Here is a 72,089-nt window from a genome sequence, read left to right on the forward strand (position 1 = left end):
GCGAAGTGTGGACAGGTCCCGTATCTTCACAAGTGTGGGCGAGGCCTGTATCTCCCGACTAGCGAAGTGTGGGCAGGGCCCGTATCTTCCCGAGTGTGGGCGAGGCCCGTAACTCCTGGTTGAACGTTGTTTGTTATATGCTTGCATGGTATGAGGTATTATGGGGGAACTCACTAAGCTTCGTGCTTACGGTTTTCAGTTTTGGTTTCAGGTACCTCCTCAACTAGGGGAAAGGAGCCGGCGCAGTAGCAGCACGTTACACACACACACACTCTTGTTTCCGCAGTTACGAGTTTATTCTGGGATTGATACTCTGATATTTTGTTTGATCGAATGTTGTGGTTTTAATTTGGTTTTTGATAAGAAGTGGTTCAACTAAACAATGTTTTAATTGTTAACGTTTTCTAAGTAACGTTTTATAAACGAAATTTTTGGACGTGAAATTTTGGGTCGTTACATCCTTGGAGGGGCATAATGGGAATTTTCTTCACAAGATCCAAATTCCAATAATTTTGCTGAGTTGTATGATGCTAATGCGAGTTCTGTACCTCCTCACATGACAGCCCCTGATGTCGCTAAAGCTTGTGCTGTCACGAAAATTCCAACACCAGCAACTTTTCCTGCTGTTGTTGTTGATTCAACTTTTGTTGCTGTTGGTCATGTTAATTCTTCAGCCTCAGTTCACTCAGCCTCGTCACATACAGAAGGTCAAAAAACAGAAAAACAAAATGGTGCAATTCCGGTTAGTTTCTCGGGTGGGTTTGGTCGCATCTCGGGGGTTATGGATTCGGAAGACGAGTTAACACACCCTCCGGGTTTTTCTAGTTTGGTGGGTAAAGGTGGGGTCTCCGAAGGATCAATTAACAATAATTCGTTTCTTAACGAGGTTCAAAAAACGTTTGATATTGGAAGAGCAATGGGGTATAATATGGATGGTTGTTTAGATCGAGTGAAAGAAATAGTTGAAGGGTACGTGTAAAGACAAGTTAATCCATGAATTATCTTTCTATAAATCTACAAGGAGCGGGTTGTGGTGATAAACAGGTGTGGGTTAAATCTCTATATAAAAAACATAAGGTTAACTTTTTAGCTATACAAGAATCTAAAATGGAGGTAATGGACTTGGTTGCGATCCGGTCTTTTTGGGGCAATTTATCATTTTCTCATGCTTTCTCTCCTTCTCGGGGAGCCTCGGGTGGCATCATTGTTATTTGGGATCCCGACTACATTTCTAAAAAAACAGTGATTATTTCTGATTATTTTGTTGCGGTTGAAGCCAGGTGGTTGAGAAAAAATTTGGAGGTTATGTTTATTTCGATGTATGCTCCTCAAGATGTCGGATCTAAGAGAATTATTTGGGATCGTCTTCACCATATGATTAGTTCATTTCAGGGAGAGTGTGTCTTAATGGGAGACTTTAATGTTGTTCGGGATGAGTCGGAGAGATTGGGGTCCCAGTTTAATCCTGTCACGGCTAGATATTTTAACCAATTCATTGACCATCTTGATTTAATTGATATTCTGATGGGAGGGCCTAGATTTACATAGAGTCACAAGGGGGGTTCTAAGTTTAGCAACTTGGATAGATTTTTGGTGACTGATGGTGTTATGAATGCTTTTCCATATATTTATGGTATGGTGTTGGAAAAAAAGATTGCTGATCATCGCCCTATTCTTCTTCTGGAGCACAGAGTCGATTATGACCCTTACCCTTTTCGTATTTTCGCTCTTGGTTTGATTTGGATGGATTTGACCTGTTGGTTCGCGATTCTTGGTTGAGGGGGATTGATTCTTCTAATCCCTGGGTTATTTTTAAGAAAAAACTTCAATTTCTTTAATATGGCATCAGGGATTGGAACTCCTCTTCCCGAGATCAGAGGTGTACAAAACGGAAGGAGTTACAAGATTTACTAGAAGATATCGATATGCAGCTCATGAATGATAATGGCTCAACTATTTTACGTGAGAAACGAATTTCGACACAGAAGGAGATTAAGGATTTAGATCATTTAGCTCTTGTTTACGTAGCTCAAAAAGCTAAGATGCAATGGGGTATTGAGGGTGATGAAAACTCTAGTTTCTTTCATGGAACGGTTAATCGAAAGAGATGTCAGTTGGGCATTCAAGGTGTGTTTATTGATGGGGTGTGGGTGGATGATCTGATTATGGTTAAAGAGGAATTTCGGTCTTACTATAAAGATCTTTTTTCTCGTCCGCAGGGGCCGAGACCGAAGACTGATGTTGCTCATTTTTCTGTTCTTTCGGATTCTCAGATTCAATTCATCCTTGCGCCTTTTACCCATGACGGAATTAAACGGGCGGTTTGGGATTGTGGCTCTTCAAAAGCTCCCGGTCCTGATGGTTTTTCTTTTGGGTTCATTAAGAGGTATTGGGATCTTATTGCAGATGATGTGGTGGATTTTGTTACTCATTTCTATTTCCATTTGGATATTCCATTGGGGTGCAATGCTTCTTTCTTTACTATCATCCCTAAAGTCAGAGATCCGAAGAATGTAAAAGATTTTAGACCTATTAGTTTAATAGGTTGCCAATATAAAATTGTTGGCAAACTATTGGCTAATAGGTTAGCTAAGGTTATCGGGACGGTGGTGAGTTTGGAGCAGTCTGCCTTCATTAAGGGTAGACAAATTTTAGATGTGCCCTTTCTTCTTAATGAGGTGGTTTCTTGGTGCAAGGGTTCGCAAAATCCTCTCATGATGTTGAAAGTTGATTTTGAAAAGGCATATGATTCAATTTCATGGGACTATCGTATTGAGATCATGCAGATTATGGGTTTGGGTTCTAAATGGTGTGGGTAGATTTTAGAGTTATTGAGATCTGCAAGAGCCTCGGTTTTGGTTAATGGATCCCCTACTAAAGAGTTCCAGATTCAGAGAGGATTGAGCAGGGAGACCCTTTGTCTCCTTTTCTTTTTATTTTAGCTATGGAGGGCTTATATGTGGCGTTAGAGAGGGCTCGGATGTCTAATGTTTTCAAAGGGATCTCTATTGGTGGAATTGAGATTTCTCATCTCCTGTATGCGGATGATGTAGTTCTGCTTTCTCGCTGGAGTTTGGATAATGCGACTCATTTGGTCCATATTTTGAGATGTTTCTAAATGGCTTCCGACTTAAAAATTAATTTGCAAAAAAGCAAATTGATTGGAGTTGGGGGGCCTCTTCCTCCCAGATTTCGGATATGGCTAGATATATGGGTTGTGCTTCTGAGTCAATTCCTTTTATACATCTTGGGGTTCCGGTGGGCCAAAATATGTCACGTGTTAATGGGTGGTCTTCCATTGTACATAGATTTCATTCCAAATTAGAAGGGTGGAAGGCTAAATGTCTTTCGGTGGGTGGTCGTATGTGTCACACCCCAAAACCAAAAACGGCGGAAACATTCTGGGGCGGAGGACGTCATGTACAGTATCACAACAATGAAAAGTAGTAAACAAGCAACAACATCATCCATTGCATTAATAATATAATTTTAATACAAGTGTTCTGACAAATTATGATAAACACTAAAGTATAATCAAAATGAAAGATGAATCTTGAACGAGCTCCGTCTTCTCTAAACCTTGCATCGGTACCTGTCTATGGTTGACCTGAGGATACAAGTAATTTTGAAAGAGAGTATCAGCTTTAAAGCTGGTGAGATCATAAGTATTTTAGTGTCTTAATGTATATGTAAGAAATTGTTTGTATATGAACTGTAAGTGTGGAAAATGTATATGAACTGTAAGTATAAAAATGTATATGAACTGTAAGTATAAAAATGTTTGTAAAACAACTGTAAACGTTTGAAAAACCCTAGAAATCCCTATGATTCCAACTATTATATAAGGGTGTCTTCTACCACGACCTAACTATTCTCAATGTAGTCTTCTACCAAGACTTAACTGTTCTAAATATTCGTTTCTTGTAAAAGCGTGTAATTTTCCCAAGCGTAACTATCATTAACAAAATATAGTTTGTACATTTAATGTTTAAGTGAAATGATCACTAAATATATGTAAAGGGGAAATTAATGTAGTACTGTAGTGTTGTATAATAGGAACTACTGCTGTACTAACTACCTTAAACCGGATTTATATTAAGGCATCATTTGATTAATTGTACCATACTATCGACTGGATAACAACGACAAATGTAGGTCGTAAAAAGGTATGACGTTTGGCACCCGCAGACCTGCAGGTCCGGCTGTAGCTAGTAGCAAGGTGTAGGATAGTCAATCCAGTATAGATCTATACGCAAACTCACACTCTCCCTCCAAGAGACTCTGGCTACAACTCGGGCCATGACATTGAAGGCATGCTCCGATACAGTGGATCACAATTGTTAACGTATTCATGTATATGTAATGTACTGTTACTCGTTCTAGTATTGTTTGTATATGTTCTCTTCCTAGTATAATCGTATATGTTCTCTTCCTAGTATAATTGTATATGTTATATTCCTAGTATAATTGTATATGTTCTTCTTCTAGTATAGTTGTATATGTTCTCATAGTAATGTAATGTATATGTTCTCGTAGTAATAAGTACTGACTCATGAATGAACTGACTCATTGATCTAGGCTTTGAGGGACATTGGGCACACTTTGGCCCTTAAAAAGGAGTTTACTCCCCAAGGTCTTCTTGGGCGGTAAACTCACAGATCTTAGTGTTTTGACATGATTTTGATGTTATTAAACACAACCTAAGCTATATAATACAACTAGATAGAAGTACTCACGATTTGGGATAAAAACTCGAAGATCCGTGAGAGAGAATTCGGCTTTTCTCTAGTTGGAAATGTAACTAATGAATGAATATGGTTCAGAATTCTATATATAGTCCTGGGATTTTTGGCAGAAAATATTTTATTCCTGGAATGAACTCTAATATCATAGAGTATTGGAATAACAGTGTTGCACAAAACCCTAGTGCATCCACTCTCCTAATATCTCCTTAAGTGCTAAACCTGAAATACTCAAACTTATACCCGAAGTCTGGAATTTCATTGTAACTGTTCTAACTTCTATTGGCTTGATATGGTTTGTTCAGAATAGAAATCTTGGGTTGTCACATCATCCCCCTGTTAAAGGGAATTTCGTCCCGCAATTAGAATTTAGGCAAGGAAGTAGGTACGAATGATCGAGTCATGAGGTGGGAACTTCCTAATCGATTGGTTCTTGCTCTCCTAAGTGAAATCGGGTCCTCGGTTGGTATCCCAACGAACCTTCACTAACTGGCGACGACATTGCTTTGTCCGCTTGACCTCTCGGTCAAGGGTCACTACGGTTCTAATACGAAGGCGAGGATCTCGTCGAGTGGACTTACAAGAGTCCTAACGGAAAGGTACAGTTTCACGATCGAGATGCGAAGAGGAAATGTACGTTACTGAGTTCGCGGAGTAGGTCTAGTTTGTGAGGTACAGGACCGATTCTGGTAAGAATCTCGGAGGTCCTATTTATCTTGGATTTAGCTTTCCACGCTTTACGAAGCGTATTAAGCCATTCCCAGAGTGAGACTTCCTAAATAATTTGGTCTCTCACTTGGAATTCCAAAGGTTTTTTCTCTTGCTAAACTTCCCAGTCAAGGGCCACCCCTTGCTGGGTCAAAGTCGAAAGGGTTTCTGTAATTTGCGAGGAGTTCTGAATGAACTATGACAGTAGGTCTGTAAGACCTAGAATTTGGTGAATGTCTGTCGGCGTCTCTAGTGTTGACAAATTCTCGACGGTTTTGACAAATTGAAAGAGTACTAAAAAATTCTCACATCACTAACAGTGTGTCATAGGAACCTGACTCTTCAATTTCAAAACTTGTGCTTAGAGAACTTCGCGAAAGTTCCTCTGAAGGTAATGTTTCCAGGGGTTCCTTCTTACCACGAGGGTAGATAAGTAAGTCATTATATGGAGAAATGACGAAGTGATCCAAGTAAGAAAGACGTACCCTACTCATTTAGCTCGTGAATACTATGGGCGTATTGGTCCTATCCGAAGGGTATCACTACAGACTCGAAGTGTCTGCATCGAGTTCGGAAGATAGTATTCCGGACATCTTGTGACATCCCCAAAATCTCGGCCAGAAAAGACCGATTTCATTTATGCTTTTTTAATAATTTCAGAGTAAATCCTTTTGATTTAAAAGAGTTGCGGAATTTGTTCCCAAAACAAAACATGATAAAATAATATTTATCAAAGCATTTCATCAAGAGATGCATTTTCATTATATAATCAAAACTCGGGGTGTCATGTTCCGATACAGACCAATAAGCATAAACGATAACATTACAAGTCATTCAACAAATATATACATATACAGACTTGTAAACAAAACAACTTGATGGTTCATCCATCTTATGCCCTCGCGCCACTTCCTGTAATACAAATTAAAACTGAGTGGGTCAGGCTTGGGAGCCTGGTGAGCATATAGGGTTTTCAACCCACAATAAATAAATTATATTTAATTTCACCAACCAATCACTATCCCGATTACCCATTCCCGTTATCCTCACTTTACGTCCCTAAAATAACATCTATCTCAAGGGACCTAATCTAGGTTTTTCATCGGGACGAACATTACTGCTAAGGGGTTTCCTCAACAATAGATGTCCTAAAGGCAACCATGAGGGGGATAGAGTACACCGGTGAACACATCGTTCACAACACCTACAGGTTATGAACCTGCTAGCGTTCCACACGACTGTCTAGAAAGAGTCTGTGGTCGTTATCCATACTCCGCTGAATAACTAGATCAACAACAACAACATCGAGGCCTCTCATCTGTTTATTACACACCAACTATCTACCCATGTTCTACCCAACATATTAGTAGATAAAAATATATATATATATATATTCATACATAGTTTAAAACCTGTATATCAATTTCATTCAATACATATTCCACATAACAGATGAGACACACCCACATAACATGTATTTCATAGAAAATAAATCAAATCTATGAGATAGAAGAGAGTGAATATACATTCACGCACATAACAACAAAATTATACACATAACACGTATTTCATATAAAATACTTCATAATTATGCGTTAGAAGAAAGTAACTACACACTCACTTGATCAGAAGATGATCGGACAGCACTACGGCTTGCAGAAGTAGTAATCCTCAGCAGATCTGGAAGATCTCTACAAAAATCGAACTTCTCGCGGGCAGAGCTTCGGCTCGGAAATCGCACTTCTCGGGATCTTCGGGATCTCGGGACTTGCTTCGGGGATCGAGAATAATACCGGGGCTTCGGGGTATTTCTGGCACGCAAATCGATGCAAAACGGGAGAGAGAAGAGAGAAAAGAGCAAAAGAACTCGGCTGCCCTCGCATCCTATTTATAGGAGGCTGGAGCCTCGGAGTACGCGGGGCGTACTCGTCCGAAATCGTCATGGCGTTCGTCATCCGAAAAACTCGAGTGCAAAGGTCGTCATGCTTCGCTGTACGCGGGGCGTACAGCAGTACGTTGGGCGTACTTCGGATATGCCCGGTGACTCCCCTTCGGATAATATCGGGTTTAATAATTAAATTTAATTATTAATTATTTAATAAACTTCGAAAATTCATATCTTCTTCATACGAACTCCGTTTTCGACGTTCTTTATAACCACACGTAGGTGAGACTACGCTCTACAACTTTCGTTTAGACTCCGTCGGCTAATTTTGACTTTATTTTTATTATTTATTTTTAATAAGTCGGGACAGAAAAACTTCGTTATGAATTCATAACTTCTTCGTTTGACGTCCGATCTCGCCTAACTTTTCATCGCTTCGATACCAACAACGAGACCTTCGATCCTCGTTTAGATTGCTTCGGCAAAAAACCGCTCAATCTCAAATCGAGTATTTCAGGCTGCATATCGTTAAGTCGAAACTTCAGAAAATCGTAACTTCCTCATACGAAGTCAGATTTGGGCGTTCTTTATATATTCGGAAACCTCGTTTCAACTACTACAACATTATCCAAAGATATCAAGTTTATTTTACACTTAAATTTTGACGCTTATTGTTATTCTTAATTAATCAAACCACATAATTAAGCAATTAAGCACAAAACACATAATACTCAAATAATACACTTCTATTATTTCAAAACGGGTTACAAAGGTTAACCTAGACTATTATATCAACATTAATGACAGGCCCAGAAACACAGGCGTTACACATCCTTCCCTAACACTCGAACTGGTGATATTCGGATCTCAGATCCATTTCTGAAAATATTTCTTTCCTTGCGTTTGCTCAACCAAATCATTTATGCGAGGCAGAGATAACGATTTCTACTGGAAAATCTTGACAGAGTCCTCGATAGCCGAGGTACATACGATGCAATCCGTCCATCTCTGGAAGAATATGACCGGGGTTCTCCAGGGTGAGAAGCCTGGTCTTCTAATTCTATTTTTGTGTAGTTCGCTAAGTTGTCCGGGCTGTTCTTGTGTCTCTGTAGGTGTTTAGGCTATAGGGCGATCCGTTTATGGGAGTTATAATGGGTTCTAAGTTTTTTCACATGACGATGCGATTACTCGTAGACTTAGGCAGTTCTCCGTCCTGAAGTTCATATTAGAATTCATACATGGTTTCACAATCACAATCTCGTGTATACGAGTCGTATATAATTAAGATTGAAAAGGTAGTCGAATAATTGATTCTTCTTTAAGCTCACATCCCATCGAGGAAAAAGAAGTTAAAGTGGAATCATCAATTCTAAACATGTATAACCTTGATTATATATCACTCTTATGTATACATTCATCAGTGATAGCTCAACCACATGAATCCTTGGATTAAACTTGACGTACTGCATAAGTGGTACTTCGGGGATTTCTTCGGAAAAAGAAAAGAACTATGAGGTACTCCATGCAATTGTACTTCAGTGTTCTGAAATGATGGTTTCGCTAAATAGACGTTTACTGATAGGAAGATGTACGTATGAAGTTGTTTTGGTGTGGATCAAATTGAATCTAGTTGTATGATAATGTCGGAATCATACGGAAACTTAAAGACATTATATTTGAACATAAGACGTTTACAGACAAATCACAACCGTGCAACCATGAACATAGTTACAGCACTTTAGATTTACTACAAGACTATTGCTGCGAATAAGGTATACTACAAAATACAAGTATACGCAACACGAGCATCCCTATACGGAAGGGATCTCGCAAAAGACAAGACTATAGTTGCACTAGTTTTGGATAGTTTATAAGTCTGTTACAACAACACGCCTAAATTACGTTAACGGGGTTCCGGAGGAGGTTCTCCTGCAGCTGTGATCTTGAGAATCTTCCCATCTGCACTAGAGTTCTTTGCTATAGGGCAATACTTCTTGAAGTACCTATCTCACCGCATTGGTGGCATGACTGGCTAGTACTTGCATCGGTGACAGGAGTACGGTGTTTAGCCAGTGTTATGTGGACATGAGTGCCTTCCTCATTAATCCACCTTGGAAATTGCTTCCTAAAGCGTTCTACAGGAGTTGCCACTTGTGGCTGTGGCATGGCAAGTATTTGGGCTCTCTTGCGCTCCTTTAGGGCTTTACGATATCATCTCTTCCTTTCGGTTTTACGGCTTCGCAAGTCCATGACTGTTTCCATTTGTTGGTTTCCCGGTTTGGTACTACCATCGGAACTTTCGACTCCTTTGTCAGTCTTGCTTGTGTTGCCTGAGTTGATGTGCGTAAGGAAAGTTGTCACAGCAGCTGCTACCGTAGCTTGTAATGTAGCGGCGTCGATATGGAGGATAGGGGTTTCGTTGCTCGGCTGATTGTTTCCGGATGACGACATGATTCTGTAACACGAAAGATAAGGATTTTGTGAGCGATTCTGGTTGACCTTAGATGTACTTCAATTGTTCAGGAAAAGAGTAAGACTATGTTTTCGACACTTTGACCTACATCCCTATGATGCAGTCCTAGTACGGATTGGAAGTGAGTTTGTAGAATGGTCTCAAGACGTTTGTCATTCAAGCCAAGGTATCGTTGGTTGGTGAATAACATGATCCAACCACTGAAAGAGACTTGGAAATGTCTCCGGAGCTAAATTACTATAGTCCAATGACTTGACTAAAGCATGCTTCAGATAGACTCCAATGAAAGTATGATAAGAGTACTTGAATGAAGAATGACATAGAAGTTAGCCGGCTGTCAATATCTTTGATGTTCACGACGTAAAGATTCGGGAAAATGACCTTGTAAAGGTCTTACATCATATCCAGAGAAGATAGTTCTTGACAGCATAAAGGCCTAACCAAAAGTACTTACAGTACAAGAGAATTTCATAGAAAATGCCACATCGGGCATAGACAGAAAAACGATTCCTTTTAATAAGGAAAATAAAGTAAAGCGTTTACTACTGGCGACAGTCATCCCTCTAGTGAACTCTCAGTTCATCCAATTGACGTTCCACATCAAGTAGGTGTCTTTCGTACACCCTCTGGCGTACTCGGAGCTCTATGACTTCGGCTCGTGATTCAGCCAGTGCTTGCAGCAGGGTTTCATGGTTTCTCTCAGATCTATCGCGAGCATCTTCTAGACGAATGGTGCGGAGGGTATGTATTCTTGCATCGGCGACAACTTCAATAATCTGATGTAGGGCTGTCCTGCCTTGAATCTCATTTCGGGCCACTCTGCGGACCAAGATTGGCAAGGTTCTATCTGCTGAGCCCCCATTGCTTAGGTCATAAAAGCTTCAGTCACCATTAAATGGCATGGGCTGATCTTGTCCTTGGCTCCATGTTTCCAAGCATTCCACCCCACTCAGGCGTCGGGCCATGAAAAGCCGGACGAGGGTTAGGAATTGGAACGGGAGCTGCCTAGGGTAGGTTCTCAACCTCGGGTTCGGAATTAGCCCTGTCTGAAAGGTCTTCATCATGGTGATCATTCAAAGGGATAGGATGATCATTCTCTGGTTCTTCTCCAAACCAACCAGCTATGACTTCGTTCAGAAGATACTGGTTGCCGTGGGGATGGAGTCCAGCCATGTTATCTACGCGAGAATTGGGGTAAGAAAATAATTGTTAGAAGAGTTATCTAGATAATTATTTAGAAAATCTTCATTAGTTACATCGCTATTTGTGAAGTGCATACCAGTCATATGTAATCTAAACAGGATAGGCCTTCGAATAAGTGACCTTAACTCCAAATTCACAAAGAATAGGGGTAAAGTAAAATTTTCACAGATTCTAATTCTATAACATCCTAATTACATATATCCTTAGTGTATCCACTTAGCACTTATCAACTTAGTAATGAAGATCTCGTTTTAGTTCTCAAGTATAAAGTGCTTATAGTAACACCAAATACTCCTATAGTATTTTAAGTTTAATGTTATGTTCTACTGTTCTCATTGTGGTAGGGTCGGTAAGATTTTAGACTTGTTGCAACCACACAACTATACTTAGGCACATGCTAGCCCACCCTCGGATAATATAGTTGATCAGACTATATCTTCCCAGATTTGACTATATGTCTCTAAGTCCACCTGTGTTTCCCAACAATCGTAATTCTTTTGTACTGTCCTAGTGACACTGATTTTAGTATGAATGCAGGAACGTATACTTACTTAAATAATTTATTATTTAAAAGTATAACTCTTAGACAGAGTGTTTTAATCCCATGTATTTACAGTTAGTATATCTTTTATGGTTTGATATACTTAATTCACTATAAACAGTGCTCTGATACCAATCTGTCACACCCCAAAACCAAGAACGGCAGAAACGTTCTGGGGCGGAGGACGTCATGTACAGTATCACAATAATGAAAAGTAGTAAACAAGCAACAACATCATCCATTGCATTAATAATATAATTTTAATACAAGTGTTCTGACAAATTATGATAAACAATAAAGTATAATCAAAATGAAAGATGAGTCTTGAACGAGCTCTGTCTTCTCTAAACCTTGCATCGGTACCTGTCTATGGTTGACCTGAGGATACAAGTAATTTTGAAAGAGAGTATCAGCTTTAAAGCTGGTGAGATCATAAGTATTTTAGTGTCTTAATGTATATGTAAGAAATTATTTGTATATGAACTGTAAGTGTGGAAAATGTATATGAACTGTAAGTATAAAAATGTATATGAATTGTAAGTATAAAAATGTATATGAACTGTACGCATAAAAATGTTTGTAAAACAACTGTAAACGTTTGAAAAACCCTAGAAATCCCTATGATTCCTACTATTATATAAGGGTGTCTTCTACCAAGACCTAATTGTTCTCAATGTAGTCTTCTACCAAGACTTAACTGTTCTAAATGTTAGTTTCTTGTAAAAGTGTGTAATTTTCCCAAGCGTAACTATCATTAACAAAATATAGTTTGTACATTTAATGTTTAAGTGAAATGATCACTAAATATATGTAAAGGGGAAATTAATGTAGTACTGTAGTGTTGTATTATAGGAACTACTGCTGTACTAACTACCTTAAACCGGATTTATATTAAGGCATCATGTGATTAATTGTACCATACTATCGACTGGATAACAACGACAAATGTAGGTCGTAAAAAGGTATGACGTTTGGCACCCACAGACCTGCAGGTCCGGCTGTAGCTAGCAGCAAGGTGTAGGATAGTCAATCCAGTATAGATCTATACGCAAACTCACGCTCTCCCTCCAAGAGACTATGGCTACAACTCAGGCCATGACATTGAAGGCATGCTCTGATACAGTGGATCACAACTGTTAACGTATTCATGTATATGTAATGTATTGTTACTCGTTCTAGTATTGTTTGTATATGTTATCTTCCTAGTATAATCGTATATGTTCTCTTCCTAGTATAATCGTATATGTTCTCTTTCTAGTATAATCGTATATGTTCTTCTTCTAGTATAGTTGTGTATGTTCTCATAGTAATGTAATGTATATGTTCTCGTAGTAATAAGTACTAACTCATGAATGAACTGACTCATTGATCTAGCAATAGTTCTAGTATCTTCCTAAACTACCCATATGGTAGCTTGCTAGTAATTTAACTGGTACGTATGAACATGGATGTATACCCTTGCTACCCAAGGGCATTGGATGAACTGGAAGGGCCTTTATGACTATATATGTACACATGATATATAACTAATATTTAAACGACCTTCGGACGGGTACCCGATATCCCACCAGACCACATCCAAATCGAGGAAAAGGAAACAGGGTGGATAGCCTTCCTAAGTCCTTTCAACATTTCTTATATAACTATACATATATAGGCATGCAATTTTATAATATAAAAGCATAAAATAAGTTTTGTAAAACCTTTGAACATAATTATTATCTAAGAAAAGATCGACTTGATGTCAATCTATAAAACGGTTTGAAGGCATGGGTTTGATAAAACAGTTTAAGTATAAGGAAACATTTGTTTGAAACACAATTATAAATGAGTTTGAATGGAAACATACAGAGTAAAATGTACAGTTTAATAATGAGTTTTAAACATAATAAGTGTTTACGATAAACATTTGAAGGAAACTGTTTGGTAAAACGGCTAATGAGTAGCCAATCATTTAAATGTTGCTTATTAATCACAAGTGATTGATATAATAACTAGCATGATTCTACTTGTATCCCCTCCCCCATAAAACATTTAAAAAACAGTTAAAACATTGATTAAGGGGTATGAACTCACCTGTTGTGGGTGATACAGATGAACTGAAGAGGTAGGGCTGCTAGGTGTCAAGTGAAGACTTTAGACACACACAATGGTCCTAATTACGTATGAAGACATATGTATATAAACAATTAGTGATTTTAACACTAATTAAACATGTATAAACATCCTAATGCGAGGAAAACACTTTGGTTAAGTGCTAGGAGGCTAATGGGTTGCAACAAAGGAGTGCAAGACCTCATACGGAAGTTTATGGTCAAAAGACCATGTGTGTTGGAGTTTAAGGCCCAGGGGAGTAAACTCCTGGCCTTAAACTCTCCATTGGGGCTCTAAATGAAGCTCAAAGCTATTACAACTTAAGTGGTGAAGTGCTTCTAGGCTTAAACAAGTGTTTGGGCTTCTTTTTAACTCCTTTGAGGAGTTCACGGCCCATGGACCATATCCTATGGAGATTACGGCCGTAATCTCCCTTGGGAGGGTATTTGTGGTGTTTTCAAGTCCCTAATTTAACTAGGAGCTAAACTATGCTAGTGTACAAAGCTTTAGAAGAGTTTGTAGCACCATTTGGCACCATTGTTTGGAGTTCACGGCCCTGGAACTTCTTGGGATGTGAACACCTTACTTTTGGTGTTCTAAGGTTGTTTTCAAGTCCTAAACTCATTAGGGTACATGTCTAAATTAGTCTCTTGGATTAAGGAAGGCTTTTAGGGTGTTTTGGCATCTAAAAATGGAGTTCACGGCCCAAGAACATCCTTGGCCGTGAACTCACTTTCACCCTTTGTTTCTTTATGATTTTGTGGTCTAAACATGTCATGGTAGTTCCTAGGTTGAATTCCAAGGCTTTGAGGGACATTGGGCACACTTTGGCCCTTAAAAAGGAGTTTACTCCCCAAGGTCTTCTTGGGCGGTAAACTCACAGATCTTAGTGTTTTGACATGATTTTGATGTTATTAAACACAATCTAAGCTATATAATACAACTAGATAGAAGTACTCACGATTTGGGATAAAAACCCGAAGATCCGTGAGAGAGAATTCGGCTTTTCTCTAGTTGGAAATGTAACTAATGAATGAATATGGTTCAGATTTCTATATATAGTCCTGGGATTTTTGACAGAAAATATTTTATTCCTGGAATGAACTCTAATATCATAGAGTATTGGAATAACAGTGTTGCACAAAACCCTAGTGCATCCACTCTCCTGATATCTCCTTAAGTGCTAAACCTGAAATACTCAAACTTATACCCAAAGTCTGGAATTTCATTGTAACTGTTCTAACTTCTATTGGCTTGATATGGTTTGTTCAGAATGGAAATCTCGGGTTGTCACAGTATGACCTTGATTAAGTCAGTTCTTGGTCCTGTGGGTAGTTATTTGATGCCAGTCTTCCCTGCTCCGATCACGGTTCTTAGATCCTTGGAGTCTATGAGAGCCAATTTTTTTGGGGTGCTGATTTGGATGAGAGGCGGTTGCATTGGATTAGATGGGATAGAATATTAGCCTCTAAACGTGTTGGAGGCCTGGGAGTTGGTAGCTTGTTTGCTTTTATCAAGGCTATGATTTTTAAATGGAGGTGGAGATTCTTTCATCATCCAGATCTATTGTGGGTGAGAGTAGTTAAAGTTATTCATGGTTCGGATGGTGGTTGTTCTTCTTTAAAGCCTCGCAGTTCTTTTAATGGGCCTTGGAATAATATTATTCGTATGCTTTCTAGTTTGCGTGACTGCGATATGGACATAGTGTCTATGTGTCCTATTAGAGTGGGGGATGGGGCTTATACGTCCTTCTAGAAAGATAGATGGGTGAGTGATTTACCTCTTGTAGATGCCTTTCAGAGGATTTTTGCTTTGGATAACTATAAATTGGAGACTGTCAAAGATCGTTTTTCCATTGGTTGGGGTCATGATACCTTTCGCCGGTTGCCTAGGGGAGGAATTGAACAGACTCAGTGGGAAAATTTTATGTTTATTATGCAGGATCTTCATCTTCAACCTAGACCCGATAGATTGGGATGGACCAGTGATGTTTCTGATACTTTCTCTGTTTCGTCGGCTCGAGATTTTATTGACAGCAGTATGCTTAATGTGACTGGTTTTGAGACAAGATGGAATAATTGGGTCCCCATTAAGATTAATATTCTTATATGGAGAATCAATCGTCTTCGTATTCCTACATGGGAGAGATTATCGCATAGGGGTATTGATGTGGAGTCGATCCTCTGTCTAGTGTGTCATGATGCCATGGAGACGATTGACCACATTTTCGTTGGGTGTATGGAGCTAAATGATATTTGGAGACGGATTTCTAATTGGTGGAATGTACAATTGCCTAATCAATTGACCATTCCTTCTCTTTGTTCTTGGGCTGATTCGATTAAAACGAAGGAAGGTCAACGCAAGGCTTTGGATGCGGTTATTTTAACGGCTTTCTGGTGTTTGTGGAATTTTCGTAATTCCATAGTTTTTGGAACGGCTAATCTTAGGAAATCCATTCTTTTTGATGATATTATTGATAGATCGTTTTTCTGGATTTTTAAAAGAAATAGTAAAGCTAAGTTAGGTTGGACCTATAAGTGACAATTTCAGACACGAATACACGAATCTGTGAGAGACACGACATGACACGAATACACAACATGAATACATCTTAAAAATTGAAATAAAGCTTATTTCTCATCGTGTAATCGTATCGTGTCAAATTCATGGCTGACACGTTTTCATAACACGAATACACGAATTGTCAGGTCTAGTTGGACCCCCTGGCTCCATAATCCCGTTTTAGCTTCTATTATGTTGTGATGGATTCTTTCTTGCTCCTTGCTAGTTTTTATTTTATTAATTTTCTGCCGTTCAAAAAAAATAGAGATAATATTACTGTTTTTCAACAGTGAAATGAGAAAATTTAAAAAACTAATACGTGTTATCGCTCGTTACACTGCCAACGGAGGACCACATAACGGGAAGGGGGCGGTGTTCCCCCATGGCAACACGTGGAGGCAGTGTCACGTAGGCAATAACGCCTTCCACGGGCTAGTACCGAATAGTCTTATATAGTTCAAATAAAACATATTGTATTTTATTCTTTACCTTCGTCATGGCTACAAACAAAATGATTCGAATTAGCAACATGTGAGATTGCACATGCACTTCTCAAAGGATTACATTTAGTAAGTATTATTTTCGTCCTTTGTCAAGGATAGACCTACCATCATGAATATTGCACATCAGCTAACGTATCTTGAAACTAAAAATAGTCTTCAGCAACCCAAAAAATATGTCGACAAATAGACCTTAAAAATAGTATTTTCTTCTATTGTTGTAAGCGCTCTTCACACCACAAATTTACAAAAAAGAACGAATTCAGTGTTCTTAAAACAAAATTCCGACTTCTCGTAGTTTTAAGAAAATAACATTCATTTATCTAAAAACGACTCTTTAAATTGTGAAATTCCAACAATATAATATTAAATAATTGTTTCTAAAGTATTATTTTCTAAGATATCTCAAATTCATGCCCAGACTACGTATACGACATACGTAAGAAGTACATGGTGTGCAACATGGTTTGTTTTCCATGCACAAACTCCAATTGACAAAACTTCTAAATATATTTTGCAGTTTGCCTACATAAAAATTAATCAACCGGAATTAATCCCGAAGTCATGTTAAAACAGGTTTTAAAGGTTGTCTCAATTTTTCTTTTGTATAATTTTTTCTCAAATTTTGGATTTTAGAATGAATTTAGCCAAAACTTTTTATAAACTTGTTTTACAATGTTTGTTAAAACTTAAGTTTTCTTCAAAATTCCTTTTTGTACTCCTTTTTACATCTATTTTTTTTTTAAATTTTATTTTATAAAAGCATTATAACTCATTTTACAATTTTTTGCCCAACTTCTTTTTACAACTTTGCCTTTTGTATGAATTTTCATATTTTTTAATTTTTAAAAAGAATTTTATAAGAACAACTGTAATATATATATATATATATATATATATATATATATATATATATATATATATATATATATATATATATATATATATATATATATAAAAGGAATGTATAAAAAGCTGATATTTTATATATTTTTTGCAACTTTATATGAATAAAAGAATAAGTTATAAATTAAATTTATAAGAAGAGAATATATGAAAAAACATGCATCAAAACCAATATGTGAAAAAGGCTGTAAACAAAAAAAAATTTATAAAAAAAACTAATTGTGTAAAAACTAATGTTATATAAAAGAATTATAAAAACAATAAGTTGTAAAACGATAGTTTTATGAAAACAACTAATTTTCAAAAACTATATAATATCAAAATTATAAAAGGAGATGGAGAAATTAATTTTATAAAAAAATATATCTGATTTTTAATAAAAATTAAAACTTATCCAAAATTATAAAGAAATTGTGTCAAACATGTTGTAATATTATGAATATCATATGAGTCAATTCAAGACAACGGTTAATTAATGGTCCGTTATTTTTTGATATGATAAAATATGCAAATTCTATATTAAATAAAAAAAAGTGATAAAATAATTGATCAGTTACGTGTGTGTTCATCTATCACATAATACAAATGATGAAAATGATCGAAGTTGTGTGTATTCATTTTGTCACATGTAATTTTATACTTATTTTAAATTAATTTTTATTCCACATGTTGTTTTATTGTAACATCTCGAGTTCAGGAGTTTAAGTTCAGGGTTCAAAGTGAAAATGTATAAGGGCAACTTGGCGAGTCCATGGGTGGACTCGACGAGTAGAGTCGCGACCTTGGTCGCGTGTTAAGTGGCCAACTCGGCGAGTCGGCGGCTGGACTCGGCGAGTTGGTGCTGGGCGAGGAAAACCCTAATCTTCGGGGTTTGCCCCTTATTTAAAGGATGTTATGCCTTCTCTTCAGCCTCTATTTCCCCTGAGTGTTCCAGAGGAAACCCTAATCGTGAGAAACTCCATTATTGAGAGGATTGAAGCTTGGAAGAAGGAATTTGTGAAGAGAAGTTGGAGGAATTCGAGGATAGCACCAAGAGGGCTTGTGGATCTAAAGTCTACATCAGTTTAGGCTCATCTTTGGGGTAAGAATCCTCTGTCTTGAGCCATTTTTCCCTTATTGTCATCCATGGTGGTTGTTTTGGGGGTTTTTGGAGTATTTCATGAGCTATTTCGGGATTGGAAGACGGATCTGAGGATGCTACCTCAGATCTGGAGTAGTGGTGATCCAAAATCGCATAAAGTCCCTGTTGATAAGTGATCGGTGAAGCTATCTTGTCCCAAACCCAAACCCTAAAGTGTAAAATGCCTAGATCTCTTTGGATTCACGTAAAGTTCGCCACTTTACGTGATGGATGGGTTGTAGGAGGCTAGATCTACGTTTTGGATCAATTGCATGGCCTGGAAGGTTCTGTTTGGAATGAGATCTAGAGGCACTCGGCGAGTCACAAAGGTGTACTCGGCAAGTTGCTTGAAGATGGACTGAAACTCGGCGAGTTGGAAGAACAACTCGGCGAGTAGGTTGAAGATAGCCTTAGACTCGGCGAGTCTGTTCTTGGACTCGGCGAGTCTGGTCGTGAGGTCCAAGTTTCTTTTGGTTGAGTTGTGACTCGGTGAGTCAAGGTATGACTCGGTGAGTCGAGTGAGGAAGGACTCAGAGTTGTTGGACTCGGCGAGTCTCGGGGTGACTCAACGAGTTGAGTCGCGGATTGAGGAAAGTTCTGGGCATGGGGACTCGACGAGTCATCGGGTTGACTCGGCGAGTAGAGCCGGTCAGGGGTTGACTTTGACTTTGACCAAGGGTTGACCAGTTAACGTCCAGGGGCATTTTGGTAATTGTTGGATATTGTTTTGAGTTCAGTGTTTTGGTGGTTGGCCAGTGGTGGAGATCGTATCAGTGATCGGAGCAGCTTGGTTTATCTGTTCAGTCAGCAGTTTCGAGGTGAGTTATCCTCACTATATCAACAGGGTCTAAGGCACCAAGGTCGGCCCTTTATCGGATTGAGATTCGGGTATTTGTTGTTATGTTATTGCTTTGATATGTTGCATCCTGGTAGCTAGGATGGTATATGTTAGAGACCTGGTTAAGGTCGGTATCCTGATATGTAGGGTGATGCTATACTAGTGACCGAATAGGTCGGTATCCTGATTAGGATGATGATATGTTATGTGATCTGTTTGATCGGCTTGTTGACTGTGAACTGTTATATGATTGTATGATTATGTGCACATGGTTGTTTGGACTGGAGTTGGGTTGAGGCGGGTCTTGCTTTGTGCTGTAGGCCAAGATACCCTGTAGCACCTGGTTCCTGGTATGTAAATCTTATTGAGTATTTTCCTTCTTTTTAGCCTTGGACTCGGCGACGGGACCCGGGACATGTTTAAGTTGGCGACTTGGCGAGTCCATATTCTGGACTCGACGAGTCACCGCTGTTGGATGAAACCCTAAGTTTCAGGGGTTGCACCCTATTTAAACGATGTTTTGTGCCTCATATCCGCCCCCACTGCGTCCAGAACACTCCCTCTCGAAGCTCTAACTCCTCTTTTGGTAATTTGGGTGATTTTGGTGCATTTCTTTGAAGTTTTGGAGAGAAGAAGAAGGTAGATCAAGAGGAGAGGAAGAAGATCTAGAATCTTTGTGCCATTTCAGAACTTTTAGAGGTATTGGACTCGAAACCCTCTCTGTCCCTTCATTATTATCTCATTGAGAGCTTGTGATAGCCATTTCAAGGCTTCTTTTAGTCTTGACCTTTGTGTAATGAGCTTATAGTGTTGAGGGACTTCGGATCTAGGCATGTTTGGGCTCTAAGGGCTCGGATCTGTAGCCTTTATGGACCCTTATTGCTTGAAACCCTTGGATCTACCATTTTAAGTACATTTTGAACCCTAAAATCCGTATTGGTGAATATCTACACGTAAAGTTGGAAACTTTACGTGTGATTCGTGTTCTAGGAGTCCAGATCTGTGAATGGCATGGACTGGAATCGAGCAAATTTGTGTATTTAGTGGGTGCATGGCAACGACTCGGCGAGTCGTTCATGTGACTCGGCGAGTCTGTTCGCGAGTCTCCGAGTTTGTCCCCTTTTCGTAGTGTCGAGTGAGCAGTGAGTCACGGGGTGTGACTCAGTGAGTCGGAAGCTGAACTCATCTATGGAGGAACTCGGCGAGTCAATGCCCTGACTCGGCGAGTTCAAGGCAATCTCCTTAGATCAAGAACAGACTCGACGAGTTGTTCATACAACTCGGCGAGTCGCAGCATAAGTGTTCTTCGGATGAAGATGGACTCGGCGAGCTGTTCATACAACTCGGCGAGTCTTAGCATAAGTGTTCATCAGATGAAGATGAACTCGACAAGTTGTTCATACAACTTGGCGAGTAGGATGAAGGACTTGAATATTAGTTTAGAAGGAGAACTCGTCGAGTCGTCGCCTAACTCGACGAGTAGAAACGGGATTCAGGACAATCGTTTGGGTAGGGACTCGGCGAGTTGGAAAGCCAACTCGGCGAGTCGGGTCAACTGAAAGTTGACTCTGACTTTGACTTAGGGCATGATCAGGGGTAAAATGGTCATGTTACCCAAAGGATAGTTAGCAGTGTTTGATTGAGTATGTTGTGGGAATTGCAGCCGGAGGATTTCCGGAGCAGCAGCAGCAGCAGTAGACAGTCAGTTCTCGATCAGATCAACAGCTACTTCGAGGTGAGTTACCTTCCAGTAGCGGTGGGTCTACGGCCACAATGCCGGCCCACCAGTAGGAGTGGTATGTTAGATGATTGTCTTTGTGATATCATCTAGGTTTGCTACTACCTGATATGTTATATGCTAGCATGATATGTTATATGAGATAGAAGTAGAGATCGGTTGATAGGACCGAAGGGTAGTTCAGACACCCCAGAAATGTCTGACAGTACGTGATGATATGTTTGCATGCTGGCTTGTTATGTTATATGCGATAGAGGTAGTGGGAGGGGACTAGTCCCCGAGGATCGGTTGTTAGGACTGACGGTAGTCAACACCCCAGAATGGCTTGACACGGGTAGGACGGCACCCCAGAATGGCCGAACGGGTAGTCGGCGCCCCAGAATGGCCGTACCGGGTAGTCAGGCACCCCAGAATAGCCTGACAGTAATTGTGTTATGTGTTTGCATGGTATGTGGTAGGTTGGGGGAACTCACTAAGCTTTGTGCTTACGGTTTTCAGTTTTGGTTTTAGGTACCTCCTCAACTAGGGGAAAGGAGTCGGCGCGGTAGCAACATGTCACACACACACACACACACTCTCTCTCTCTTGTTTCCGCAGTTACGAGTTTATTCTGGGATTGATACTCTGATATTTGATTGATTGAATGTTGTGGTTTTCAACTTGGTTTTCGATGTGAAATGGTTTAATCAAACAATGTTTTAACTATTGATGCTTTTATGTAATGTTTTATAACGAAATTTTTGGACGTGAAAATTGGGACGTTACATACCCAGGGCGGACCGGTTGTTCCGAAGGCCCAGCAAGTGCTCCGGATATGCTGTAGGCCCCAAGAGGGCGGACCAGACGTGCTGAGGCTCGGAGGGTGGACCAGGCTGACTAAAGGCCCGGTGCGGGCGGACCAGTCATACTGTAGACTCAGAGAGTGGACCAGGCTGACTGAAGACCGGTGCGGGCGGACCAGTCATACTGTAGACTCAGAGAGTGGACCAGGCCGACTGAAGGCCCAGTACGGGCGGACCAGTTATACTGTAGACTCAGAGAGTGGACCAGGTGGATTGAAGGCCCGGTGCAGGCGGACCAATCATACTACAAACTCGATGTATATGGCTAGACTCGGAGGGTGGACCAGGTGGATTGTTGGCCGGTGCGGCGGACCAGTCACACAGTAGACCCGAAGTGCATGGCTGTTCTGTGTTCGGATATGATATGGCATGTTATGCATGTATGATATACGTGGTTGGTATTTTGGGGATATCTCACTAAGCTTTCGGGCTTACAGTTGTGGTTTAATGTTTTTCAGGTTCTTCAGGAGACCGTGGCAAGGCGAAGGCGTGATCGTACCGCTCCTCATGTTTATGTTGTGATGTGATTCTGGGAATACTCTAAATAAATTGTATTGAAAACCTCTTTGTAATAACTTAAAGAGATCGGGTCGTTTTTGAAAAATTTAAATTGGTTGAAATTTTTCGGTCGTTACATTTATGGTTTTTTTTCTATTTTATTAAATTCCACATATTATTTAAATTTAATAATAAATGTATATCAATTTCATTAATTGTCTTTCCTTCTAATTTCAGAATTACTAAATTAAAGTTTTTTTAATTTCCTTTATTTATTTATCTAAATCTAAACTATTTATTTAAATTGAAAAGAAAAAAAAAACACTTTAATTTTTATAATTAAATATTTTTCTTACTTTTCTTATAAATTCAAACTTCTCAAATATTTTGAATTTTATATTTAAATTTTCTTTTAAATGAATCCATGTAATACATGAGTCTAACACCTAGTTATTAATATAAAATCTCTCATACATGCCACATGTTCTTCTTTTAGACCATCATTCTCCCACATGACATTCTCTCAAGCACTTTTATATATTTTCTCCCACCCAATTCATCAATAGATATCAAATATGTAATCAATTCTGAATTCCTAAATTTTAGCTGCCGAATTTTATGCAATTTCGGTTTTCATATAATTATCTTCAATCATATAATTATCTTCAATTTATATCATAACCCTGAAAATAAGATAAAATTTTGAATTAATTTATATTATACCAAATATATCTCTAATACAAAAGGAAACTAAAATCTATACAAAACTAAAATGCACTAATTGCATGAATTTTGTGGTTATTTTAAATTAACTTTTATTCCACATATCATTTTATGGTTTTTTTCATTCTATTAAAAATTGTAGATAGTATTTATATTCAATAATAAATGCATATTAAATTCATTAATAAAATTTTCTTTTAATTTCAAATTTACCAAAATAAAGATTTATTAATTTTCTTTATTTATTTATCTAAATTATTTGTTTAAATTTAAAAGAGAAAAAAAAAACACTTCAATTTTTATAATTCAATATATTCTTATTTTTCTTGTAAATTCATACTTTTCAAATGTTTAGAAATAAGGGTGTTCATGTATGTTTCTTACAATACTTAAATTTTAATTCGGCATATAACAATTGCATTTCAATAATTTAGTGTGTTTGTTTTTTAGTCTATTCTGTTTTATATTTTCATTATACAACATCATGATTTTTTTTTTTTGTTAATCTATACATAAAAAACGTCGTTTATATTTTCAAAACATTTTACATATTAATCCAAATCAACCTAATATTATAAATAATTAACTATTTGCAAATCATTGGTCAATGGTTATGTTTTTTAATTATCAATATTTTTTTAATTTATTGACGGTGGTTTACACGGGTTATAACTTAGTTTAAGATAAATCTTTATCAAGTATATATTTGTTTGTAAAGGTTAAATAAAAGCATATTAAATTAACTTTTATCAACTAATTATATATGTTTTTTTTCCTATTTTTCTAAAAATTAGGAATGAGTGGCGATGTCGGGTTGTAGGGTGTTATGGAACATGTTCCTTGAAGTGGGAAAACCTACTTGAACGAGTCCTCAGCACAAATAGTAAAAATTTGTCTTATGAACTACTTTTCTGTCAATTTTAATTTCCATTTTGGATAAAGACATTTATGCTGCAAGCCAAATACATTTTTTTTAAATGACATATTACTTCTGTAATGAAAATTTTCTGTTTTGGATAAATTTATCATTCACAGTAGCAGAAATTATAGTTCTAATAAATTTACATACTAGATATTAAATATTTTTACACACTTAAAACATCATAAATAACTAACAATCATATCAAAATAATTAAATCTAATCAGCGTGAATGAAATCTAATTTAAGAATCAAAATTTTCACCATCTCAGAAAGGACCACCCCCAATCCCTCATTCCCCGCTTGATTAAAAAATAATAATAATAAAAATAAAAATAATAAATAAATACACTACACTCCCACTCACCCTATTTATACCCCTATCACTTGTGTCTCCTCTAAAGAATCAAAGAAAAACTTAAATCATATCAATATCAATATTTGCCTATTTTTACACAAAACAACCATAAAGGTAAGAAAGAGAAGAGAAAACTCTCATTTTCACCCCACTATGACTACTTCATACACCCCAGTATCCATCACCTTCTCCGTTCCAACTTCCGATCATCAACCTCTAACACCGCTGTCGTCCCCAACACCATTACTTCAAATAACCAAAACCCTTGAATGTCGCCATATCCCTACACCTTCACAGGTCATCCATGAAACTAAAGCATTATTTAAGCTCTCATCACCAATAGCCCTTACGTCTTTTATCCTATACACACGATCCATCATCTCCATGTTATTCCTCGGCCACCTTGGTGACACAGAGCTAGCCGCCGGAGCTTTAGCCATAGCAGTCGCTAACATCACCGGCTACTCTGTTTTATCAGGCTTAGCGCTTGGCATGGAGCCGCTTTGTTCCCAAGCTTTTGGGGCCCACCGCCATAAACTTGCATGCCTAACATTACATCGCACTGTTATCTTCCTACTTGTTGTCTCTATACCCATAACGTTTCTTTGGATAAATATGTCACACATTTTGATATATTTACATCAAGACCCTTCCATCACACGTTTAGCTTGCATGTATCTATTTTTCTCCATACCCGACTTGGTATCCAATTCGTTTATCCACCCAACCCGAATTTACCTTCGGGCTCAAAGCATCGCCTACCCGGTAACAATCGCGTCCCTTATTGGCACAATAATACAACTACCACTAAACTACATCCTCATTTGGCGGTGCCACTTAGGTTTGGTGGGTGTCGCCACCGCGTCCTCAGCCTCCAATTTTGTTGTTTTGGTTGTGTTGGTCATTTACATTTGGTGGACCGGGTTGCATTTACCTACATGGAGCAACCCGACCCGTGAATGTTTGACTGGGTGGCAACCACTGATTAGGTTGGCAACACCGAGTTGTATCTCGGTATGTCTTGAGTGGTGGTGGTATGAGATCATGACCGTACTTTGCGGGCTCCTTGTTGACCCACGGGCCACAGTGGCGTCAATGGGCGTACTAATTCAGATAACTGCGTTTCTCTATGTCTTTCCATCATCTCTAGGGCTTGCAGTTTCGACCCGAGTAGGAAATGAGCTCGGAGCAAACCGGCCCGATAAAGCTAGAATCGCAGCCTTAGTTTCCATTTTCTTGGCGGGCCTAATGGGCCTATCCGCAATGATATTTGCCACATCAATGAGAAAAACATGGGGGAAAATGTTCACGAATGATTCAAATATTTTAGGGTTAACATCGGTTGCCCTACCGATCATTGGTCTATGTGAGCTCGGAAACAATCCACAGACTGTTGCATGTGGGGTGGTGCGTGGTATTGCCCGTCCCACCACCGCAGCCAATGTGAACTTAGGGGCATTTTATATGATTGGAATGCCTGTAGCAATTGGGCTTGGGTTTGGGCTTAGGGTTGGGTTTGTTGGGCTTTGGTTGGGCTTGCTTTCAGCCCAAGTTTGTTGTGCTGGGCTGATGTTATATGTGGTAGGGAGGGTAGATTGGGAAGAAGAAGCAAAAAAGGCAGAGATGTTAACATGTAACGATGGTGAAAATCGAGAAACTCCATTATATTCTCCGGAATGCATCTATGGAAATGAGCCGGTAATCCACCTAGTTGTGATGACATAATTAAACTATCAAGTTGTATTGTATAGGTTTTAACAATATTTACTATTTAACTTAGCTATGTGACGTTGGATACTTGAATTTTGGGCTTTTTCCACTCTAGACTTAACGTTATATGAAAAATAAATTAAACAATTACGGAATTGTTATGATACTTTTACTTGGAATTTTGTAGTCCCCTTTTTGTTTTATGGCGTGCAGTATAAAATGACAAATGAGATATGTAACATTGCATATATGATATACCTCCAGAAAATATTGATAGAAAATAATAAAAAGGGTAGCGTGACCGGGTAAAATAGTCCATACATAGTATAGGATTAGTAGAGTATTTTTTTTTTCTATTTGCTGAAATTAATAGATGTTGATTGGAAACAAAAGATAAATTGCCTATTTTTCAAGTGGCAATGCCCAAGCAAAATTGTTTCATTTTAAGTTTCTATGGCTCACCTCTCTTTGGTATAAATACACCTACATTCATTTGTGTATGAGGAAATTTTCTATAAATTTCATTGAGTTGTTTTCAAGGCTTTAATATAAAAAAACAAGATCGCATTGTTGAATGCCCCCCTTCGCCGGAATTTTAGTGATTTTGGCTGTTTTTTTTAATAAATAAACACTTATTACATATATGCACATCATATAATATGCATTATAAACTTGTTTTTATTCATTAATATTTTACTTTTTATGGTATCTATTTTATTTATCATCAATTTATCTCCTATTGAAAAAACCAACCTATAACCGATTGACTACATACCTAAACATGTGAATTTGTTTTAAATACTCAATCATTCTAATAAAATATAAAATTATGAGATATTATCTTTTTTAATTAGGAAAAACGAGACGGGTAGGAACAAGTGCATTAGCTGTTGTAGGATTATAATTATTCTACACAAAGTCGTCATTGTACCATAAACTAATCAATCTCATTATATTTTTTTAGTGATGTAAACAAACATAACGTTCAACGAACTATAACCGTTTGGTACGAATTTCGTTTATTTAATAAATAAACGAACATTAATACAAATTCTCGTTCGTTTAGTTAAACGAACGAACATGCACTACTAGAAAAATTAAAATTAGAGTACAAGTTAATAGAAGATGGTCACTAAGACACCCGTATTAGATATGGCACAAAATGAAAATACATAAATACGTGGAGCACTCTTAAATTGTAACATCCCAAAAACCATGACAAAATTTTTCATTTTTAATAAAACATTTTTATAAAGTTATAAGATAATCAATCATTGTTTTCAAATCAAATCCATAGCAAAGCAGAATATCAACAATCTATCGAAACATAAAATAATAGAAGGATATGTACAATCATGCATTCGCCTTGCATGGATCATCAAAAGTACCTGAAAACATGAAATCAACAATTGTAAGTCAAAACATAGTGAGATAACTCAAAATACCTCATAAACCAATACATATACAATGCATGCACACTAGGCCTACAACACAAGAATTGACCACCCACCGAGCCTACATCATAAAGCTGGACCGCTCCCAAGCCTGCAGTATAAAGCTAGACCACTCCTGAGTTTGTTGGCCTACAAGACAAAGTAGGACCGCCTCAACTCAACCACATTATTTCGACATATGCACATAAAAAGATAACCAACAAGCACAGGTAATCATAACAGGTCTACCAATCAAACAGATCACTACAACATACTAACCTGCTACACACAAGGATATATACTACAACACAATGTATAGTGAGATACTCACCTAAATTAAAGTTGAATCTAAACAACCCTACTGACGGGAGCTAGATGATATTTTTCCCTCTCTGAGCACATATGTATCAAACCAATAACTTTATTTAGATTATTTCTTGATAATATGTAACTTGCATTTTTTTTATACAAGTATTAACATTGCCATATGAGTATGATAGAGAGAAATTACAAAGTTCTCAATGAGAATCATAAAGGCTGCAAAGAATAAAGCTGATATAAATACTACCTAAACAATACCCTAATAGACTAAAGACTAAAGAGCCCATAAACATGTGGGCTAATAATATATCGGCTAACATCCCCCCCCCCTCAAACTCACAATGCCACAACAATAAGCATTGAGAGTTTGTCACAACAATAAAGGGTACCTTAGCCTACTCTGGAGAGTGTTGCTATTGGAGGTGAGTTCCTCACTTCATAACCTTAGGATATTATATGCCTACTGTTAGGTCGGGTGAACTAGGAACTATATGGTTGATAGTTAAAGTAATACTTGTTGCATTAGTTATATTTCATGTACTTATTTGTTATGTGGAATGTATATGCATGATATGTTTGGGCTCGATGGTTAAATACCGAGTCGATATATTTGGGCTCGACGGCTTAATACCGAGCCGACTGACCGAAGGCCATTGTGCCAAGTCAGGGGGACCAAAGGTGGAAACGCCAAGTCCGTAGACTCAACGGTTGAATACCGAGTCTTTATTTGGGTGTTGTTTGGGATGTGTTCCCAAATAGACACGAGATGTATGATCTTGATGTTTATATATTATATGGATGATTGCATAATTTTTGATGGCATGGAATGTAGGAGTAGGGTGTAATACTTCTATTCTTATGTTCTGTTGGAATTCACTAAGTTTCGTGCTTACCCTTTTCCTTTATAAAATGATTATTATATTTTTTCGAAAGAGACATATAAAATGATTATTATAGGTACATATGGTATGAATGAGGCTTTAGCTTGACTGTACACTAACGAGGTTGAAGATTGGGTCCTTGTCACAGGCTCTTGATATGAAATTTTAAGAATATTAGTTTTCCGTTGTTGTTTTGAAGTATAAATGGATTAATATTGTTTGAAGTATGTTTTAATTTTGAAATTTTATCTGAATACTTGAAACGTAACAGTTTTGGTTAATTAATGTTTTTAATGGCTTTTATTATAAATATAAATGTTTTCAAAAGTTTAAATTTATTGTAATTATTTGGACGTTACAAGTTGGTATCAGAGCATAGCTTGAGCGAATCAGACACATCTCGGTGTGTTTGAACTCAAGTTTGCGGCTTGAAAATATTTTCTTTTAAATTTTGTAAAGAAAATGGAAAATTTTGGTGACAAGGATCGAGGACCCATTGTGTGCAGTCAGCTGAAGCCAAAGGAAAAGGATTTAATTATTTAATGTGAAATATTGCTTTCTAGGAGAAAGGATGTGTGTGCACTAGATAGCCTTTTACTTCCATGTCATGTTGAATACCTATTGTATGTCACTTGGAAATTATGCTAGCACTGATAGCTTGTTTAGTGAATGCTTTAGGTTGTATGCAATAGGAGCCAAATAGACTTAGAATGCCTGATTTAGCCTAGCGTGCAACCCTTGTTTGAGTCCAATCGTTCTGGCACATAATTCGATATTCGAATTGACTATCTAGCTTCATGTTGTGTATGAGTGTGCTTTCATTTGGCGACACGTCAGTGCCGGAGGGGGTTCCTTGTGGATTAGAGTAGAGGAATGAAGATGAAACCATTACACTAGGAAATGATATAAATTGCTAGTATAGAGATTATATATGATAGAAATTGATGACAAGGAGTGAATTGGACTGTCTAAAATGGATCTTGAAACGAACATGCATAGGTCTGAAAGATACTAGTAGATCTCCTACTATCTGAAGCACGTGATCCATGTTCAGACCGGGAGCAGTCACAGAATGTTCAAGGAGCTAAGAGTGGTAATATTATTTGAGCACTCAAGGTTCAAAAGAAATTACATTATGATGATATAATAAGTTTGAAATTTGACGCCTTAGCGTTCCTTCCCCAAAAGCTGTGGTTTACATGTATTACTGAATCCCTGAGAAATACAAGTAGTTTTGAAAACGTGTCAACAATTAAGTTGGTGAGTTCATAAACGTTTTGTATAAGAATTATATGCCTTTTTGTATAAAGTAACCGAGTTTGTTTCTAGAAAATCCAATATTTTCTATAAATGAATGGTAGTTTTTAAAAGTTCCAAAAACTGGAATGCATAAGTATTTTCCATACCTAAAATAGTGTAAGTATATTTATATATGTATATATAATCACTAAGGCGTTTGATAGCCCCATAAATCAAATGTTTTAATACTTCATGTGAGTTTTAGAACTGTACTATTGACCCAGACTGCCTGTCACAACGTTCTTCATGCGTTGGAATCATATGACGTTTGTCACCCCAGACTTGCCGGTCCAACTGTAGCTAACAGTTTAGGTGCGGGATAGTCAATCCCGTATATATCTATACACAAGTATCACGCTCTCCCTACATGAGATTATGGTTTATAACACAGGACATGAAATGCGTACTTGAAAGTACGTGAAGTTAAATGTCTCACAAAAGCTTGTATCAAATAGATATACGTATGAAAAGTCCATTTTTCTTGTAAATGTAAGTATTTCCTTTCTATAGTGTTCACAGAGTGTAAAATATCATGAATATCTAGTAAACTATACCTGTTATAGTTTTTCAAAAGTGTGTTTCATTTGAATATAAACCTTAGTGTATTACCAACTTTGCATGCAAAGTATAACATTTGTAATAGCGTAATTTTACTTATTTAACATTTATACACAAAATGTAGATAAAGCATTAGAAACTGTATGTAACAATTTGCATTTTTAACATAAGTTTTTCTTGCATTTCACTTATTTTTCCCCCTAAAATATAGGGGTATGAACTCACCAGGTAAGTTTGATGATTTGAAAAAAACGAGACTGTAACGACCCAATTTTCACGCCAAAAAATTTCATTTTAAATTAAGTGGTTTGTAAAACATTTGTAGTAAAACATCATCCGATCATATCATCTCATAAGACATATCTCGTGTCTGAAAACCCAAAACATGAAAATAATAATAATCTCAGAGTACAATCCCAGAACATCTCATAATGCGGAAACCAATGTGTGTGTATGATGTGCCGCTACCGCGCCAGCTCCTTCCCCTTCGCTGAAGAGGTACCTGAAACCAAAACTAAAAACTGTAAGCATGAAGCTTAGTGAGTTCCCCCATCGTACCACATACCATACAATCACATAGCATACATACTACCAGACATTTCTGGGGTGCCCGACCTACCCGGTACAGCCATTCTCGGATGCCGACCTACCCGTACGGTCATTCTGGGGTGCCGACCTACCCATGCGGCCATTCTGGGGTGCCGACCTACCCGTGTCAAGCCATTCTGGGGCGCTGACCTACCCATGTCGAGCCATTCTGGGGTGCTGACTATCCTTCGGTCCAAACAACCGAACCTCGGGGACTATTTCACCCCTACTACTACTATCACATATATCATAGCATAATCTATTGTCAGACATATCTGGGGTGTCCGACCTACCCTTCGGTGCTAACAACCGAATCTCGGGGACTCTTCCCCCTCCTACTACCTCTATCTCATGTAACATATCATGCTAGCAGCTAAACATGTCATAACATACTGTTAGGCATATCTGGGGTGCCTAACCTACCCTTCGGTCCTAACAACCGAACTCTATCACTATCACATACCATATCACGCTAGCATATAACATATCAGGTAGTAACAACACAGATGAATATCACAAAGACAAACATCTAGCATACGATCCCTACTGGTGGGCCGGCATTGTGGCCGTAGACCCATCGCTACTGGAAGGTAACTCAACTCGTAGTAGCTGTTGAACTGTGCGGGAATCCTCTGACTGCCGCTACTGCTACTCCGGAAATCCTCCGACTATAATTCCCACAAAACACTTAATCAGAAACTGACACCTATTCTTAGGGTAAAATGACCATTTTACCCCTGACCAAGTCAAAGTCAAAGTCAACTTCTAGTTGACCTGACTCACCGAGTTGGCTCGCCAACTCGCCGAGTCCCTATCCTTCCATTAGACCTCATACCGGTCTCTACTCGTTGAGTTAGGCGATGACTCGACAAGTTTTCCTTCTAAATGAACATCGACTGAATCCCCATCCGACTCGTCGAGTTGTATGAACAACTGGTCGAGTTCATCATCAACTGATACTCAGGTCCTGTCCTTGACTCACCAAGTTGTATGAACAACTCGTCGAGTTCATCTTTATCCTTAAGAAGATTGCCTTGGACTCGCCGAGTCTGTTCATGCACTCGGCGAGTCCCATGAATTTCCAGAACAATGGCTTAGTCCAGAACGTTGGGTCACCCCTTGGGACCCCTTTAAAACCTTTCCACACTCAACCGGGTCCTTATGACCCTCAACTGATATGTGACAGAACCTTGGACTCGTCGAGTCCAAGAACGGACTCGCCGAGTTGGTCATAACCACTCACTGAATCTTCAATTTTTGATGTACAACCCTTGATCAAAATGTAGATCTAAGCTTCTACAGTCGATCTAGCACGTAAGTTACAACTTTTACGTGCTTGCATGGGACTTCAAAAGGTCCTAAAACAAGCTCTCACAATGCATGGGGCCTTCCTCGAGTGCTAAAGCCACTCCTTTCTGCCTTGTAACCCCTCAAAGAACCTAGATCCGAAACATCAACCTCAAACCATGCTTGCCATCATGGTTGGTGACCAAAATGGCTTAGAAAAGCCTTAAAACTCCACAAAATGGGATCTATCAAAAGAGCAAGCAAGGTATAGACTTTATACCTTCTGAAGTCAGCAAATGATGCTCAAAACTGAATCCTTGTAGCCTCCTCTTGATCCTTCAAGCTTTTCCTTCCTTCCTTGGATCACAAAAGCACCAAAATCACTCCAAAAGCCTTAGATTGCTTCAATAATGGCTAGGGTTTGCTATGGGGGGTCTTCTGGGAGCAAATGGGACTAAGGAGGCCGAGTTAAGGTGTTTAAATAGGGTGCAAACCCTCGGATTAGGGTTTTTGCCCAAACAGGGTCTACTTGCCGACTCCACAACTTAAACTCCGCGCCTCATCCCGCTTCTACTCAGCGAGTTGGTCCTTCAACTCGCCGAGTCCAAGACTGTCACACCCCCAAACCTGAACGGCGGAAACGTTCGGGGGCGGATGACTTCATGTGGTAACGTAACAATTGAATACATAGTAAAGAAAGCAATACAACCATCATATTTATAATTGAAAGTTTACATTTGTCAAAAAGTTACATGTTCAAAACCAATTACAATATGATGTCAAAATATGAGATTAAACTGGCGCCGCAGCATCCCTTCACCAAAAGCATAATGATACCTGAAATTACTGATTCCCTGGGACATACAAGTAATTTTGAAAGAGTAGATCAACATTTAAGCTGGTGAGTTTCATAAGTATTTAAATGACAATGTTTGTATGAAATGAAATGTTTTGGTCCTTGGTTGTGTTGTGTTTAGAAAATCCTATATTTTCTACTAGTATAAAAGTAGCCTTCTCTCAAGACCAATGTTGGTTTCTAAAATGTATGTAAGTGTAAAATAACCAATGTGTTTGAAAACCTTGTAAATCAATGCATTTTGAATACCCCATGTGAGTTTTATAACCATACTATTGACTCGGAATGCCTATACACAACGTTCTTCAGGCGTTGGAATGTTATGACGTTTGTCACCCCAAATGGTGGACTGTAGCTAACAGTCAGGGCGCGGGTTGTCAAGCCCGTATATATCTATACACAAACACCATGCTCCCCCTCCAAGGGATTCTGATATATAATACAGGACTTGAAATGTGTACTCGAACGTACGTGAAGTTTATGTCTCACAAAACCGTGGTATAAAAACAGATTTACGTGTTAAAATGTTCGTTTGTTCTTGTATATGAAAGTGACTTCTTGAAAATCATGTTTCTAGTATGTAAAAGTTAGCAATATCCTCGTAAAACTATACATATTATAGTTTTCTAAAAGTGTGACTTGTTTGTTTAGAAAAATGCCTAGAAAAGGAATCACATTTTATAACTGTATAGATTTTTGCAGAGCCTAAGGTAGGCAAGTATACATATAATCTAAGAAAATGTTTATTTTATACATGCATTACAACAATTTATATTTTTAAAGATAGGATTCCATTGTAATATATTTTGTATACGAGAGTTCCCTATAAAGTTTATAAATCACATATGATTCTACTTAAAAAAAGTGTATAAAAATCTTTATATATAACACCCGATAGTAGTCGTGTGTTTTACTTGTAATTCCCCCCCTTAGAAAGCATATAAAAGCATTTAGAATATTTAAAAAAGGTTAATTAAGGGGTATGAACTCACTTGAAAGTTTGAAGATAGCGAGATGGAAAACCGGTCAGAGTTTCGTCTTGGGAAACGGATTTTTCTCGGGATTCTCGGGAATCTCGGGAGTAAAAATCGACCCTCGGGACTTGAGCAAAAAGACCAGAGCTTCGGGGTAGTGCGGGCACGGAAAACGAGGCAAAACGCAAGAAAATAGAGAGAGAATGAGCAAAATTTCCGGGAACCCTCGCATTTCTATTTATAGAGGGCTGAATTGCCTCGGTACGCGGGGCGTACGCTCGTACGCAGCGCGTACTCGTACGTCATGCATGACCAAGTCCTCGACTGCCTCGGCTTCGGATGGGACGGAAAGGGGATAGCTTCGCATAGGGGCGACGTGGACGGACCGAGACCAAGGCCCTCGCGTACGCGGGGCGTACGAGGTTACGCGGCGCGTAACTCGGATGAGGACGCTGACTCCTCCTTCGGATATTACCGGATTTTGAATTAAATTTATATATAATTTATTTAATAAACTTCAAAAAATCATATCTTCTTCATACGAACTCCGTTTTCGATGGTGTTTATATCCACGCGTAGGTGAGACTACGCTCTACAACTTTCGTTTACACTCCGTTGGCCAATTCCGAAATTATTTTTATTATTTATTTAACAAAATGACGTGATTAAGGAATTTCTTTAAAAATTCATAACTTCTTTATCTGACGTCGGTTTTTGCCAGACTTTTCACCGCTGAAATACTATTGTTGAGACCTTCGATTCTCGTTTAGGTCATTCCGGCCAAAAGTCGCTCGATCTCCGATTCGAGTTTTTAGCTGTCTGCTGCTAAGCCGAACTTGGAAAAATCTTAACTTCAATATACGAAGCCGGATTTGGGCCTTCTTTTTACGTACGATCCCGGTTTAATGATATTAAACATAGTAGGTAGTTAAATAGAAACTTTTTGGACATTTTATTATCAAAGTTAATTTCTTTAACTCAAAAGTGGTTACAATACTTGACTTATTAGGCCATTACAAAGAGTTGAAATATCGGGTTGTCACATCATCCCCCCGTTAGAGGGAATTTCGTCCCGAAATTTAAAGTAGTAAAGATACTAGTGAACATGAAAGAGATGAGGGTACTTTTTTTTCATCTGATCTTCGCGTTCCCATGTGAATTCAGGCCCCCGCTTGGCGTTCCAGCGAACCTTCACGATGGGTATGCGACTTTGTTTTGTTTGCTTGAGCTCTCGGTCCATGATTTCTACCGGTTCTTCCACAAAGTTGAGGCTCTCGTTGATCTCGATCTCGTCGAGTGGAATAACAAGAGTCTCATCGGACAAACACTTTTTCAAGTTCGAGACGTGGAAGGTTGGATGTATGTTACTAAGTTCACGCGGTAGGTTAAGCTTGTAAGCCATAGGGCCGATTCTGGCAAGAATCTCGAAAGGCCATATGTATCTTGGATTTAGTTTCCCACGCTTTCCAAAGCGTATTAAACCCTTCCACGGTGAGACCTTTAATAAAACGTGGTCTCCTACCTGGAATTCCAAAGGTTTCCTCCTTTGGTCAGCGTAGCTTTTCTGTCGGTCTCTAGAGGCTTTCAATCGCTCACGAATCTGAACGATCTTCTCTGTCGTTTCTCGTATGATTTCCGGACCGGTGAGAGTGCTTTCAGGAACTCTTCCTCTAGCTAACTGGGTATCGCCAACTTCAGTCCAGCACAGAGGGGATCTGCACTTTCGACCATAGAGGGCTTCAAACGGAGTAGCCTTTATGCTTGTATGATAACTATTGTTGTATGAAAATTCGACAAGGGGTAAATGGATATCCCATGCCTTTCCAAAGTCAATCACACAGGCTCTTAGCATATCTTCTAAAGTTTGTATCGTTCTCTCACTTTGCCCGTCTGTTTGTGGGTGGTAGGTTGTACTCATGTCTAGCCTAGTCCCCAGGGAACTTTGTAGTGACTGCCAGAATCTTGAAGTGAATCTACTATCTCTATCGGAGATAATGGATATCGGAACACCATGCAGTCGCACTACTTCCCTTAAGTAAGTTCTTGTAAGCTTTTCCATTTTGTCAGTCTCCTTGATGGGTAGGAAATGTACGGATTTGGTTAATCTGTCGACGATGACCCATATGGTATCGAGTCCACTCGTCGTCTTGGGTAACTTGGTTATGAAGTCCATAGTAATCCGCTCCCATTTCCATTCTGGTATCTCCGGTTGTTGTAGTAATCCTGACGGTTTCTGATACTCGACCTTAACCTTAGCGCAAGTAAGACATTTACTTACGAAGGTAGCAATTTCTGCTTTCATGTTAGGCCACCAGTACAGTTTCTTAAGATCCAGATACATTTTATCTGAACCCGGGTGAACGGAATATCTTGAGTTGTGTGCTTCGGTCATGACTACGTTTCTGAAACCACCATGTTTCGGGGTCCAGATTCGGTCCATGAGATAGTAGGCTCCGCCACCCTTGACTTCTAGATTCTTTTCCATTCCTCGCAGGGATTCACCCGCCACATTTTCAGGTTTCAAAGCTTCCATTTGTGCCGCCTTAATTTGTGTGGATAAGTGGGAATGGATAGTCATAGTCAGAGATTTGACCCTCCGACCAGTGTATTCCTTTCGACTGAGGGCGTCAGCTACCATGTTGGCCTTGCCAGGATGATAACGAATTTCGCATTCGTAGTCATTTAGTAACTCAACCCATCGTCGTTGTCGCATGTTGAGTTCCTTCTTATCGAAAATGTGTTGAAGGCTCTTGTGATCGGTGAAAATAGTACTCTTTGTTCCGTATAAGTAGTGTCTCCAGATCTTCAGAGCAAATACCACTGCTCCTAACTCAAGATCGTGTGTCGTATAGTTCACTTCGTGTGTCTTAAGCTGTCGGGAGGCATAAGCAATAACCTTCCCTCTCTGCATAAGAACACAACCAAGTCCTTGATTTGACGCATCACAATACACTACGAAGTCTTCTATCCCTTCGGGGAGGGATAGTATCGGTGCGGTGCACAAGGCCTGTTTTAGCGTCTGGAATGCCTTCTCTTGTTTCGCTTCCCAGCCAAAGGCTACGCCTTTCTGGGTTAATGTAGTAAGAGGTTTCGCAATGCTAGAGAAGTTCTTTATGAATCTGCGATAGTAGCCAGCGAGACCTAGAAATTGACGAATTTCTGTAGGTGTCTTTGGTGCCGACCAGTTCTCAATGGCCTTAATTTTGGAGGGGTCCACGTGTATACCTTTCTCGCTAACAACGTGGCCTAAAAATTCGACTCTTCGAATCCAAAATTCGCATTTAGAGAACTTCGCATAGAGTTTCTCCGTTCGCAGTGTTTCTAGGACTTTTCGTAGGTGCTGACTATGCTCTTCCTCACTTCGGGAGTAGACAAGTATATCATCGATAAAGACGATGACGAACTGATCCAAGTAAGGACAGCATACCCTATTCATTAGGTCCATAAATACTGCTGGTGCGTTATTTAATCCGAACGGCATCACTACAAATTCGCAGTGTCCATAACGAGTTCGGAAAGCTGTCTTTGGAATATCCCCCTCTAGAACTCGTAATTGGTGATATCCGGATCGTAGATCTATCTTTGAGAAGTAGTTTGCTCCTTGAAGTTGATCGAATAGGTCGTCAATACGGGGTAGAGGATAACGGTTCTTGACAGTAAGTTTGTTCAGCTCTCTGTAGTCGATGCACATACGGAACGATCTGTCCTTCTTTACAAACAGGACCGGTGCTCCCTAAGGTGAGAAACTTGGTCTTATGAATCCTTTTTGAAGGAGTTCATTAAGTTGACTGGAAAGTTCCTGCATCTCTGCTGGTGCGAGACGATAAGGTGACTTCGCTACTGGGGTAGCCCCTGGAACTAAGTCGATTCTGAATTCGACTTGGCGTTGTGGTGGTAATCCTGGTAGTTCTTCTGGAAATATATCGGGAAAGTCGCGTACTACTGAAATGTTCTTGATGTCCTTCAGTTCTTGACTTGTATCAACGATGTGCGCTAGGAATGCTCGACAATCCTTCCGCAAGCACTTTCGAGCTTGGATGCACGAAATGATGCGAAGGTTTGTACTTGATTTGTCGCCGTAGATAACTAATGTTTCGTTGTTAGGGAGATTAAGACGGACTGCTTTCTCAAAGCACATGATGTCGGCGCGAAGAAGACTCAACCAATCCATGCCGACTATGACGTCGAAACTTTTAATTTGGATCGGCATGAGATTGATTGGAAAAGAATGGCCGTCTAAAGTTAACGTATAGCCCATGTATATGCAGTTAGTGTTTTCGGTTTTTCCATTGGCCATCTCTATAGTGAATGATTTTTCTAACTTGCTAGGTTTAGGTTTAAGTAAATGAATAAAGTTTTGACTCATGAAGCTTCTCTCCGCTCTACTATCGAATAATATGCATGCATATGAATTATCGAGAAGGAACGTACCAGCAACTACAGTTGGGTCAGCTACAGCTTCGTCGTGGTATATCGCCAAAACTCGTCCCACACCGCCGGTGCCTGCTGCCTTAGGGAAGTTCCTCTTGTAGTGGCCCACCTCGCCACAACTGTAGCAAGTCTGGCCTACACCCGCACTGGGAACTTCAGTGATCGGTTTTTGCGGGGTCCATGCAGAAACGGGCTGTGTGTCCCTTTCTGTTGCAGTTGGCGCACTGCATTTCCCGACAAGGTCCATGGTGGTGGTAAGTGCATTTGGTGCACTTTGGAAGGTTACCTACATAAGGCTTTGTGGGGTAAGGATTTGTAGGAACTGTAGTAGGTACAGTGGCAGCATTCACTAAAACCAGTTGTTTCTTTGCGGATTCTTGGGAAGACCCACCCTTCCCTTTATTCCATACTCTCTTCCTGTTGTTGTTGTTGTTGTTGTTGTTGTTGTTGTTGTTGTTGTTGTTGTTGTTGTTGTTGTTGTTTCCTTTCTGTGGTTCTGGTGCAGAAACGGTTGAGTTCTGATGACCTCCGTAGTCAATCAGAGATTGTGCCAGTTCCTTAGCACTTTCAAAGGTGTCAGGTTTGGAAGCTAACACGCTTGATCGTATTTGGAGCGTCAGTCCCCAGATGTACCTTTCTATTTTCTTGCTCTCGGGAGCAATCATATCTGGGCAAAGGATTGCCAGATCGCAGAATCGGTTGGTATAAGTTGCGATGTCGGTACCAACCATTCCGAGAGTCCATAGTTCGTGTTCGAGCTTTTGAATCTCTCCCCGTGGGCAGTATTCTCTCATCATCATGGCTTTTAGGCTCTCCCAGCTTATGGAGTTTGCCACTATCAGGGTAAGTACTTTAACGTGGCCATTCCACCAAGTTAAAGCTCTATCAATAAGGGTGAAAGTTGCAAATTTGACTTTGTTGTGCTCGGGACATGAGCAGATTTCAAAGACTGACTCTGTCCTTTCAATCCACTGTCTCAGGGCTATCACACCACCAGATCCATAAAACATCCGGGGCTTGGCATTAGTAAAGTCCTTATAGGTGCATTCTCGGGGTGGTCCATGACTCTCGCCATGGTTGGATGGGTGTGTGCCAGATCCCGAGCCATTAGTACTCGAGTTATTGATCTGTGACATGGCAGCTGCTACCGCTGCGATGACTGCTGCTTGGAACATAACAGCATCAAATTGAGGTGGTGGAGGTGGTGGTGGTACAGGTGCTTCCCTAACGTTGCTTCGCCTTGGATTCCTACGCGGAGGCATCCTTCAACTATAGGTTGAAAAGGTAAAGATAAGAATTCCATAGAAAAGAAAATTAATGTGCCTCATGAACTAAATTGCTATAGTTCAACAACAGATGCTAGTATGAGTCTTAAAATAGAAGAATGAAAGTTATTTGTAAGACTGAAAATACGAAACAAGTATTTGGTTTCTCAAAGACTTTTCAAGGTTTGAACGAAATACTCAACGTAGTAATAATAGTGTCACTTATATTAATATAAAAGTTGATTCAACGATCATGAAAATTTGACCCTTATAAGGGTCTCCGATTACAAAGTTCGAGAAATTTAAAGACTTTTAGCCGAGGTCCTAAGCTATAACAAAATTTGAGTCTTTGACAAGCACTACTTGCGACGTAGGTTGCGCTTGGAGCTTGACTCTGCATCTGATTGCTTCGACTCCATTAGACGCCTATCAAAAGCGGCTTGTTGTTCCCTCAGTTCAGCGAGGGCTGCAATCATTTGCGCTTGGAATGCCTCGGTTTGGAGTTGAGCATTGTCTTGTATCTTGTCCAGCCTACGGATGTCAGAAGTGTGAACCTGCACTTCCACGTTGACATCCCGAAGTCGGCTAGCTTGAACTCCGGACTGATAGGACTGATTGGCTAGCTTACCCACCATTACCGGGAGTGCTCGAGCAGTCGAACCTCTGCCGCGGACATCATAGAAGTCCCGGCACATGCCGTAGGGAGGGCGTAAGTTCTGTTGTTGGCTCCAATGATGGAGGTGACTTCCCCAGATGGGAGTCGGTCCTTGAAAGTTCCTTACGAAGACGGGAGGTTGAACGGGTGGTGGATTGATCACTTCCGGTTCTGAGTTGGTACCGGAGTCATATTCCACTTCTATGGGTTCCTCGTCCTCTTTGGGATCATCTTCGAACCATCCTCCGTTGCCTTGGTTGGGAAAGTAGGGGTCGCCGGGGTGGTGAAATCCAGCCATTTGACTGTACGAGAAATAGGGTTATAAGAGTTGAATAAAGTTGAAACTTGCAAAACATGTAAGTTAAACTAGTTTAGGTAGCAAATACTCCTATAGTATTTAAATTCTTGTGTTTGATTCTAGTAACGGTTTGGTAAGTTTTGACTTGTTGCTTACTGCGATCATTCCTCGATATACGTTGGTCCAATCTCGGGCAAATATAGTTGATCACGCTATATTTGTCCAAAATCTGATTACATATATCGAGGTTTAATCGTAGTGTCAACTTGTCTAAATACTTGTTGTATAGTTAGATATCATGAAAATAATTTGTTGTATGCATGTAATTGTACTTAAATGAACTATCAATTTAAGTTAAACGTAACGCTGCTTAAGCGTAAAAAGAAAAATGTTTTGTCAGAGAGTGTTAGTCCCTTAAGCATTTATAGTTTGTATATCTTATGTGGTTCGATATACTTAGTTCACTATAAACATTGCTCTGATACCAATCTGTCACACCCCCAAACCTGAACGGCGGAAACGTTCGGGGGCGGATGACTTCATGTGGTAACGTAACAATTGAATACATAGTAAAGAAAGCAATACAACCATCATATTTATAATTGAAAGTTTACATTTGTCAAAAAGTTACATGTTCAAAACCAATTACAATATGATGTCAAAATATGAGATTAAACTGGCGCCGCAGCATCCCTTCACCAAAAGCATAATGATACCTGAAATTACTGATTCCCTGGGACATACAAGTAATTTTGAAAGAGTAGATCAGCATTTAAGCTGGTGAGTTTCATAAGTATTTAAATGACAATGTTTGTATGAAATGAAATGTTTTGGTCCTTGGTTGTGTTGTGTTTAGAAAATCCTATATTTTCTACTAGTATAAAAGTAGCCTTCTCTCAAGACCAATGTTGGTTTCTAAAATGTATGTAAGTGTAAAATAACCAATGTGTTTGAAAACCTTGTAAATCAATGCATTTTGAATACCCCATGTGAGTTTTATAACCATACTATTGACTCGGAATGCCTATACACAACGTTCTTCAGGCGTTGGAATGTTATGACGTTTGTCACCCCAAATGGTGGACTGTAGCTAACAGTTAGGGCGCGGGTTGTCAAGCCCGTATATATCTATACACAAACACCATGCTCCCCCTCCAAGGGATTCTGATATATAATACAGGACTTGAAATGTGTACTCGAACGTACGTGAAGTTTATGTCTCACAAAGCCGTGGTATAAAAACAGATTTACGTGTTAAAATGTTCGTTTGTTCTTGTATATGAAAGTGACTTCTTGAAAATCATGTTTCTAGTATGTAAAAGTTAGCAATATCCTCGTAAAACTATACATATTATAGTTTTCTAAAAGTGTGACTTGTTTGTTTAGAAAAATGCCTAGAAAAGGAATCACATTTTATAACTGTATAGATTTTTGCAGAGCCTAAGGTAGGCAAGTATACATATAATCTAAGAAAATGTTTATTTTATACATGCATTACAACAATTTATATTTTTAAAGATAGGATTCCATTGTAATATATTTTGTATACGAGAGTTCCCTATAAAGTTTATAAATCACATATGATTCTACTTAAAAAAAGTGTATAAAAATCTTTATATATAACACCCGATAGTAGTCGTGTGTTTTACTTGTAATTCCCCCCCTTAGAAAGCATATAAAAGCATTTAGAATATTTAAAAAAGGTTAATTAAGGGGTATGAACTCACTTGAAAGTTTGAAGATAGCGAGATGGAAAACCGGTCAGAGTTTCGTCTTGGGAAACGGATTTTTCTCGGGATTCTCGGGAATCTCGGGAGTAAAAATCGACCCTCGGGACTTGAGCAAAAAGACCAGAGCTTCGGGGTAGTGCGGGCACGGAAAACGAGGCAAAACGCAAGAAAATAGAGAGAGAATGAGCAAAATTTCCGGGAACCCTCGCATTTCTATTTATAGAGGGCTGAATTGCCTCGGTACGCGGGGCGTACGCTCGTACGCAGCGCGTACTCGTACGTCATGCATGACCAAGTCCTCGACTGCCTCGGCTTCGGATGGGACGGAAAGGGGATAGCTTTGCATAGGGGCGACGTGGACGGACCGAGACCAAGGCCCTCGCGTACGCGGGGCGTACGAGGTTACGCGGCGCGTAACTCGGATGAGGACGCTGACTCCTCCTTCGGATATTACCGGATTTTGAATTAAATTTATATATAATTTATTTAATAAACTTCAAAAAATCATATCTTCTTCATACGAACTCCGTTTTCGATGGTGTTTATATCCACGCGTAGGTGAGACTACGCTCTACAACTTTCGTTTACACTCCGTTGGCCAATTCCGAAATTATTTTTATTATTTATTTAACAAAATGACGTGATTAAGGAATTTCTTTAAAAATTCATAACTTCTTTATCTGACGTCGGTTTTTGCCAGACTTTTCACCGCTGAAATACTATTGTTGAGACCTTCGATTCTCGTTTAGGTCATTCCGGCCAAAAGTCGCTCGATCTCCGATTCGAGTTTTTAGCTGTCTGCTGCTAAGCCGAACTTGGAAAAATCTTAACTTCAATATACGAAGCCGGATTTGGGCCTTCTTTTTACGTACGATCCCGGTTTAATGATATTAAACATAGTAGGTAGTTAAATAGAAACTTTTTGGACATTTTATTATCAAAGTTAATTTCTTTAACTCAAAAGTGGTTACAATACTTGACTTATTAGGCCATTACAAAGAGTTGAAATATCGGGTTGTCACATCATCCCCCCGTTAGAGGGAATTTCGTCCCGAAATTTAAAGTAGTAAAGATACTAGTGAACATGAAAGAGATGAGGGTACTTTTTTTTCATCTGATCTTCGCGTTCCCATGTGAATTCAGGCCCCCGCTTGGCGTTCTAGCGAACCTTCACGATGGGTATGTGACTTTGTTTTGTTTGCTTGAGCTCTCGGTCCATGATTTCTACCGGTTCTTCCACAAAGTTGAGGCTCTCGTTGATCTCGATCTCGTCGAGTGGAATAACAAGAGTCTCATCGGACAAACACTTTTTCAAGTTCGAGACGTGGAAGGTTGGATGTATGTTACTAAGTTCACGCGGTAGGTTAAGCTTGTAAGCCATAGGGCCGATTCTGGCAAGAATCTCGAAAGGCCATATGTATCTTGGATTTAGTTTCCCACGCTTTCCAAAGCGTATTAAACCCTTCCACGGTGAGACCTTTAATAAAACGTGGTCTCCTACCTGGAATTCCAAAGGTTTCCTCCTTTGGTCAGCGTAGCTTTTCTGTCGGTCTCTAGAGGCTTTCAATCGCTCACGAATCTGAACGATCTTCTCTGTCGTTTCTCGTATGATTTCCGGACCGGTGAGAGTGCTTTCAGGAACTCTTCCTCTAGCTAACTGGGTATCGCCAACTTCAGTCCAGCACAGAGGGGATCTGCACTTTCGACCATAGAGGGCTTCAAACGGAGTAGCCTTTATGCTTGTATGATAACTATTGTTGTATGAAAATTCGACAAGGGGTAAATGGATATCCCATGCCTTTCCAAAGTCAATCACACAGGCTCTTAGCATATCTTCTAAAGTTTGTATCGTTCTCTCACTTTGCCCGTCTGTTTGTGGGTGGTAGGTTGTACTCATGTCTAGCCTAGTCCCCAGGGAACTTTGTAGTGACTGCCAGAATCTTGAAGTGAATCTACTATCTCTATCGGAGATAATGGATATCGGAACACCATGCAGTCGCACTACTTCCCTTAAGTAAGTTCTTGTAAGCTTTTCCATTTTGTCAGTCTCCTTGATGGGTAGGAAATGTACGGATTTGGTTAATCTGTCGACGATGACCCATATGGTATCGAGTCCACTCGTCGTCTTGGGTAACTTGGTTATGAAGTCCATAGTAATCCGCTCCCATTTCCATTCTGGTATCTCCGGTTGTTGTAGTAATCCTGACGGTTTCTGATACTCGACCTTAACCTTAGCGCAAGTAAGACATTTACTTACGAAGGTAGCAATTTCTGCTTTCATGTTAGGCCACCAGTACAGTTTCTTAAGATCCAGATACATTTTATCTGAACCCGGGTGAACGGAATATCTTGAGTTGTGTGCTTCGGTCATGACTACGTTTCTGAAACCACCATGTTTCGGGGTCCAGATTCGGTCCATGAGATAGTAGGCTCCGCCACCCTTGACTTCTAGATTCTTTTCCATTCCTCGCAGGGATTCACCCGCCACATTTTCAGGTTTCAAAGCTTCCATTTGTGCCGCCTTAATTTGTGTGGATAAGTGGGAATGGATAGTCATAGTCAGAGATTTGACCCTCCGACCAGTGTATTCCTTTCGACTGAGGGCGTCAGCTACCATGTTGGCCTTGCCAGGATGATAACGAATTTCGCATTCGTAGTCATTTAGTAACTCAACCCATCGTCGTTGTCGCATGTTGAGTTCCTTCTTATCGAAAATGTGTTGAAGGCTCTTGTGATCGGTGAAAATAGTACTCTTTGTTCCGTATAAGTAGTGTCTCCAGATCTTCAGAGCAAATACCACTGCTCCTAACTCAAGATCGTGTGTCGTATAGTTCACTTCGTGTGTCTTAAGCTGTCGGGAGGCATAAGCAATAACCTTCCCTCTCTGCATAAGAACACAACCAAGTCCTTGATTTGACGCATCACAATACACTACGAAGTCTTCTATCCCTTCGGGGAGGGATAGTATCGGTGCGGTGCACAAGGCCTGTTTTAGCGTCTGGAATGCCTTCTCTTGTTTCGCTTCCCAGCCAAAGGCTACGCCTTTCTGGGTTAATGTAGTAAGAGGTTTCGCAATGCTAGAGAAGTTCTTTATGAATCTGCGATAGTAGCCAGCGAGACCTAGAAATTGACGAATTTCTGTAGGTGTCTTTGGTGCCGACCAGTTCTCAATGGCCTTAATTTTGGAGGGGTCCACGTGTATACCTTTCTCGCTAACAACGTGGCCTAAAAATTCGACTCTTCGAATCCAAAATTCGCATTTAGAGAACTTCGCATAGAGTTTCTCCGTTCGCAGTGTTTCTAGGACTTTTCGTAGGTGCTGACTATGCTCTTCCTCACTTCGGGAGTAGACAAGTATATCATCGATAAAGACGATGACGAACTGATCCAAGTAAGGACAGCATACCCTATTCATTAGGTCCATAAATACTGCTGGTGCGTTATTTAATCCGAACGGCATCACTACAAATTCGCAGTGTCCATAACGAGTTCGGAAAGCTGTCTTTGGAATATCCCCCTCTAGAACTCGTAATTGGTGATATCCGGATCGTAGATCTATCTTTGAGAAGTAGTTTGCTCCTTGAAGTTGATCGAATAGGTCGTCAATACGGGGTAGAGGATAACGGTTCTTGACAGTAAGTTTGTTCAGCTCTCTGTAGTCGATGCACATACGGAACGATCTGTCCTTCTTTACAAACAGGACCGGTGCTCCCTAAGGTGAGAAACTTGGTCTTATGAATCCTTTTTGAAGGAGTTCATTAAGTTGACTGGAAAGTTCCTGCATCTCTGCTGGTGCGAGACGATAAGGTGACTTCGCTACTGGGGTAGCCCCTGGAACTAAGTCGATTCTGAATTCGACTTGGCGTTGTGGTGGTAATCCTGGTAGTTCTTCTGGAAATATATCGGGAAAGTCGCGTACTACTGAAATGTTCTTGATGTCCTTCAGTTCTTGACTTGTATCAACGATGTGCGCTAGGAATGCTCGACAATCCTTCCGCAAGCACTTTCGAGCTTGGATGCACGAAATGATGCGAAGGTTTGTACTTGATTTGTCGCCGTAGATAACTAATGTTTCGTTGTTAGGGAGATTAAGACGGACTGCTTTCTCAAAGCACATGATGTCGGCGCGAAGAAGACTCAACCAATCCATGCCGACTATGACGTCGAAACTTTTAATTTGGATCGGCATGAGATTGATTGGAAAAGAATGGCCGTCTAAAGTTAACGTATAGCCCATGTATATGCAGTTAGTGTTTTCGGTTTTTCCATTGGCCATCTCTATAGTGAATGATTTTTCTAACTTGCTAGGTTTAGGTTTAAGTAAATGAATAAAGTTTTGACTCATGAAGCTTCTCTCCGCTCTACTATCGAATAATATGCATGCATATGAATTATCGAGAAGGAACGTACCAGCAACTACAGTTGGGTCAGCTACAGCTTCGTCGTGGTATATCGCCAAAACTCGTCCCACACCGCCGGTGCCTGCTGCCTTAGGGAAGTTCCTCTTGTAGTGGCCCACCTCGCCACAACTGTAGCAAGTCTGGCCTACACCCGCACTGGGAACTTCAGTGATCGGTTTTTGCGGGGTCCATGCAGAAACGGGCTGTGTGTCCCTTTCTGTTGCAGTTGGCGCACTGCATTTCCCGACAAGGTCCATGGTGGTGGTAAGTGCATTTGGTGCACTTTGGAAGGTTACCTACATAAGGCTTTGTGGGGTAAGGATTTGTAGGAACTGTAGTAGGTACAGTGGCAGCATTCACTAAAACCAGTTGTTTCTTTGCGGATTCTTGGGAAGACCCACCCTTCCCTTTATTCCATACTCTCTTCCTGTTGTTGTTGTTGTTGTTGTTGTTGTTGTTGTTGTTGTTGTTGTTGTTGTTGTTTCCTTTCTGTGGTTCTGGTGCAGAAACGGTTGAGTTCTGATGACCTCCGTAGTCAATCAGAGATTGTGCCAGTTCCTTAGCACTTTCAAAGGTGTCAGGTTTGGAAGCTAACACGCTTGATCGTATTTGGAGCGTCAGTCCCCAGATGAACCTTTCTATTTTCTTGCTCTCGGGAGCAATCATATCTGGGCAAAGGATTGCCAGATCGCAGAATCGGTTGGTATAAGTTGCGATGTCGGTACCAACCATTCCGAGAGTCCATAGTTCGTGTTCGAGCTTTTGAATCTCTCCCCGTGGGCAGTATTCTCTCATCATCATGGCTTTTAGGCTCTCCCAGCTTATGGAGTTTGCCACTATCAGGGTAAGTACTTTAACGTGGCCATTCCACCAAGTTAAAGCTCTATCAATAAGGGTGAAAGTTGCAAATTTGACTTTGTTGTGCTCGGGACATGAGCAGATTTCAAAGACTGACTCTGTCCTTTCAATCCACTGTCTCAGGGCTATCACACCACCAGATCCATAAAACATCCGGGGCTTGGCATTAGTAAAGTCCTTATAGGTGCATTCTCGGGGTGGTCCATGACTCTCGCCATGGTTGGATGGGTGTGTGCCAGATCCCGAGCCATTAGTACTCGAGTTATTGATCTGTGACATGGCAGCTGCTACCGCTGCGATGACTGCTGCTTGGAACATAACAGCATCAAATTGAGGTGGTGGAGGTGGTGGTGGTACAGGTGCTTCCCTAACGTTGCTTCGCCTTGGATTCCTACGCGGAGGCATCCTTCAACTATAGGTTGAAAAGGTAAAGATAAGAATTCCATAGAAAAGAAAATTAATGTGCCTCATGAACTAAATTGCTATAGTTCAACAACAGATGCTAGTATGAGTCTTAAAATAGAAGAATGAAAGTTATTTGTAAGACTGAAAATACGAAACAAGTATTTGGTTTCTCAAAGACTTTTCAAGGTTTGAACGAAATACTCAACGTAGTAATAATAGTGTCACTTATATTAATATAAAAGTTGATTCAACGATCATGAAAATTTGACCCTTATAAGGGTCTCCGATTACAAAGTTCGAGAAATTTAAAGACTTTTAGCCGAGGTCCTAAGCTATAACAAAATTTGAGTCTTTGACAAGCACTACTTGCGACGTAGGTTGCGCTTGGAGCTTGACTTTGCATCTGATTGCTTCGACTCCATTAGACGCCTATCAAAAGCGGCTTGTTGTTCCCTCAGTTCAGCGAGGGCTGCAATCATTTGCGCTTGGAATGCCTCGGTTTGGAGTTGAGCATTGTCTTGTATCTTGTCCAGCCTACGGATGTCAGAAGTGTGAACCTGCACTTCCACGTTGACATCCCGAAGTCGGCTAGCTTGAACTCCGGACTGATAGGACTGATTGGCTAGCTTACCCACCATTACCGGGAGTGCTCGAGCAGTCGAACCTCTGCCGCGGACATCATAGAAGTCCCGGCACATGCCGTAGGGAGGGCGTAAGTTCTGTTGTTGGCTCCAATGATGGAGGTGACTTCCCCAGATGGGAGTCGGTCCTTGAAAGTTCCTTACGAAGACGGGAGGTTGAACGGGTGGTGGATTGATCACTTCCGGTTCTGAGTTGGTACCGGAGTCATATTCCACTTCTATGGGTTCCTCGTCCTCTTTGGGATCATCTTCGAACCATCCTCCGTTGCCTTGGTTGGGAAAGTAGGGGTTGCCGGGGTGGTGAAATCCAGCCATTTGACTGTACGAGAAATAGGGTTATAAGAGTTGAATAAAGTTGAAACTTGCAAAACATGTAAGTTAAACTAGTTTAGGTAGCAAATACTCCTATAGTATTTAAATTCTTGTGTTTGATTCTAGTAACGGTTTGGTAAGTTTTGACTTGTTGCTTACTGCGATCATTCCTCGATATACGTTGGTCCAATCTCGGGCAAATATAGTTGATCACGCTATATTTGTCCAAAATCTGATTACATATATCGAGGTTTAATCGTAGTGTCAACTTGTCTAAATACTTGTTGTATAGTTAGATATCATGAAAATAATTTGTTGTATGCATGTAATTGTACTTAAATGAACTATCAATTTAAGTTAAACGTAACGCTGCTTAAGCGTAAAAAGAAAAATGTTTTGTCAGAGAGTGTTAGTCCCTTAAGCATTTATAGTTTGTATATCTTATGTGGTTCGATATACTTAGTTCACTATAAACATTGCTCTGATACCAATCTGTCACACCCCCAAACCTGAACGGCGGAAACGTTCGGGGGCGGATGACTTCATGTGGTAACGTAACAATTGAATACATAGTAAAGAAAGCAATACAACCATCATATTTATAATTGAAAGTTTACATTTGTCAAAAAGTTACATGTTCAAAACCAATTACAATATGATGTCAAAATATGAGATTAAACTGGCGCCGCAGCATCCCTTCACCAAAAGCATAATGATACCTGAAATTACTGATTCCCTGGGACATACAAGTAATTTTGAAAGAGTAGATCAGCATTTAAGCTGGTGAGTTTCATAAGTATTTAAATGACAATGTTTGTATGAAATGAAATGTTTTGGTCCTTGGTTGTGTTGTGTTTAGAAAATCCTATATTTTCTACTAGTATAAAAGTAGCCTTCTCTCAAGACCAATGTTGGTTTCTAAAATGTATGTAAGTGTAAAATAACCAATGTGTTTGAAAACCTTGTAAATCAATGCATTTTGAATACCCCATGTGAGTTTTATAACCATACTATTGACTCGGAATGCCTATACACAACGTTCTTCAGGCGTTGGAATGTTATGACGTTTGTCACCCCAAATGGTGGACTGTAGCTAACAGTTAGGGCGCGGGTTGTCAAGCCCGTATATATCTATACACAAACACCATGCTCCCCCTCCAAGGGATTCTGATATATAATACAGGACTTGAAATGTGTACTCGAACGTACGTGAAGTTTATGTCTCACAAAGCCGTGGTATAAAAACAGATTTACGTGTTAAAATGTTCGTTTGTTCTTGTATATGAAAGTGACTTCTTGAAAATCATGTTTCTAGTATGTAAAAGTTAGCAATATCCTCGTAAAACTATACATATTATAGTTTTCTAAAAGTGTGACTTGTTTGTTTAGAAAAATGCCTAGAAAAGGAATCACATTTTATAACTGTATAGATTTTTGCAGAGCCTAAGGTAGGCAAGTATACATATAATCTAAGAAAATGTTTATTTTATACATGCATTACAACAATTTATATTTTTAAAGATAGGATTCCATTGTAATATATTTTGTATACGAGAGTTCCCTATAAAGTTTATAAATCACATATGATTCTACTTAAAAAAAGTGTATAAAAATCTTTATATATAACACCCGATAGTAGTCGTGTGTTTTACTTGTAATTCCCCCCCTTAGAAAGCATATAAAAGCATTTAGAATATTTAAAAAAGGTTAATTAAGGGGTATGAACTCACTTGAAAGTTTGAAGATAGCGAGATGGAAAACCGGTCAGAGTTTCGTCTTGGGAAACGGATTTTTCTCGGGATTCTCGGGAATCTCGGGAGTAAAAATCGACCCTCGGGACTTGAGCAAAAAGACCAGAGCTTCGGGGTAGTGCGGGCACGGAAAACGAGGCAAAACGCAAGAAAATAGAGAGAGAATGAGCAAAATTTCCGGGAACCCTCGCATTTCTATTTATAGAGGGCTGAACTGCCTCGGTACGCGGGGCGTACGCTCGTACGCAGCGCGTACTCGTACGTCATGCATGACCAAGTCCTCGACTGCCTCGGCTTCGGATGGGACGGAAAGGGGATAGCTTTGCATAGGGGCGACGTGGACGGACCGAGACCAAGGCCCTCGCGTACGCGGGGCGTACGAGGTTACGCGACGCGTAACTCGGATGAGGACGCTGACTCCTCCTTCGGATATTACCGGATTTTGAATTAAATTTATATATAATTTATTTAATAAACTTCAAAAAATCATATCTTCTTCATACGAACTCCGTTTTCGATGGTCTTTATATCCACGCGTAGGTGAGACTACGCTCTACAACTTTCATTTACACTCCGTTGGCAAATTCCGAAATTATTTTTATTATTTATTTAACAAAATGACGTGATTAAGGAATTTCTTTAAAAATTCATAACTTCTTTATATGACGTCGGTTTTTGCCAGACTTTTCACCGCTGGAATACTATTGTCGAGACCTTTGATTCTCGTTTAGGTCATTCCGGCCAAAAGTCGCTCGATCTCCGATTCGAGTTTTTAGCTGTCTGCTGCTACGCCGAACTTGGAAAAATCTTAACTTCAATATACGAAGCCGGATTTGGGCCTTCTTTTTACGTACGATCCCGGTTTAATGATATTAAACATAGTAGGTAGTTAAATAGAAACTTTTTGGACATTTTATTATCAAAGTTAATTTTTTTAACTCAAATGTGGTTACAATACTTGACTTATTAGGCCATTACAAAGAGTTGAAATATCAGGTTGTCACAAAGACCAAATGCAAAATATTAAAAGATTTAATAAAAAGAACACGTACCAAGAACCAGGTGCTACAAATCTCCCCCACTTATTTTAGACTTCGTCCTCGAAGTCTGCTGGTCGATCCGGAAACAGCTCGGGTAGTGCTCCATCATCTCATCCACCGGCTCCCAAGTACACTCCGACCCCTTCCGATGCTGCCCTTACACCTTCACGAGTTCTACTCTTTTGTTCCTCAAATCCTTCGACTTCCGATCAAGGATCGCTACAGGCCGCTCGATGTAATTCAGGCTGCCATCAACCTGAATGTCCTCCAAGGGTACCACTGTTGATTCGTCCACCAGGCACTTTCGCAGCTGAGAAACATGGAAAGTGTTGTGTATCTGACTGAGTTTGGCTGGCAAATCCAGCCTATAAGCCACATTGCCCACCCGGGCTATAACCCTGAACGGTCCAATATACCTTGGGCCTAACTTGCCCCGCTTCCTGAATTGAATGACGCCTTTCCAAGGCGACACTTTTAGGAGAACCATATCTCCGACCTGGAACTCCAGGTCTGATCGACGCTTATCGGCATAACTTTTCTGCCGACTCTGAGCAGTCTAAAGCCTGATCCAGACCTGCTGAATCTTCTCTGTCGTCTTGAGCACTACTTCGGTGCTCCCCATGACCTTCTGGCCAACCTCGACCCAGCATATCGAGGTCCTGCACCTCCTCCCATACAACATCTCGAAGGGAGGACGGTCGATTCTCGCATGATAGCTATTATTATACGAGAACTCCGCCAACGGAAGGTAGGTATCCCAGCTACCTACAAAGTCTAAAACACATGCCCACAACATGTCCTCCAGAGTCTGGATGGTCCGCTCACTCTGGCCATCCGTCTGCGGGTGAAAGGCGGTGCTGAAATGCAGACGAGTACCAAACTCGTCGTGGAATTTCTTCCAAAACCTGGATGTGAACTGCGCATCCCTATCCGAAATCACCGAAACTGGAACTCCGTGCCGGGCCACCACCTCTCTGATATAGATATCGGCCAATTTCTCAACCGAGATGCTCTCCTGAATCGGGATAAAGTGGGCGCACTTGGTCAATCGATCGACAATGACCCATATCGAATCCACTCCCCGTGCGGTCCTGGGAAGCTTGGTGATAAAATCCATCGTAATATCCTCCCATTTCCACAACGGGATATCCAACGGTTGCATCTTGCCGTGAGGTCTCTAATGCTCGGCCTTGACCTTCCTACAGGTCAAGCACCGCTCCACGTACCATTCCACATCCTGCTTCATGCAGGGCCACCAATAGTCCAGACGAAGATCCCTATACATCTTTGTCGCCCCGGGATGAATGGAGAATCGGGATTTGTGCGCCTCCTCCATCAAGATCTGGCGCACGCCTCCGAGGTATGTACCCACACCCTGCGGTGTAATGTCAATAATCCCCTGTTGTCATAGTCGAAGGAGGAAACCTGACCCACTATGTGCTCACTCTTCCGATGTTCCTCCTTCATGGCCTCCTGTTGGGCCTCCCGAATCCGCTCTAATAGCGAAGTCACCACTGTCATCCGCATGCAGATATCCCTGATCGGCGCCGCCCTACGGCTAAGCGCATCGGCCACCACATTGGCCTTACCCGGGTGATAAAGGATCTCTCAATCGTAATCCTTTACCACGTCCATCCACCGACGCTGCCTCATGTTTAGATTCGGCTGATCCATGAGGTACCTCAAACTCTTATGGTCCGTGTAAATGGTACTGCGAACCCCATAGAGGTAATGACGCCAAATCTTGAGGGCGAACACCACAGACCCCTGCTCCAAGTCATGCGTCGGGTAGTTTGCCTTGTGAGGCTTCAGCTGCCTCGATGCGTAGGCGATGACATGCCCTCTCTACATCAATACTGCGCCCAAACCTGAGATGGACGCATCGCAGTACACAACAAAATCCTCCATGCCCTATGGCAGGGCTAAGATTGGCGCCTCACACAATCTCTGTCTCAGTTTCTCGAATGTTGCCTGCTGCTCAGGCCCCCAACGAAAGACCACGACCTGCCTTGTTAGCCTGGTCAAAGGTACGACTATCTTGGAGAAATCCTGGATGAATCTCCGATAATAGCCCGCTAATCCCAGGAAACTCCGAATTTCATATGGAGACTTCGGAACCTCCCATCTCATCATGGCCTCCACCTTGGCCGGGTCTACCGAATCTCAGATGGAGACTCCTACACATCCTCCTCCCTGACCCTCATCTGATGATATCCTGAACGCAGATCAATCTTGGAGAACCAAGATGCTCCCTGTAGCTGGTCAAAGAGGTCATCAATCCTCGGGAGTGGGTAATGGTTCTTCATTGTTACCTTATTCAGCTCCCTATAGTCTATACACATACGATGCGACCCGTCCTTCTTCTTCACAAACAGAATCGGGGCTCCCCAAGGCAAACTAATTGGCCTGATAAATCCCTTGTCTAGCAGCTCCTACAGCTGCGTAGACAACTCCTGCATCTCGGGAGGAGCCAACCGATAGGGTGCCTTGGCTATCGGAGCCGCACCAGGGACTAGGTTGATCCTGAACTCCACCTGGCGCTCCGGAGGTATCCCAGGCAGCTCCTCGGGGAATACGCCCGCGAACTCTCGTACTACGGGCACCTCGCCCAACGTCGCTCTACCCACCTCCTGGGTATCCATAACATACGCGACATAACCTGCGCAACCCTGCTGGAGGTAACGACTAGCTCTCGATGCTGAACATAAGGCTGGTCCTCGTAGTGGCCTCTCGCCCTGAATCACCAGCTCTCCCCCACTTGGGTCCTGATCCGCACCAACTGTTGCGCGCAGTCAATCACTGCCCCATTGGGGCTTAACCAATCCATACCGATAATAACCTTGTTCCCCCGCAAAGCTATGGGAACTAGATCCACCAGATAACGCTTCTCAAATAATCTCAGCACATAATCTCGGAACATCGTCGATGCTCACACCGAACGGTCATCTGCAATCTCTACATCTAGAGGGCAATCCAACATGCCTGAAGACTCGAAAAATCTCTTGTTGAGCGCAAGAGAAACAAACGATCGGGTAGCACCCGAATCAAACAATACCTTAACTGGGATACCGTTCACATGGAACGATCCTAAACAGAGCACATACATAACATATCAAAATCACAGCAGCATATCATAACAACATAAATAAGAAGTCATACCCGTCACCACATCGGGTACAGTGCGTGCCTCCTCGGTAATCAACTGGAATGCCCGGCTCCTCACCACTTGAGCCTCTGCCTTGCCCTGCCGGCCATCAGTGATCCGCAGGGTCGCTGGAGCTAGCGTCTTCACTGGCGCTGATGCTGCTGTCAACTAGGGGAAATTGGCCTTCTTGTGGCCCCTTTGGTTGTAGTGGAAACATAGCAACTCGCACGTCTAAATAACCGATATAGGGGCAGTACAATCCCTGCTGAAATGCCCCGTCTTGCCGCACTTGTAGCAGCCCGACGATCCCAGTCTACATGCCCCTCATGTGGCCTGCCGCATTTCCTGCAGCGGCCCGGTCCTGACTGGCCTTTCGGCTTACCATCTAATCCTTTGGGCTTCTTCCCCGAAGCCCCAATCGACTGCCCCTCCTCTACTTTCCTCTTCCAGACAAGCTCCAGATCGATCTCCCTCTCCCTCGCCCTGGCAATCATGGACTCCAGGGTAGGGCAAGCTGAAAAGCTAACATGCTCTCGGATGTCAGCCCGTAGCATGTCATGGTAGCGGGTCCTGATGGGTTTTAGCTATAAGAACATCCTATGTGCTCATACAAACCCTAATGCTTGGATCTAGGTTTCTCTATTGTACATGCAAGTTATCCAAGACTATAAACCCTAGATCTAGTATATGATAATCAATATAACATATGAATTAGGGTTTAGATCATACCTTGATTGTTATGTAGCAATAACAATCTCAAATCCTCCTTTGTAATGACTTTAGAAAGCTTAGAGTCACAAATGTCACTCCTCTAATGGTTCACAAACACCAAGAGCAAGAGGATGAAGAAGAGAAGAGAAGGAGGCTGCCCAAAACGTGTGGAAACCCTAATCAACAAGCTCACCACGTTTTTGAGCCATAAGGGTCCTTTAAATAGTGAAGCTATTAGGGTTATCAAACAAGGAAACCCTAATTTGGATGCTTAGGCCCTAAGCAACCCATGGACTCCTTCCTTAAAGGCCTAGGACTACTTCTAATGGGTTTCCCCATAGAATTCGTCCACCCCTTTAATATGGAGTCCATTAGCTCAATATTCAACTATCATACAATTGATAGTTCTAGTCCCTTAAGTTTAATTAATGTCTTTTAGCCACAAAATTAATTCTTATTAATTCTTGACTAATATTAATTAAACAATATGATTTATCCTTTAATATATTATTCTCATAATATATTAATAAATCATTTTTAATCCTTTCTCTCCATAATTCATCCTATCAAGTTGCTTTGGTGAAGGTAACCCAAACGGACCATGCACCATCGGGTCAAGTACATACCAAAATAGTTATGGACTTAGACACTAATCCAACAGTCTCCCACTTGGATAAGTCTAATAACTATTCTGCGTATGACTTCAGATCCTGATCTGCAATCGTAGCTTTCTAAAGCCGCTGTCAACTCTGATCTTATCAGATACGTGTCTCTTTAAGATAAGGGATCATATATTCCTCCATTCTAGAGATCGTATAGACTGAGACATGGATCTAAATCATTCTCTCTGTCTATGTGCTATTTCCCGAATTCAGATTTATGACGACTGACAACAGACTACAATTGAACACATCAATTTAGTCCCGACTTGGCCAAGCACTTAGGTGCCATCACTAAATCATCGAGTGGCCCACAGAAATCGCTTTTATCCTACTTTGGATAAAAGGAACGGATAAACTTTGACTCAATGCTCGCTTGCACTCACTTATTGAATTACACACAACAATATGTTTTATAACACGAAGTTATTGGTGCATTTACATATTATCAATGTGCAACCGATTCGCAAGATACAACTCACACATCTCGGTTTCAAGAATATAAGATATTATCGTCTCACTAATCACTCGTGATAAAATCCATGAAGTGATCCAAGTGAGCGTGGGTTTAATCCAATGCTCAAATCGTATTCATAAGCACTCATGAACGTTGCAGCAAACATTTGCTTATGTCTAATACACTTTAGACAATCCACACACCAATTCACAACAGTCTTCATTCATACCTACTTCCAACATATGAACGACTGTGGTCCGTTCAAATAATTCGATTATTCTGAAATAATTAATTATTCAGGAAGTCAAAACATGCAAAGTGAAACACAAGAATAATACTAATCCCATATGGCCTCAAACCTTTGAGTATAAATAAAATACCTTTTATTTATCACCATATCGATTACTCATTATTTGTTGTTTCAGGTAATCAACTTCTTACTTGAATTATTACTATGCTTGTCCCATGCTCTTAGCATGTACACAATGCTTACCTATGGTTCTTACTTTGTGAAATAGATCAAATGAACACATTTCCATTCATACTCATTTCACAACTCCCAATCCTTTTTACAAGTGTAAGAATATCAAATTCTTGCCACTTATAGAATATGTTAGATTCTAATATTTTATGCAATGATCCTTTCATAATGTCACCGCACTAAAGTCACAATGACTATTGCCAATAAAATTACAAAGTCCTCTATCGGAGATTGTTACAATACAATTCCTTAGATGTGATGTCTCTTACTCAAAGTACATTCCTTGAACATCCTTTTGCATAAAATTTCTAATCTAGACATTGATTTTCAATATCCAACTCCAAATATGGAAACATTTCCATATTTTCCATATGACAACTCATTCTTAATAGAATCTTTTCTATTCATAATAATGTCGATATGGTCCATCCAATACTATGCTTCCAACTACTCACAAGCGACCAATCCTTGGCGAACTTTGGATTGTCCTTTGATAGTTGTTAAATTATCTTAGTCAAAACGATTCTTGTCCTTTTTCCCTCTAAATGCGCTAGAAATTTGGAAAATTTTAGAATGGTCAAATATTATAGACTTTGCAATCGATCCTATATCCGAAGCGTATGAGACACGATGCATAATGATTTGATACTTTATCAATCTTCTGCCATAATATTTTATGTGCTACGTTCTCACAATTCGAACTATGAAGAGGAATGCCGTAATCATAATCGAAATTTAAGAACGCACTATGTATCATTGACTAATTTTTTTTAACATTCCACAACCTAAGCCTTTAGATTTGAAATGAAGCATAATATTCTCTCCCTTAATTATAGCAAAACAACTTTTCAACCATTGTGACTTTGCAAAATATAACTCTTGTTTTCTATAATTAATATTACTAATTTGCAATACTTGCCTTAATAATCATACAAGCATAACATTTATGCTCCCACTATTACGATGATTATTACAAACATGACACTTATGCTCCCACTAGCTTTGACATGTATTCAGAAACCAGCTTAACTTCTAGAAAAACAATACTTATTGAATTTCTTAAGTTCATGTTTCTAATACCTAATGCTTTGATAATCTTTTATCAAGGCTTCTTGAACTTATACACCTTTGCATTAGATAGCTCATATGTGTGTCTTAAACAATTCAGACTAATTGTCAAATCTCACAATTCGAATCATGGAAAGGGATGCCGTAACCATAATCGAATTTGAGAATCCAAATTTTCACAATTACTATCTTCATGAAATCTCTCTTAGTGAAAGCATTTCCTCACAGTCATTTTCATGAAGGAGGGAATCTTATGACACTTAGATTTTAATGGTGTATGTGTTCCTATCCATGTGAATTTGTTAAAACCAAAGTTTATGACAAATTCAAACTCATATGGACCGAACTCTTAATCTTGATTTCTAGCCTTATGGTAACACAGCTGCCCACCATGTCTTCCAAGTAGTTAAGCAACTCATCCTTTCCTATCAATGTACTTTTAATTGATCAAGGTCCTTGCCTTTTATGCATTCAAATGAGAACTCATAGGCTCACATGCATAATTAACTCAATTGGAACGGCACAGAAACAAGGTAATGTCAACACGATAGGTTGTAAACCTCTACTCGTGAGCTAGTGATGATCGATAAGGTTTATTCTTGATTTGTTCTTGAAACCTTTCAAGACCATTAAGACTCCCACTGACTCCTTGACATATAAGATTCTCTTGTCAATAAACATTTCTTGACAAACAAATATTCAAGAGTCAGTGTAGCCTTTATCAAGACAAAACATTTCATAAAATTGGTCCTAATTGGTCTTTGTCTTATCAAGACATCACAACTTTCCAATTTCAAATGTGCGAGAATAGGAAAGCCTTTTTTCAAATTTTACATTTGATGAATGTTATAAACCTTCTTAAGACTAGTCACTCAATATTACAATCTTAACTCTAAGACTTGTTTTGGAATGAAGTATGATTGACTTCTTGATTTAACCATTTCTTCAATTCTTGATTCCTCTTCTTATACATACACTTGTACTAAGACTTATTTAGAGGATCAATTGAAATATGGTTCTTAATCATTAAGACATATCATAAAGTATAAAAGGTACTCTCCCTTCTTCTTAGAATAGAGAAACTTTTATCTTTCTGCCTACTTGATTCTTTTATTCGTTCTGCTATTGATTTAAACATTTTCAATCAACTCAGAATTACACTTAATATTATAAGTATAATCATATTTACTAATCCTTTAGTAAATCACGACGAATATCTTTGTTACCCTTGTGGTGGACTTGATCAACACACAACTTTGTGTACTCGATCTCCTAGTCCTTCACTTGACACTTTGTCAACGAATTAGTCTAATTTCCAAATATGAAAAATTTCTCATTCATCGTGCAACAGAGTTGCATGATTCCAAGTTTCTGTCCAATTGAACCTTGGGTGATGAGAAACTCTCCCTATTTGGTAAATTCTCGACATTTCCACAAACAACATAATTAAGAATCACATGCACTTGTTGTAGAAATATATGAACATCAATTTTTCATAATGATTTCATTGCAAGGAAATAAATAAATAAATGAATGAGTCAAACCAAAATTTATTTTATTCATAAAAGCAGCGCAAAACATTTGTCCTTACAATGCAAAATCAACTGAAAAACTATGTAGTCAAATATTCCTAACAACTCTATCATAACTCTCTAAGCTCAAAATCTAATCTTCAAATCCATGTGATCGAGATCCATTTCTTCGTGATTAGACTTATCTTGCTTTTCCATCAAGCTTCTTCTCTTTTCACTGATCCTGCAAAACATTCAAATGTAATCTCATCACATTATGTATTGAGAATCAACGAATAGGAACTTAATGGAGTTAGATAGTGGATTTTACCTGAAGCACAGACATACTCTTTGACTCTCCCATCTTCTGGACTCTTCAGGCTCTTAGGGCAGACTTTTATCCAACACCCTTTTACTTGGCAGCTAACGCAGGTCGGTTCTCTTAGAACGTCCTCGGAAGCATGGTTGGTTGACTTTCCCAACAAATATGCTCCATTGCTTTGCCAAATCATTTCTGATTCAGCAACAATGAGCATGTAAGTTAGGTCAATGTGGTTTTTGTCATGATCCATCATATAATACTTTCTCTTGAACTCATTATATGATTCAGGAAGTGACTGCAGAACCCAGTTCACAGCCAACTTATCAGGGAATGACGCACCCAACATTATCAACCTATCGATGTGTGATTTCATTCCTAGAACGTGGGCACACACGGGTTTACCATCTTCATGTTTCATTTCCAATAAGGCTTTAGTGACATTGAACCTTTCAATTCTTCGATCTTGTGGGTTAGGGAGAACAATAGGAGGAGGAGGGGGAAGTGAAGCATGATCTCTTGTTCCTCGATTGAATCGTGGAATATCATCTTCATGTGGAATGCTTGTTCCACGGGATTTGGGAAGACCATAGTTTTCGTACTTGGACATCTACAAAACGGGAGAAAAATAAATTCAAGTTAGTTGATTGATTGAGTCCTTAATAAATCACCCAAATGAGATATTAAGGCTAGGACCCAACACAATACGCTACAACCTAGAAAAGGGATGTCGTAATCTAGTTGCAGAATATTTGAAGGTAAGTGAATGACGATTCATTAATTTCCACCATGAAAACGAAAATTCGATTAAGTTTTAAATGCTTTGAAAACTCCTAGATCCTTTAAGATTCATTGAACTTTTCAATGGCATGTTTAAATCTCGATATGCCCCTCTAGTTTGTGACTGGGATGCCGAGGATCACAAAGAAGGTGTGAATAACCATGCAAATCTACATGGTGCCCTCACATGTTACAGTCACCTATTCGATGTGCCGGTAAACCACACACGCTCCACCGAACTATGACAAATATTGAGTCACCCTTTGCTACCTTTTCTTAGAACCATTTAGTGTGCCGGTAAACCACACACGCTCCACTAACGTCTTCGCAAGGGCACAAAGTGTAATTTCATGGAATTGCATCAATTCACTTTTGCCTAAGTAACTAAGATTGGGAATTGTGTAAAGCATTTAGTTACTTATGTACTTCATTATACTTATAATGGACGGTTCTGTCCTATCCTACTCGTTCGACTAATGACCCTCCACCAGTCAAGAGTGCGGTGGGTAAGAGTGGATACCCATTCAATCGCCATTTTATAGGCAATTTCCTTAAACACCCCTTATAGACTAGCTTCGTGAATGAGGCCTACTAACGGTAATACTAACTTTTACTCATACATATATATAATGTTAGACTTTTAATGTTATATATATATATATATATATATATATATATATATATATATATATATATATATATATATATATATATATATAGTATAGGGTGTATTTACACTTTTAAAATACTAGGTGGTCAAATTTAACAATTATACTTTTAACTCAATTAAATTGTGAACCAAAACATTATGGATTTATTAAACCTCCTTTCAGTTATACACCTTAATTAATTAATAAAACCATAAGGGTGTGATTTGAACTTTTCAAAACAATATTAGGGTTTTAGAATTTAACATTCCTAAATTAAACTTTTAATCAACTTTTAAATTCCAAAACTTGAGGGCAATTTTTGAAACATTTCAAAACATTAGGGTTTAGAATTTAAATATACATCAAAATTAAACTTTTAATCAAAATTTAAATTCCAAAACTTGAGGGAAAGTTTTGAAACCTTTTCAAAACATTAGGGTTTCAACTATTTAAATTTCAAAACAAAAACTTTTGAGTTCAAATTTAAACTATAAAACCTAAAGGGGAAAATTGAAACTTTTCATAACACAAGGATCAAATAACAAATAATATAAACTAAACAATTAATTTTATCATTATCTATATTTGACCTAATTTCAATTTCTTGCAAAATAAGTTACCCAATTAATACAAATAATCAACTTTAATCATATAAGGAAGTTATTATCTAATCAATTGGTAATTATCTTTTGTTTAATCAAGGATATACTCATAAATATGTTTAAAATCGGATTTTAATGACTTAGAATAGATAAGGCAAGTATCCATGAGTAAAACAGCAAGAAATCCCAAAATCCCCTCTTTCTGACGCTCGAACTCGCCGAGTACCACACTGGACTCGCCGAGTTGAGGCCTACTCGCCGAGTACACTATGGTACTCGCCGAGTTCATCAGGCAGGGAGCTCAAAACTCGGTTTTGCAACTTGAACAAACAGATAATGCATCAATACAATAGAAACCAATCAAGGCTCTGATACCACTGATGGGTTTTAGTTATAAGAACATCCTATGTGCTCATACAAACCCTAATGCTTGGATCTAGGTTTCTTTATTGTACATGCAAGTTATCCAAGACTATAAACCCTAGATCTAGTATATGATAATCAATATAACATATGAATTAGGGTTTAGATCATACCTTGATTGTTATGTAGCAATAACAATCTCAAATCCTCCTTGGTAATGACTTTAGAAAGCTTAGAGTCACAAATGTCACTCCTCTAATGGTTCACAAACACCAAGAGCAAGAGGATGAAGAAGAGAAGAGAAGGAGGCTGCCCAAAACGTGTGGAAACCCTAATCAACAAGTTCACCACGTTTTTGAGCCATAAGGGTCCTTTGAATAGTGAAGCTATTAGGGTTATCAAACAAGGAAACCCTAATTTGGATGCTTAGGCCCTAAGCAACCCATGGACTCCTTCCTTAAAGGCCTAGGATGATTTCTAATGGGTTTCCCCATAGAATTCGTCCACCCCTTTAATATGGAGTCCATTAGCTCAATATTCAACTATCATACAATTGACAGTTCTAGTCCCTTAAGTTTAATTAATGTCTTTTAGCCACAAACTTAATTCTTATTAATTCTTGACTAATATTAATTAAACAATATGATTTATCCTTTAATATATTATTCTCATAATATATTAATAAATCATTTTTAATCCTTTCTCTCCATAATTCATCCTATCAAGTTGCTTTGGTGAAGGCAACCCAAAAGGACCATGCACCATCGGGTCAAGTACATACCAAAATAGTTATGGACTTAGACACTAATCCAATAGGTCTTCCTCATATCCTCATCCCTTCCATACTGGGGCACTAACAACGCCCTATCCCGGAACTTGGCGGTGATCTTCGCCACAGTCTCCGTTGTCTGCCTCATATCTAAAAACTCCTTGGCCAGCTGCTGAAGCTTGACATCCGGTGCAAACTCTGCCCTGAACCTGGTCACAAAGTCCGACCAGGTCATAGCCTCAACAGTCGAGACTCCTAATGAGTCACCGACGGACTCCCACCAATCTCTAGCTCGGTCTCGTAAACATCCTGCTGCATATCTCACCTTTTACCCCTCGGGGCAGAAGTTGGTCAGCTGTGCGGACTCAATGTCCGCAATCCATCGTCTGGCAGCAATGGGGTCCTTCGCCCGATGGAAATCCGGGGCACCACTGCCCCTGAAGTCCTTAAAGGCAGTGTGTGAGATCCTGACTGGCCAGATGCCATGTCACTCCTGAACGCCCTGAGGCAGTCCTCCATCAGCTCAACTATCCCTTCCTTGATCGACCCGAAAATGATGGGGGTCGACTCAAGGATGCCTCTGGTGATCTCTGACGCGATGAACTTGCGTAGCCTCTCATCTACTGGCTCAGAACCTGATCCCGAACCCGATCCCTCTCCATAACTGCCAACTGCTGGCCTCTAACGTAGTACCACCATTCTGCAATACATACAGGAAACTATTAGTGATACTGATACCTCTAAAGGGATCACATCTATTACAAGTTCCCCGCTCTTGTCTTAGCCTTCCTCAATTCGGGTACGGATCCTCTGCTTTCAGTAGTATGGGCCCATACTACCTTCCACATCTATCCGTACCTTCCTCAAGGACTACCTTGACTCCACCAGATCCCTTTTACCACTGCTAATCTCTGCTACTCTTATCCTAGGCTTACCCTAGGAAACCTCTGACTCCACCCAACCCAGTCCTCAGCTGCTGAAAGTCTCTTTGTAATGCCAATTAGCCATTACCTGAATACAATCACATGCAATGAGGCTCGGATAATCCTTCGAGTAAGGGACTCATCCCTACAACGGTTAGGACTCAAACACGAGCTACGCAATAGGATCAAATCCAACACTCTGAGATTATTCAACCCTGATCGCATGTGACTTTAACGTATTCACCTAACAGCTAGCTCCCATCACTCAAAGCCCACATAGCACAAAGCAAACAACATTCGGACAAAAGGGAACAATCTCAAGCAACTCTATCCTCATAACAAGAACTGCACTAGCATACAATGCTAAGATCATACTATCATGCATAACCTAGACAGGCTATCCTACTGCTGTCTACTAAATTCTAGCATGCAACTCTCATAAGCTGAAGCACATAAAGCAGCACATAAGGCATCACTCCTAGATCCTTAGTCTCATTCTAGCATGCTGTTCTACTGAAACTGATAAACGTAACATAAACTTGTATGGGTACTTTGGGGAATACTTACTTGAGCTCGGTCGGTCGAGCACATCACACACTTCACTCTTTCTCAAAAACTCTTTACTTAACTTTTAGAAAACATTTTTTTTTCTTTTCAAAATCTTTTAATCCCTCGATTTGAGTTCAGACACCCCCGAGGGTGTGTCCGAATCCCTCAAACCAGGGCTCTGATACAACCTTGTAACGACCCAATTTTCATGCCCAAAATTTTCATTTTAAATTAAGTGGTTTGTAAAACATTTGTAGTAAAACATCATCCGATCATATCATCTCATAAGACATATCTCGTTTCTGAAAACCCAAAACATGAAAATAATAATAATGTCAGAGTACAATCCCAGAACATCTCATAATGCGGAAACCAATGTGTGTGTATGATGTGCCGCTACAGCGCCAGCTCCTTCCCCTTCGCTAAAGAGGTACCTGAAACCAAAACTGAAAACTATAAGCATGAAGCTTAGTGAGTTCCCCCATCGTACCACATACTATACAATCACATAGCATACATACTGCCAGACATTTCTGGGGTGCCCGACCTACCCGGTACAGCCATTCTCGGATGCCGACCTACCCGTACGGTCATTCTGGGGTGCCGACCTACCCATGCGGCCATTCTGGGGTGCCGTCCTACCCGTGTCAAGCCATTATGGGGCGCTGACCTACCCATGTCGAGCCATTCTGGGGTGCTGACTACCCTTCGGTCCTAACAATTGAACCCCGGGGACTATTTCACCCCTACTACTACTATCACATATATCATAGCATAATCTATTGTCAAACATATCTGGGGTGTCCGACCTACCCTTCAGTCCTAACAATCAAATCTTGGGACTCTTCCCCCTCCTACTACCTCTATCTCATGTAACATATCGTGCTAGCAGCTAAACATGTCATAACATACTGTTAGGCATATCTGCGGTGCCTAAGCTACCCTTCGGTCCTAACAACCGAACTTTATCACTATCACATATCATATCACGCTAGCATATAACATATCAGGTAGTAACAACACAGATGAATATCACAAAGACAAACATCTAGCATACGATCCCTACTGGTGGGCCAGCATTGTGGCCGTAGACCCACCGCTACTGGAAGGTAACTCACCTCGTAGTAGCTGTTGAACTGTGCGGGAATCCTCTGACTGCCGCCGTTGCTGCTCCAGAAATCCTCCGGCTATAATTCCCACAAAATACTTAGTCAGAAACTAACACCTACTCTTAGGGTAAAATGACCATTTTACCCCTGACCAAGTCAAAGTCAAAGTCAACTTCTAGTTGACCTGACTCGCCGAGTTGTCTCTCCAACTCGCCGAGTCCCTATCCTTCCATTAGACCTCATACCGGTCTCTACTCGTCGAGTTAGGTGATGACTCGACGAGTTTTCCTTCTAAATGAACATCGACTGAATTCTCATCCGACTCGCTGAGTTGTATGAACAACTCGTCGAGTTCATCATCAACTGATACTCAGGTCCTGTCCTTGACTTGCCGAGTTGTATGAACAACTCGTCGAGTTCATCTTTATCCTTAAGAATATTGCCTCGGACTCGCCGAGTCTGTTCATGCACTCACCGAGTCCCATGAATTTCCAGAACAATGGCTTAGTCCAGAACGTTGGGTCGCCCCTTGGGACCCCTTTAAAACCTTTCCACACTCAATATATATATATATATATATATATATATACATATATCGGATCGGGAGCTGATGTAGGTAGTTGTTGCCTACTATATAAATGAAATACTAGCAGCCTTGCAGGCTTTGATGATTCATCAAAGTTGGATGACATGGGAGACTCTACAGTCGAACAAATCATTGTTGTCTCCTTTCCTTCTTCCTTCTCCAAGCTTTAATGCACTCTTCAAGGCAATAATTAGCTCAAAAATGGATATGGCGGCTAGGGTTTGGCGTTCTCGGTTAGAGAGGCAGTAAAGGAACCCTAGGGAAGAGAATGAGGCGTTTAAATAGGCTCTGAGTCTCGGATTTAGGGTTTTCCTCGTTCAGACCAGGTAGTAAACTCATGTTTAAGGTAGTAAACTCGTTTTTAAGGTAGTAAACTCGTGTTTAAGGTGGTAAACTTTCGAAGAACATCTTCATAGACCGTAAACTCTTATCCAAGGACATTTAGAGTCCCAATCACTTCCTGACCCTCAACTGATATGGGACAGAACCTTGGACTCGTCGAGTCCAAGAACGGACTCGCCGAGTTGGTCACAACCACTCACTGAATCTTCGATTTCTGTTGTACAACCCTTGATCAAAATGTAGATCTAAGCTTCTACAATCGATCTAGCACGTAAAGTTACAACCTTTACGTGATTACATGGGACTTTAAGCTCAAAAGGTCCTAGAATAGGCTCTCACAATGCATGGGGCCTTCCTTGAGTGCCAAAGCCACTCCTTTCTGCCTTGTAACCCCTCAAAGGACCAAGATCCGAAACATCAACCTCACCATGCTTGCAATCATGGTTGGTGACCCAAATGGCTTAGAAAAGCCTTAAAACTCCACAAAATGAGATCTATCAAAAGAGCAAGTAAGGTATAGATTTTATACCTTCTGAAGTCAGCAAATGATGCTCAAAACCGAATCCTGCTAGCCACCTCTTGATCCTTCAAGCTTTTCCTTCCTTCCTTGGATCACAAAAGCACCAAAATCACTCCAAAAGCCTTAGATTGCTTCAATAACGGCTAGGGTTTGCTATGGGGGTCTTCTGGGAGCAAATGGGACTAAGGAGGCCGAGTTAAGGTGTTTAAATAGGGTGCAAACCCTCGGATTAGGGTTTTTGCCCAAACAGGGTCTACTCGCCGAGTTCGGGACTCGACTCGCCGAGTCCACAACTTAAACTCTGCGCCTCATCCCGCTTCTACTCGGCGAATTGGTCCTTCAACTCACCGAGTCCAAGACCAAATGCAAAATATTAAAAGATTTAATAAAAAGAACAATTACCAAGAACCAGGTGCTACAGAGACTTTTCTCGGGCATGATGTGGTTTTGATTAAGATGGCATGTGCGGAATATGAAAGATCTAGTGAATCATCATGTAAAATCAAGAACACGTGGAGTAAATAAATCTTTATAAGCTCATATTAGATCTAGAAAGAATATACAAATGGGTTTGTACAAAGTTTTCTCTCTCTAGTCTAACACTCCAAATGGATTCACTTACATAAAATGAGTGCCACTCACTTCCTTATAAAGGAAAGACTCAACCCATTTTCACATACAAGAGGGTAAGCCTAAAACACTACATCCAAGAGTAACTTTGCACCCTAACATTCTCCCCTTCAAAGTTAGGATTGGATGTCCCGGCTTCAGTCTCCAATGAGCTAGCGTGATCAAGACCAAACTCCCCCTCGAAGTAACACCTGTGTTCAAATCCGCAAATGAATACCCGAGAAGCTTCGAATACCCATCATTCTCCCCTTTTTTATAATAAAAAAATGATTATAAAACCCACCAAGGGTGAGAAGCGCCCGAGGAATAGTCTTCACGATACTCCCCCTTGATGTGTACCAAAAATGAATCACCAAAAATCTTGCACAGAAAAACAATCACAAAAAAACCACAAAAAATTTCCAATTTATGAATTTTTTTTGACTTTTTGGGTGAAAGTTGCAAGATTTTTCAAAAACCGGGTAGAAATCGTCACTTTCTGAATTCTGTAGGGACCCGTTGCGCCCAAAACAGCCAAATATGCGAAACTCTAGCCCATTTGCGAAACCGGGCATAAAGCGTAAATTCACACAAACTGCAGGGACCAGAACTGAAAATTCTGCAATTTCTCAGCTTATATTACCCATTTGCGAAGTTGGGTATAAACTGTCATTTCGTGAAAAGATCAGGGACTAATTTCGAAACTTATGTGTTTTCTTCCCCAATCCATGAATGTTTCACAGTACTTCGCAAGTTCAGTCAAATTCTTTGCACGTGACTGAAACATGGATGCGAACCATGGATGAGAATACTTCGCATCTCTAACCCAATTAACCAAATGCGAACATTTTTGACCTTATATGCGAACAACTTTTGACTCCAAAATTGAACAAAGCACATTCTCATATGCGAACCCGATTTTGATCTCTATAACCAAATGCGAAGTGAGTTTGACCATCAACCCATTTCGTTATCACACCCCAAACACAAGCAATCAATTGTTCGTTCTCCTGTAACATCTTCCCAGTTCGTTCTTCATCTTTATACATCATAAATCAACAATCGAACTTGCGAACTCACACAATGACCTTTATACCCCTTCGATTCCTTCATCCAAATCTCGTGAAAAAAAATCATCTACATACCATTCGAATATCAAACTCAAATCGATCATTAACCCTTTGTTCCAATCAAAAACCAAAACAGTTTCTTAGTTCATTGTTTATCAATCGATCTATCATCTTCTCTTCGTTCAAACCTGAATCATTCGAACATACGTTCACACACCAAGATTCGTTTTCCAACCCAGATCAAGACATGCCTTCACAACCTCATTATTTGTTCATTAATCGATTGTCGACCCCCAAAACAAATCTTTCCTAGTTTGTTCTTCGTATATCATCAACAGTCGTCGACATCAAGAGCACTAATCACATCTAATTTTCGAGATAAAATCACAAATTATAATCGATTTCTTCTTCCAAATCACATATTCAATTCAAAACCAGCGATTTCTTCTTCTAATTTCATGAATCAACTCATATAACTCATGTTTGACTTTTCAAAGTCAAAGATCAACAAACACAAAATCGACCATTCTATCAACAAATTTCAGATCAAAACTTGTTCAATCAACTGTTCTTCACCTCCTTCAAGTGTTCTTGGTCAAAAAAATTTAAAATCAAAGACTCAATTTTCGATTTCAAAGTTACGACTTGAACAAAATTGATTTCATCATATAACAAATCATATGAAATCGATTCTCAATTTCAGATTAACAAACAACAACCTTCGATTATTAGAAACGATGGAACGAAAACGAAAATCAAGAACAAGAACTCAACAGATGAATCGGCTTATCAAGATGTACAACTCGTATATGCACAGAAAAAAAAATACGCAAGAAGTGATCATGCGACTCAAGAATCACACAAGAAAATATAACGTGAATCAACAATCTTCTTGAATCAACAAAATCGATGTGCATACTGAAGAACGAATCTGATGAATTAACTAGTTGGTTAGATTGATAATGAGTGAATGAATGAATCTGATAAAGAACGGGAACAATTATATACGATTTGGGCTTAAAATGATGAATATGAATACGAAACTACTTACGAATTGGGCTTCACAGAAATCAGACATGAACAGTAATCGAATATTAATTTTGGGCTTCAAAACTCGGACATGAACAGTAATAGATCCTTGATTTTTGTTTTAGATTGAATTTGATCTTAAAAAGAAATTATTGGATCATCAATGGGGTTGAAACAAATTTGATCCAATGAGGCAAATCGATCAAAAATGAAAAACGTAAAATACGAATCGAAATCATGGACGTTTTGGAATCCACTTGAGAATTTGAGTTACATTTTTGACGAATCGAGTTCCATTTTCAACGAATGAATCAAATTTGGAAGATCTTGGTTCTTTTGTCGGAATGAGAAAATCTCCAAATCGAACATTGTACCACCCACTGTGCGAGATGTACAACTCGTTCTTCGTGTTCTTTGTGTTCTTCAACGATCCAAGAACATCTTCAAAAGAACCACCAACACTTTTGGGTTTTGACTTCAAATTCAATGCAATATTTGGAGATTGTTGCTTCGGAACCCAAATTTATTTCACGGATTTCGGCTTCACAACATTTGACGATTTTTGTGAGTAAACCCGCTTGTTCTTCCGATTCTTCTTCTTCTTCTTTTTCTTTCTCATCTTTTTGCATCTTGAAGACTTGATTTCATGAACAAACCCACTTTCAACAACATGAACATTTTGAGTTTGAATCAAATCTTTTGCAGTTTGATATTTGTGAATTTCTTGAACCACCGGCTTCCGATAAGGAATCATTCCTTCAAACGAATCACAAGAACACAAAATATCATCGGTTTGGACTCCAATCGAGAAAAAAAACTTTTTCATCATGAGAATCAAGTTGAATCTTCTTATCATGAACTTCAAGAACATCAAGAACATCACATTGAACTCCATTGTCTTGAACTTCAACAAACTTAAGAGCACAAAGATCATTTGGGTTTTCAATTAGAGAAATGTATTTCTTATTGAACAAATCTCTTTCTTCTCCTTCCTTTTGATTTCTACTACGGACTAATATGGACAAGACAATTTTATTCAACCAAACAATCTTACAAAGTGGTTGAAATATCAATCTTCCATGATCATCCTTCAAACCTCCATAAGAAACCATATTACCCCATGAAATCAATTTGCTTAACACTAACCCATAAAATTGATCTTCATTGACTTTGTATTTCACATCTTTAACGATCACAATCCAAGAATCATATGGCAAATCCACCATGATCACAAAACCTTGAAGATTTCTAGAGAGAGAAAGTGATTTTGAATGGGTTTTCTAGAGAGAGAAAGTAAAAATCACTTGAATTCTAGTGAAGAAAATCGAATTATGAATAGAATCAAAGATGAATTCGATTTCTAGAATTCAAAAACTCTCTAAAACATGAAGATCCAAGATCATAAAATGAATCACCAAATCAAGAAAGCCAGTAAGGATCAATTCTTGATCAAATCAAGAACACCCGCTCTGATACCAATTGTAGTGGTTTTGA

At 39.7% G+C, this 72,089-nt stretch overlaps 1 protein-coding gene across 1 annotated transcript; it reads left to right on the plus strand.

Annotated features, from left to right (window-relative positions):
• The first annotated feature begins 24,803 nt into the window (after positions 1–24,803).
• LOC111913108 (protein DETOXIFICATION 51) lies at positions 24,804–26,375 on the plus strand. Its single transcript, XM_023908840.1, has one exon. It carries the CDS (start codon positions 24,804–24,806, stop codon positions 26,373–26,375), a length of 1,572 nt encoding a protein of 523 aa, XP_023764608.1.
• The last annotated feature ends 45,714 nt before the right edge of the window (positions 26,376–72,089 follow it).

This window comes from Lactuca sativa, chromosome 8 (assembly GCF_002870075.4).
Source record: "Lactuca sativa cultivar Salinas chromosome 8, Lsat_Salinas_v11, whole genome shotgun sequence".
Classification (NCBI taxonomy): domain Eukaryota; kingdom Viridiplantae; phylum Streptophyta; class Magnoliopsida; order Asterales; family Asteraceae; genus Lactuca; species Lactuca sativa.

Bases quoted from the DNA above. Each gene is read 5' to 3' on its own strand.
- LOC111913108 (XM_023908840.1), top strand. From the start codon at position 24,804: ATGACTACTTCATACACCCCAGTATCCATCACCTTCTCCGTTCCAACT.